Genomic DNA, 58,137 nt, shown 5'->3' with positions numbered 1-58,137 from the left:
CCTCTGCCCCGCCAGTCGCGCCCGCTTACTTGGAGCCCCGCCCTCGGTGCTCAGTGATTGGTAGTTAGGACTGCTGGTTTTCTGCCAAGACTCCAATCCTCGCCTGCTCAGGGCCCTGCCTCCCAGGACCTCGCACCCTGCAGGAACACTCCCGGGGACCAGAGCCTCTCCCAGTAACCCTGCCTCTATTCTTCAGCGATTGGCTTCACGGGCTGTCTGTCCGCTTCATGCCCGCCAATTCCTACCGTCTCCAGCGCTGATTAGTCACAGAGCAGCCAATTGAAACCCAGCGTGTACCCCTCCCGTGGCGCGCACTGGGGGTGCGCGAGGCGGGGCTGTGGCGGCTGGAGGTGGCGGCTGTGGCGGCGGCGACGCGTCCGAGCAGGTGAGCTGGACGCGGGGGGCGCGGGGCGGCGCAGGCGTCAGGGGGCCCGCGCTTGCCAGACCGAACTGAGGCACTGCACGGGTCCTGTCATGGACCCTAGGGCGGAGGCGGGGGAGGCGGAGCGTGACAGCAGCGTCCCGGGGACAGAGGTTAAAGACCCCCCCGACCCCGATCCCACATCTGGTGCCGTCAGGGAGTCTCCAGAGCCAGATCTGAGCCCCTTCACTCACAGCCCACGCACACCTGACCTCGTCCCTTCTCTTGACACCCCCCCCCAAAACACCTGAGACTGGCCTCCTTGACATGCTCCTCTCCTCTTGACTCGTGCCCACCTCTTTGATCTCCATCCCCTGTCTTGCACAGTTGAGTCTGACATCCCGCTTCACAATCTGACACCGGGCCCCCACTCATGGACACCCTGAGACTGTCCCTGTATATGACAACCTCACACCTGATGTTGTGACCCTCCCAACCCCACAGGAGTTTCCACAAACTGCGGCCGCAACCTCCACACCAACAGCTGAGCCTTCCACCCCTCTCTTACGTCTCCCACTCCGTCACCCGGGCCTGTTCCTCTCCTTTCACAGACTCCTCATATTCAGGTCTGTGCTACCTCTCTCCCCGACACAACTTCAGTAACTTGAGTGGGTGCCCTGTGTATCACCCCACCTGCCCTTATGCTTCTAGCAGCCCCATCTCTCCCTCCCTCTTATCCCACCCCACCACTTATGCTTTTTCCCAAGTGCACCTGTGTGTGTGTCCCTCTGTGTTTATCCTCCCTGGATCCCCCGGGTCCTCCAACATTCACCCAGGCCTTGGGTCTCAAGATTACTGTACCCTTCCCAAACAAAAGCCCACCCAATTTTTATCTTTCAGTTTATAACAGTGCTGACAGAAACAAGGTAATTCCAGGCCTTAGAATAATCCCATCAGCCAGACAAAACCAGAATCATCCCCATTTTGGCAGAGACAAACCTAAAGCCACTAGAATGCTGGAGACAGAGCCCATCTCTTCCTGAGCATTGCCCACCTTCTTCATCGATTACTTCCCCCATTTTTGCCCATCTGTTGTGTTGATCTCCAGGGGTGTGGGGCCTCCTACTCTGACCGGGAGGGAAGTACCACCCCACCCCCATGCTCCTCTCAGGAATCATGACTTTGAATCCGGAAAGGCTTAGCTGAAAGGGGCAGCCTATCCATGGCAGTCCGGGCTTGTATCTCCAAGCCCTGGGGCCCGGGTGCCGAGGCATATAGGAGTGGGATAGCTCATCCTTTGGGGAGCTGTTGGCGAGGGCAACAGCTGATCTGTGCAAGCTCTTGAAGCCACTAAACTGAGAGTAAGGAAATACTTTCCAGAGTCAGGCGAGCTAATGGTGCAGCCGTTTAAAGCTAAACTGCAAAACTGGAGTCTGTGTGGTGCTGGGAATAATGATTCTTCTGGAACTTTTCAAGTTCCCTTGAGTCTCATTTGCATATGTGCAGCATAGAAGGAGGTCGGTGGCTTTGTTGTTGAAAAGCAGCAACGTGCCATTTCCTGTAGGGCTTGCATAGTGCTTCCTACTCCTGCCTGTCTCCCTGCAACCAGGATGCCAGAATGTTCCTCAGGGCCACGTCACCTTCAGCTTCTTCTGGGGAAACTGAGGCCATTGGGATTTTCCATCCAATTGCTAAAGGGATCATGTAATCATATATTGGGGGCCTGCAGCAGCTGGGGATGCAGCTCAGTGGCAGAGCCCTTGCTAGCTTGGGTTTGATCCCCAGGACTACAAAAAAATTAATTTAATAAAAAATAAAACATATGGGTTTGGGCGTTTATGTTTGTAAATATGTATGTGCATATAGGTGTGTACTGTACATACATACTTGTACTTGTGTGTATATGTATACATTTATATATATGTATTATATATATATGTATTATATATATATATATATATATATATATATATATATATATATATATATGTAAAAATTAAACTTTGACAATGTAATTGATGTATATAGTTTTTAGAAAACCAGTACAAAGGTACATATAATTAAAAACCAAGCAGGTCTCTATCTGCACCCAGACCCTCTGGATGCACCTGTGCTGTTAATAATTTCTAATATTTCTTTCTAGAAGTAGTCTGTGACTGGGGAGCCAGGCCCTTATTGATGGCTGTTTAAGCTGTCACCCATCTTTTGCTGTTACAAATTGAGCTGCAGTGAATAGATAGATTCCTGTATCAGCAAATCTGGTGTGAATGTGGGCGGGCTTCAGCTGTGCTCAGGCACTTCAAAACCTCTGTCTGCATGGCATTTAGGTCCAACTACTTGTACTTCTTAGGAGTGGCTTGGTTAAAGGGCATGTCTCTCTAAATGATCAGTCTTTCTTCTCTGAGCTGTTCAGCGGGAAGGCCTGTTTCCTCCTCCCAGTCCAACTCAGATATCATCAAGTGTTCTGATCTGTCCTATCCGATTGGTGCAAAAGAGGAGGTGCTTTTGATCTTCCCCTTTCTTAGATGCTCTGGCCCCTGGGGTAGGGTTAAACATTAGACTACTGTTTTTCTTCCACAATAAGAGTAAAGTTCAGGAAATATTTGAGTTCTTCCTCTGCAAGCTTGGAGGAAACCCTGCGTTTGAGGTTCCTTACAAGATTCCTTACAAGGCATTACTGATAGTCCCTGAGGCTGGGAGTGGAGGGGGGGTTGCTGAGAAATTTGGGCATAAGGTACCTTAAGCAGAACAGTTTGCTATTTGGGAGGATGAGGCAGGAGGATCACAAGTTTGAGGCCAGCTTTGGCAACTCAGTGAGACCCATTCAATAAAGAACTGGGGATGGACATTATTATCCAAAGTACATGTATGCAGACACAAATGGTGTGAATATACTTTGTATACATCCAGAGATTGTGCTCTATTTGTGTAATATGAATTGTAATGCATTCTGCTGTCATATATAACAAATTAGAATAAAAAATTAAAAATATTATTTTTAAAAAAAAAGAACTGGGGGGGCTGGGGATGTGGCTCAAGCGGTAGCGCGCTTGCCTGGCATGCGTGCGGCCCGGGTTCGATCCTCAGCACCACATACAAAGATGTTGTGTCTGCCGAAAACTGAAAAATAAATATTAAAAAAAAAAAAAAAGAACTGGGGATGTAGCTCAGTGGTATCTGCTCATCTCACATATGCAAGGAACTGTGTTCAATCCCTAGTACTGAGAGCATGGGGGTGGGGGCGAGAAACTTTTAGCTGTTGTTAATTTTAAAAAAATTATTTTTAGTTGCAGATGGACACAATACCTTTATTTTATTTATTTATTTTTATATGGTGCTGAGGATCGAACCCAGGGCCTCACAGTGCTAGGCAAGAGCTCTGCCACTGAGCCACAACCCCAGCCCTTGTTGCTAATTTTTTAAAATTTAGTTTTATTTTTGTGGTACTGGGATGGAACCCAGGGCCTTGCACATGTTCGACAAGCACTCTACCACTAAGCTGTACTCCCAGTCCTGCTTTCTTCTTTTTTCCCACTTGGGTCTAGAAAAAAAAAAGGGATCATAAAACGAGTCAGGTATTTGGGGAGCTGTTTTGAGATTCTATTCAGAGTCTGAGATTTCTTACCATCTGTGCCAGTTTGAAGGAGTCATCATACTGAGGTCAGGCCCATTCCTGAGTATCAATCAGTTTTTGGCAGTTAGACACTAGGAGAGGATTGAGTGGATCAGAACTGTTTGCTTTTTTTGAGTTTTGCAAGTCAGCTCTTGAAAACATGCATTGCATTTAGGGGTAGGGGTGTAGCTCAGTGGTAGGGTGCTTGCCCAGCCTATGTGAGGCATAGGGTGACAGAGTGCTACAAAAACAAAACAAAAAAACTCTGCATTTTTAATTTTATGTGTGAAATACTTTATAAAACGTATATCATGTACCTGTGAAAAGAAAAAAGGTATAAGAATAATGAAACTAACATCCAGCTCAAGAAGTAGAGCATTGTCCCCCAGTGACCCCTCCTTGGTCACTGGGCTATTTTTAAAATGTTTGTCATCTTTTGCTTTCCTCACTGAGCACCTTTTGCTGGGACTGTCTTGACCATCTTGTGCTGAGTGCTCAGATCCCAGGGGCCAAACAGAGTTCTCTGGAAGTGGGTAGAGAGAGAAAGAGAGAGGGAGAGAAAAGGAGAGAGAGAGAGACAAGGAAGAGGAGAAGGGGGAAGACCATATTCACATAACTTCATTATAGTAATTGTTATAGTTATCCTATTTTATAATTAGTTGTTATTGTTAATCTCTTACTGTGCCTAATTTATAAATTAAACTTTATTATAGACGTATATGTATAGGAAACCACAGTACATATAGGATTTGGTTCTGTCTGTGGTTTCAGACATCCACTGGGAGTCTTGGTAGGTATCTAAGAGTGTCCTACATTCAATGACTACTGTCATTGTAAGAAGAGGAAGCGGAGACCGAATGGTAGTGGCGCATGCCACAGGGACTCAGGAGGCTGAGGCAACAGAATTGAAAGTTTGAGGCTAGCCTCAGCAACTTAGTGAGACCCTGTTTCAAATAAAATAAAGACCTGGGGATGCACCTCAGTGATAGTATGCTTGCCTAACATCCATAAAGCCCTGGCTTCAACCCTTAGGATCTCAATAGATAGATAGATAGATAGATAGATAGATAGATAGATAGATAAATAGATAGATAGATAGATAGATAGATAGGAGGAGACACAGAGATGCACAAGAGGGAGAAGGCCATGGGACAGAGACTGGAGAGATCAGTCAAAAACCTAGGAACTGCCGAGAATTGCTGGTAGCTGCAAGAAACCAGAAGAGGCGTGGAACAGATTTTTCTTCACAGCCACAAGAGACCAGCCCTGCCTCACCTTGATTGTGAACTTCTCCACAACTGACAGACTACATTTCTGCTGAGTTGGTTGGTTTGTTTGGTTGCTTGCTTGCTCTGTACTGGAACCCCAGCCTTTTTTTTTTGTTGGGGGTGAGTGTTGTTTGTTTTTTGTTTTTGGCACCAGGAATTGAACCCAGGGGCACCTTACCACTGGGCCAGACCTTTTTATTTTTTATTTTATTTATTTATTTTGGGGGGTACCAGGATCGAACTCAGGGGCACTCGACCACTGAGCAACATCCCCAACCCTCTTTTGTATTTTATTTCGAGACAGGGTCTCACTGAGTTGCTTAGTGCCTCACTGGGTTGCTGAGGCTGGCTTTGAACTCCTGATCCTCCTGCCTCAGCCTTCCAAGTCACTGTTAGTTTTTATTTTGAGACAGCATCTCACTAAGTTGCTTAGGCCCTTGCTAAGTTGCTGAGGGTCTCAATAAATTGCTGAGGCTGGTCTTGAACTTGTGATCTCCTGCCTCAGCTTTCTGAGTTGCTAGGATTACAGGTGTGAGCCTTGGCACTAGGCTGATGGGTCTACTTTTTAAATGTCCAGGAGTCAGGCAGATCACAACTCCCATGAATCCTGCAAAGTAAAGGGGTCGCTTTAAGGGCAGCCTTTACTTGCTCAAAAATTTGTCTCAAATTAGCAGTGAGGATTCAGGCATCATCCCAAATTGTTATTTTCCATCCTCATAAGTATAAGGTATCTTCCTATGTACTTTAAATCATCTCTGGATGACTAAGAATATCTAGTACAAATTAAATGTTGTGTGTGTAATTGTTATTCTGTATTGTTAAGGGAATAAGGACAAGAAAAATCAAAATCTGCATAGACGCAATGTTTCCAGATGTGGAACCTGCAGATGTGGAGAGCTGATGGTTTTTGTTGGTGCAGCAAGCCTTATCCCTATCCTATCTAAAAGGCATATTCCTGTTCCCCGCTGTCTGGCAGTTCTGCCGTAGTTAGTCTAGGCTGGGGCTCAAGAGTCCTGTACAGACGTCTTGGAGGATTCTGGTGTATGTGGTTCTGGAAACACCTGCCGCTGGAGCAGCTCATGGCTGTAGAAACAAAGGAGATCGTGCACCTCCCCTGCTGAGGACAAGCCTCTTCTCTGCAGCATTGTCCCCTCACAGGGCCTCAGAGAGGAGAAGAGCATAGATTGGGGTACCCAACTTCTGGCATGATCTGTGTGCATGGCCCTTTGCCAACAAGGCCTTAGATGATATAGCTGAAAAATAATGGGGAGCCAGGCACATGGCTTATGTCTGTAATTCCAGCAACTTGGGAGACTGAGGTAAGAGGATCACAAGTTCGAGACCAGCCTCAGCAACTTAGAGAGGCCCTAAGCAATTTAGTAAGACCCTAGAAAAGGAAAAGAGCTGGGGATGTAGCTCATTGGTAAAGTGCCCTGAGTTAAATATCCCTAATACCAAAAAAAAAAAAAAAAGAGCCGGGCACAGTGGCACACGTGCCTATAATCCCAGCGGGGCTCAGGATGCTGAGGCAGGAGGATTGCAAGTTCAAAACCAGCCTCAGCAAAATCGAGGTGCTAAGCAACTCAGTGAGACCCTGTCTCTAAATAAAACACAAAATAGGTCTGAGGATGTGGCTCAGTGGTCGAGTGCCTCAGAGTTCAATCCCCAGTACCACACACACACACAAAAAAGAAGAATGTGGGGAAACCTCAGGCTGGGAAGGGGGTGTTGTGCTTTTGAATGAGGCTTTGAAGAACAGTCAGGTCTTGGTGGCCAGGCTACAAAGTGGACAGGTGCGTGTTTGAGAGCTACCAGCAGCTTCAGTTGCCCAGAGCGCATTGATCACAGCCGAAGGACACCGAACCTCAGATGGCAGGGTCAGAGGTTACAGTGAACAGCAGTGACAATTTTGAAATATTTGGTGAGCAGTAGGTTTTTGTTGTTTTCTTTTTTGTTTTGTTTTTATGGCTCTGGGGCTTGAACCGATGACCTCACACATGCTCCGCACGTGCTCTACCACTGGACTGCACCCCCAGCCCTTTTTATTTTATTTTGAGGTGGGGTCTCATGAAGTTACCCAGACTGGCCTCAAACTTGGCGATCCTCCTGCCTCAGCCTCCTGAGTAGCTGGGATGCCAGGTGTGTGCCACCGTGGCCAGCTAAGAGGAACATTCTTGCACCATGTAAGGACAACTGAGGGCAGGAGGACATGACTACAAAGGCTGGAGGTTGGTGTCATGAATCTTTCTAGGCTCGACATGACTCAGGCCCTTGACTTCCCGGGACCCCAGCCTAATGGGGAGACAAATCAAAGTCTATCACAGTGCAGCAGAGAACCACTGAGTGCTCCATGCTGGGCTGAGCGGCTAACTTTGGGGGAGGTAAGAAGGGAACACTTAAGGCAGGCTTTGAAGGACACAGCGGAAGTGCAGCACCGGGGAGTCCAGCCAGAGCCGACTTCAGCGCATCCAGGGAGTTGACTCCCTCATCTGGCTAATAATTGTTGAAGGCCAACCAGATGCAGAGCGCCCTGAAGAACAGAGGGCTTTTGGGATGAAGACCAGGTACTGAAGTGCACCTTCTGAGCAGAGGGTCTGAGTACCATTGGGTGCCCTGTTTTGTTTCAGATAAACATCCAAGGGCGTCTGGTGACAGGTATGGGTGGCGGTCTGCAAGAACAGAGGACAGTGATTGACCGCAGAATCATCTGGCTCTTTCAGGACTTGGACATCTGTGCGATTAGCCCATAGAGATGGCAGCCAGGGTTTCAGTAACTGAGGTGGGTCTGAAAGGCACATCCAGCATGGAGAAGCAGGCTGTCTGCGAGGCAGCCAATCACCTGGGTTATCGGGGAACAACCATTATGTAAGATGCACCAGGATCACTTAGGTGAAGTTAATGACTATTAACTGAAAAGAAAACAGCTTTTATTGACCCCAGATAGGATGTTAATTGGCTTCTGTTTACACAGATTATAGGTGCTTGTTAACTCCATTCACAAGTAACTGCATCCTCCGGGTTGTGCAAACATTTCCTGTGTCCCAGAGGGTGGGGCCTGCAGCTGTGCAGTTGCCCCCACCGTCATTGGTCTGGGAGCTCCCCAGGGAGTAGGATACACGTGTGTGGGGTGTGTGCGTGTTAGGATGGCCAAGCACGTGCAACCGCTGCAGTTTGGGGCTTGTAGAAAAACACCCGATCCTGAATAAGAAGCAGCTCTGTCCTGCTTCATCTGACACCGTGAACTTGCTTCCGATCAGTGTTACTAGAATTTGGGAAGTTTTCATGCCACAGCTGATCCAGAGATCCCAAATATTCTAGACATTTCCTTCTAGGGTCACCCGAACAGAAAATAGCATGAGAAAAGATCAAAGTTTGTTATTCGGGGTCTTTCTCTGAATGTCACTCTTGTGATCTGCCAAGGGGCCCCTTTGCACCTGGTCCCTAGTTCTCATCTAACTTCCCAGGAAGACCTGACACCTGAATTCTAGTCCAGAAAACTCCGGTGCTGTAGACAGATACCTAGTGAAGTTTTTGCTACTTGTTTGTTTTTTGGTACTGGGGATTGAACCCAGGGGTGCTTACCCACTGAGCCACATCCCCAGCCCTTTTTTGTATTTTATTTAGAGACAGGGTCTCACCGAGTTGCTTAGGGCCTCGCTAGGTTGCTGAGGCTGGCTTGGAACTTGTGATCTTTCTGCATCAGCCTCCTGAGCCAACTGGGGTCACGGACGTATACCATCACGCCTGGCCCCAGTGAGGTCTTGAAGCTGGGCCTCCTGGGACAAAGGACATTGTCATATGTGGTTGGAGGTACAGTACAGGATGTGTACAGGAAAATAAGGGAAGTAGGCACCCTGGCGCAGCATGTGAGTTAGGACTCTGGGAGGTGCAAGTGACAGAAGCTCATTCAGGTTCCGTGATGGAAGAGTCCAGGTGTTTCTGGTACCCGCCAAGATTCTTCCAGCACCACTGGGTTGTGAATGCCCCAGTCTGTTGGTGCTCACCTTCCCCTTCTGGCCTTGCTCTGCATTGAGCTCTGTGTGGACCCTACCTCAGAACCCTCTCCGCTGCCCCTGCCCTGGAGAGAGAGGGCCTCTCTGGCTTGGTGGTCTCCTCAAAACTCCAGATCTGTCTTTGGGTCCAGCACCCTGAAGCCAGAAAAGTGTGAGTTCTGACTAGCCAGTGAGGGTCATCTGAGCCACCCTCAAATCAAGGGTCAGCTCCATCATCTTCCTGGTGACAGTGGAAAGAGTGGAGTAGAGAGAGCCTGGGATGGTGTCCTCCACCAATATGAGCAAGTCAGTCACCTGAAGCCCATTCATCCCAGTCCCCTGGGAATGACCATTGTTAAGGCCTGGCCCACCCCCAGGCTCAGGGTCAGCTGTCCTGAGAGGGACTGGGCAGGGATTTTTGTTGTTGTTGTTGTTTGTTTTGTTTTTGCATTATTGGTACTAGGAGTGCTCTACCACTGAGCTTCATCCCCAGTACTTATTATTCTTTTATTTTGGGAGAGGGGGTGTATCAGGGATTGAACCAGGGGTACTCAACCACTGAGTCACATCCCCAGCCCTATTTTGTATTTTATTTTGAGACAGGGTCTCACCGAGTTGCTTCGCACCTCGCCATTGCTGAGGCTGGCTTTGAACTCACTATCCTCCTATCTCAGCCTCCTGAGCAGCTGGGATTATAAGAATGCACCACCGCATTCAGCAATAGTTGTTATTTTTTATTTGAGGCAGGGTCTCACTAAATTGCCAATGCTGGCCTTGAACTTAGATTCTCCTGCCTCAGCCTCTTGAATAGATGGGATTATAGGCATGTATCACTGTACCTGGCCGGGCAGTGTTTTTTGTCTCTTTGTTTCCAGTGTTTAAATGTCTTTTCTTGAAGTATAACTTACACACTGTAAAGTGAAATAAATCTTTATTTTTCCAATGTTGGAGAGAGAACCCAGGGCCTCGAACATACAAGACAAGCACAGCACCACCGGGTCACAGCCCCATGTTTGAGGTGTTGTTTTTTTCTTTTCCCAGAACGGAGTTTTGAACCCAGGCTTTGCACATGCTAGGCCAGAACAGTAGCACTCAGGCTGTGTGTATCATGCTACTGTGAATGCTCATGTACAAGTTTTGTGTGTCCCTCTTAGCTTTCTACCTAGGAATGGAATTGAACTTGTTGAAGACCCTCCAGACTGAGTTCCAAGCATCTTTCCTATTTGACCTCCCCAGTGGCCAAGGGCTCCAGTGTGTCCACATCCCTACCCCAGCAAATGTTAGGTAACACTCCGCTGCATGGGGTTTGGAGAAGGCGTGGTCTGTGTACAGGTTTATTGGTCCTCAGGTGGCCACTGCAGGTCCAACTCACAGGAAGCTGTGGCTCCTGGGAACTGGGGCACCTGCCTGAGGGCATCCACCTGTTGAAGGACAGAGTCAATCTTGGCTGCTCCCATGGCAGGTGATTGAGGGGTAGGAGTCACTGACAGCGCTTCAAGGCTCAGAGTTTGGGGATGAGAAGGGCCTCACCCGCCGCGTGACTCACAGTGACTACAGTGGGGAAGAGAGCAGGAGGAGGGACAGCAGGTCCAGCCCACAGTATATTCCATTCTTCCTTCTTCCTTCCCTCTCTGTGACCATGCGCAAAACTCAGGGGCCTCCTGGGGAAACAAGGCCACTCAGACTGGTCATTTGGGCACACTTGTAGGTGGCCAGGCTGTGCCTTTCTACCTGCATGGCCCTGCAAGGAACCAGAGGGATGACCAACCTGGCAGCAGGTGCTGAAGGAGTGTGTGGGGTAACAAAGTGAGAGGAAGCAATGCCCCCACAATAGGACGTATGGCAGACAGTTTCCAATGTGAATTGACTGGCTCTGTTTTTCATTAAAATTTAAGCGCATCAGGCTGGGTGTAGTGGTGCACACCTGTAAACCTAGCTACATAGGAGGCTGAGGCAGGAGGATTCCAAGTTGGGGTCAGCATCAGCAACTTAGCAAGTCAAAATAAAATAAAAAGTGCTGGGGGTGCAGCTCAGTGGTAGAGCCCTCGCCTAGCATGCATAAGGTCTTGGGTTCAATCCCCAGCACTGGGGAAAAAAAAAAGAAAGAAAGAAAAAGTCCATGCAAATTGATGTTTTTGGCCTTGTGCTTGCGAGGTAAGCACTTTACCACTGAGCTAGACACCCAGCACCCAGATGCAGTTTTTACTTACTTTATCAAATCTCACCATGTGTCATTGTCCACTGAACCTAATATACTGTTGCTGGGGTATCAGAGCCTCAAAGATGCTGGGGAACATTCCACAGGCCTCATGTCCAAAAAGTGAGGCGCAGGTGGTACGGCCAGGCTCAAGCCAGGTCCAGCTCTTCCCAACCTGAGGTCCTGTCAGCGTTTCAGCTTCTGCCCACCCAGCCTGTGTCTGGCGACATGGCGCCTGGGAGCCCCAGGGCTGTTTTTCCTCGTCTGCAGAGCATCTCTCCCTGGCACGTGGTCTGGTCTCCTCCTGTGCCTCAGTATCCTATTGAGGCCAGGGCATTGCGTCATGCAAGGCCCAGAACATCGTCCTTTCCCAGGTGTGGTTTCCATTGGCTTCGTCTAGCTTCTCGGGAGCCGTAGCCTGGGGCTGCCTCCTTCCAAGTTCTTCCCAGGCTGCAGCTCCTCAGGAGCTGGCTTCCTCTGCCACCCTCCTTCTAGTGGGCAGCCTTTGGTGTCAGCAGGGACTAGTTGACCAGAGTCTCCACCTTCATGGTCCAGACCCTGACTTCTGTCCCTGTCCCTTGATGCTGCTGTTGCCAAATGTTCAGCTCACCTCTTTCAGGCTTATGTGCTGGGACAGAGCCTCCCCTGGTGCCAGACTCGGCACCCAGGGCTCCCAGACCCTCCATCTCAGCCCGGAGGCTGTGCCATGCTTTCTGCTTAGAGATGCTTTTCTGAACGTGTCCGTGTCTACCTAACTTTGCGAGTTGCCATCCAAGTACAGCCAGACTTCCATCTCCCCTGAGCTGGCTCTTCCTCTAAGTTAAATGCAGCCTTGATTAAGGGGCGCACAGTTCTCTGGGAGAGCGACTCAGGAGGAATGGCCTGTTGAGCCTGGCTTTGGTGGCTGTGAGCTGCTGGCAGGGGCAGGGCTCAGAGAAGGACGCAGCCATGGCTTTGGAGCCTGGCACTGGGACCTGAGTTCCCTCTGCCCTTGGACTTGGCCAAACTTCTCTGTGTCTCATCTGCAAAGCAGGGAGACAGGACTTCACCATGAGAGAGAAACGAGCAGCCAGGGCACCCCGATCTTCAGCTGTGGTCATGATCACCATTGTCCTCAGTCCAGCTTGGCCAGCATGAACTGGACACTCCGACCTCCGGCAAGCCCCTCAGCTGCCTTATTTTCCCCACCTGTAAAACGGTAATGAGGGAAGGCCAGCAAGACGTAACGGACTGCAGAAGACAGGCAATATGACTTTTTTTGTGTATGCTGGGGATTGAACCCTAGGGTGTACTGACAATGAGCGACACCCCTTTTTTCTTTCTTAGTTATTTTTTCTTTTCTTTTCTTTCTTTCCTTTTTTTTTTTTGGATATGGGTCTCCCTAGGTTGCCTAGGCTAGTCTCAAGTTTGCAGTCCCTCTGACTCCCTCTCTGTGTCACTACTGTACTGGCAATATGACTCCTAAATGCAGTGTGGGGTCCTGGACCAGGTCCTGGGACAGCAAAGGAGATTAGGGGAATAACTGGCAAAGCCCAGAGATTGGAGCTGTGTTGACAATCATGATGGGATAAAAATAACACCATTGTCCCTGGGTATCTGCAGAGATTGGTTCCAGGACCCTCCTTAGTTAAGGCCCAGGATAGATGAGAGTGCAGGGACACAGGGACTTAAAAAACAATAGATGCTATTGTGCCCTGTGTCACCTCTGTGTCTTTGGGGCTGAGTTGTGGCTTAGTGGTAGAGCGCTCACGTAGCGCATGTGAGGCACTAGGTTCGATCCTCAGCACCACATAAAAATAAATAAACAAAATAAAGGTAGTATGTCCATCTACAACTAAAAAAAACATGTTTAAAAAAGAAGCATGTCTTTACCCTGGTTTCACCCCACATGCAGAGGCTGAGAGAGGCCCTAGAGAGGGCTTTTGCCCCAGGCCTGGCAGCTGTGTGGCTCTGGAAATCCAATCAAGGAGAGGAGCTGGCCACAGGGAGTGAGCACCCTACCAAGGAAGGTAATGGTCTCAGAAACCAAGCAGCGCTCAGCCCCTGTTAAGAAGCTGCCCACATGGCTGGCATCCACCCCTAACCCTCTGCGCTCGGCCTGGCCATAGACACGCAGGCTCAGAGTCACCACCCAGTGGCCCTCGGACTGCACTCTGGAGAAACCGACTGGACCAACAGGAGTCAGGTCAGCAGGCCAGTCCTTGGGTGGCCAGAGATATCTGAAATGTGTATCCCCCAAACTCTTGGCATGGCCTGAAACTGCCAGTTTTCTCCAAGTGGTTTTTTTTTTTCCTTAACTTATTATTTGGAAATAATTCTAGCATCAAAGGAAAGCTCTAAGTTGGCCAGGGTGGTGTGCTTCTGCATTCCCAAGTATTCAGGAGATGGAGGGGGTGGAGTTGGGCCAGGAGTTCAAGACCAACCTGGGCATTATAAATTGAACCCCGGACACTTTACCATTAGGCCATACCCCTGCATTACTGTCATGTAGTTATACATGACAGTAGTGGACCTTTGTATTTTAAAACAAATTCTCACTAGGTTGCCCAGGCTGGTCTCAAACTTGTGATCCTTCTGTCTCAGCCTCTGACTCTCTGGGATTATAGGCATGGGCCACAATGCCTGGCTGAGACCCCATCTCTTAAAAAAAAAAAAAAAAGAAGAAGAAGAAAAAGAAACCTGGCATGGTGGTGCACACTTGTAATCCCAGCAGCTCAGGAGGCTGAGGCAGGTGGATTGCGAGTTCAAAGCCAGCCTCAGCAACTTAGCGAGGCCCTATACAATTCAGTGAGACCCTGTCTGTAAATAAAATACAAAATAGGGCTGGGGATGTGGCTCAGTGGTTGAGTGTCCCTGAGTTCAATCCCCAGTACACCACACCCCTGCAAAATAAATAAATGAAGAAGAGCAGGGCATGGTAATGCACGCCAGTAATCCTAGCAACTTGGGAGGCTGAGGCAGGAGGATGGCTGGTTCCAAGCTACTCTGGGCAATTTAATGAGATCCTGTCTCAAATTTTTAAAAATTGAACTGGGGATGTATCCAGGGGTAAAGTCCCCAGCATGCAATCAAACAAACAAAGACAGTAAGAAAAGCTGCAAAAAGAATTGAGAGTCCCTGTGTGCCCTTGACCCAGCTGCTTGTAGGGGTAACATCTCACATCACCACGATTTTATGATTGGAGCCAGAAAACCAGCACTGATGTGATACTAAGGACAGCCCTCCTGACCTCACCTGGATCTGCCCCGTTTCCCCCGTGTTGGCCCTGGTCCGGCATGCCACCTGTCTCCACAGTCTCCCCCAACCTGGGACCACTGCTCAGTTCTTCCTTGACCACAGCTGTGACTGTGCGGGAGGAGCGGCTCAGTTGCTCAAAAGCACATCCCACCTTGGGCTTGCTGACTGTTTCTTCATGGTTACAGTAAGATACTACTTGGGCAGGAATCCCAGAGAAGTGAAGCTGTGTCCTCATGGTGTTGGAGTCCATGCCATCTGTCTGTCTACCCCTGGTGCTGTTGACCTTGATTATATGGTCAAGGTGGGGTCTGCTAGTTTCTCTGTTTCAGATAAAATTTTTTTCCCGCTACTAGGGATGGGACCCAGGGTGCTTAACCACTGTGCTACATCCCCAGTCCTTTTTATATTTTTATTTTGAGACAGGGCCTCAATACGTTACCCAGGCTGGCCTTAGATTTGCAATCCTCCTTCCTGCCTCAGCCTCCTGAGTCACTGGAATTACTGGCATGTTCTATCCCATCTGGCTAAAATAAAATATATTTTTATTGGGTGTATTTATGGAATTCAACTTTTTTTTTTTTTTTTTTTTTTGGTCCCAGTGGTTGAATCCAGGGCTTGTGTAAACTAAGCACATGTTCTGCCACTGGGCTATACCCCCAGTTCCCAAATTTTTTTTTTTTTTTTTTTTGTACTGGGGATTGAACTCAGAGGTGCTTAACAACTGAGCCACACCCCAACCCTTTTTTGTATTTTATTTAGAGACAGGTCTCACTGAGATGCTTCAAGCCTCGCTAAATTACTAAGGCAGGCTTTGAACTTTCGATCCTCCTGCCTCAGCCTCTGGAGCCGCTGGGATTACAGGCGTGTGCCACTGCGGCCAGCCCAATGTGTTTTTGTTTTCAGTATTGGGGACAAACCCAGGGCCTTCCACATGTTAGGCAAGCACTGAGTGATGTGCCCCCCCCCACCCACTTTTTTATTTGTTTGTTTCTTTTGTTTTAATTTGGAGACAGGGCTAAGTTGCCCAAGCTGGTCCTTGAACTTGGGAACCTTCTGCTTCAGCCTCCCCAGTGACTGGAATTATGGGAGTGTGCCACTGAATCCTGTTTAACATGATGTTTATTTATATAGTGAAGTGATTACTGCCAGTCAAGAAAATTAACATATCCTTCATCCCATAGAGTTACTTTTTGCATGTGTCCCTTAAGAGTATCTAAAATGTATTCTCTCAGCAAATCAGCAATATACATTAGGATATTTAGTTATATTAACTGTAGTCCTAATGCTGTACATTAGAAACTAGACTTATTCATTCTACATACAGCGACTTTGTGCCTTTTGTTCTGTCTTCCGCTTTCCTCCTGACTGTCCACAGTGGTAACCACCAGTTTGTTCTCTTTCTATGTATTTGATTTTTCTTTTTTTAAGATTTCACATATAAGTGTGATCATGTGGCATTTATCTTTCGGTGCCTGCCTTATTGCATTTGGTATGTGTCCTCTAGGTTCATTTGTGTTTGCATACCGTGATTTCTCTATCCCTTCACCCACGATCCACACCAGGTCATTTCTGTGATGACTGGTGGTGCCGTGGTGAGCAGGTAGCACAGCTATGTTGATGCGATAGTGATTTCATCTGCATTGGAAATTGTGTTAGTCAACTTTCTAATTACCTGATATCAAATAATACTGATAACAGATACTAGTCAACTTATAAGAGCTGAGATAAGGCTCAGTACCATGGGGCCGATAAATTGCTCTCAGGCCTCTGGCGGGAGTGCAGGACAGAGCAAAGGAGATGAGCTCATGGCCACGGTGCAAAGAAGAGGAAGGAGCTTCCTCCCAGAACAGCTTTAAAGGGCATGCCCCCCAGTATCCTGCAGGCCTACCACTAGGCCCCATCTTTAAAGGTTCTGCCATCTCCCAATAGCTCCATGATGGAGTCCAAGCCTTTAACATACGGGCCTTTAGAGAACACTGAAGGGTTTTTTTTTTTTTTTTTTTTTGGTACCAGGGATTGAACTCAGGGGCACTTAACCACAGAGAAAGCAGCCCGCCTCACAGCAGCCGCAAACAGCAAGAGGAGGGACCATGGTCCCCGTATGCCCTTCAAGGGGATGGCCCTAATGACCTCACTCCTTTCCATCTGGCCCCATCTTCCCATTAGTGCCAGCGGCTGGGAAGAGGCCTTCAACACATGGCCTTTGAGGAACATTCCAGAGCCCCCCATTAGCCTCAGCTCTCTGTCACCTGAAGTGCCAACAGCCAGCTCAGCATTGTCAAGTAGTTCTGCACTGGTTCGCATGGTGACTTGGTCTGTGTCACCACACTGAGGCCCTGTCTCAGCTGTCTGCCTGAGTTCCCATGGCAGGCCCTTGACCTTGACTGGTGGCTTCTCTGGCTCACAGAGGAGCAGGCCCAGCTGGCGGAGGGTCTGGGCTGCAGGGCCTGCCCGGGCACCGCCTGGGAACTGTATTTATCACACAGCTGGACACTTCTGAGAGCTTGGAGCAGGAGTCTGTGGGAGGGACGGGAGGGAGGTGCACTTGGCTGGGACCCAGGTCATGGACACACGTTCACTTCCAGGGAACAGCAATTGGCTGAACCCACTCGGGAGGGCAGCTCCACAGATGCCGCCATGTGGGCAGACGTGACCACATCACCAGCCCAGGCCTCCTGACCCAGCACCTCGAGTCCAGGTGCCACCCATGCTATGCACTCAGATCTGAAGACCACTGGGGTTCACAGAGTTGGGGGTGGAACTGGGTGATAGCCAGAGGCCACTGATGTCCACTGGAGGTGGGGTGGGCCAGGTCTGTCCTGGAATCCTCTGGACTGGATACTGGGATCCTAACCACAGGCGATTATTTGAAATGGCTTCCATGGGGAGGTCAGTGTCAATTTCCAGGGAGAACTCTTGAAATATTAGGGCCTAGTATTGTAAACTTGGCAACAAAGAATATGCAACCAGGTGCCATAGCAAAAAAGAATAATTTTCTAAATACGTTTCATTGGATGAAGACTCTCAGATCCAAGTGGACCTGAGTTCCAGCTGCTTGGTCTGGTGTCGGCACTGGTGCTGAGTGGCTCTGGGCATGTGGATCCCCTGGCCTCCACACCCTCGACATGATGGCAAAGATCCACAGCCAGTAGTCTCTATCTCCAGCTGTGTGACCTCAGCCAGCTGCCTAACCTCTCTGAGTCTGCCTGCTCTGCTGGTACCAGGTTCAAAAATCAGACTCTGTGGTGATCACGTGTGAGAATTGACAGCAAAAGACCTTGTCAATGATTAAGCGAGATCAGCCCAGGGGATGGCAACACCAGAATTCAGGTGAAGGCATCTTCTCTCCAACAGGAAAGCAGATACCAGGTTAGGAAAAGGCCATTGGGACTGACCATGGCATGTTTCTGGCCTCAGTGACTGGTGGCTGAGTCGCAGGCTCCAGCTGGCCCTCGGTAGGGGAGGTCACCCACCCACCACTTTTCACCTTATCCCACTCACTCCTTCTCCCCTAGGACCGAGTCCCCACCGTCCCAAGCAGGCCTGGGATGGGTAATGGTGTGAAGGAAGGCTCGGTGCGCCTGCGTGAGGATGCCGAAGCCGTCCTGCCCTCGCCGGTCTCTTCAAAGGCAAGTGACCCGGACTCCTTGAGGGGTATTCTCCCCAGTCCCCTCTGGTCTGCAGAGGATGGGTCCCACCCCCTCTGCTCTCGTTGGGCCCCCTCCTCCTCCCTCTGCAGGGGCTCCTGCCCCCATGCCCCGTTACAGACCACCCTGTAGATGTGCCCAGATTCATCTTTGCTCACAGACAGCAAGGGCCACGCAGCATCTGGTACCTTTCTCTGCTCCTGCTGCTCCAGGACACTACAAGGTCATGGGATGGAAGACACTGACTGCTTTCTATTTCCCTGAAAGCCCTAGTTGGTGACACGGACACCTCTGGCAGGAAGCCAGAGCCTCTCCCCAGTGGACTGGGAGACCTAGGAGTCGGGGCAGCCTTGGGACCCTTGTTCACCCTCAGCTTTATGGACATTAAAGAATGGGAGGGGGCAATCGCAGACCTGTAATCCCACCAGCTCAGGAGGCTGAGGCAGGAGAATCACAAGTTCAAGGCCTGCCACAGCAACTCAGCAAAACTCAAAAAAAAAAAAAAAAAAAGAAAAAAGAAAGAAAGAAGAAGGAAAGAAAGGAGAGAAAATGGCTGCAGATTTGGTTCAGCGAAAAAGCACCCCGGGTTCAATCCCATACCATTAAGAAGAATGGGGTGGGGTGTGACTCAGTGGTTAAGCACCCCTGGGTTCAATTCCCGGTACCAAAAAAAAAAAGAATGAGGGAAGACAGGCATGGGAGGGATTTGCTCCAAGTTCTGAAGTTCATCTTTGATGCCTGCACTTTGATTGAAGATGTCACCTCTCAAAGAAACTGGATCAGCCCTGTGCTTGTTTGGCACGGCAGTCGGGGCATCCATTGATCAGGCGTTCTCCTGGCTGAACCTGAAATACAGGCTGACCCACCCCCGTGGTCTTCATTCCCAGGGCCTGACCAGGCACCTGCACCAGCAGCTCTCAAAGTCCACGGGGTCAAAGGCTGAGCTGGCGTCACCTGCAGTCGTGACCTTTCCCTGAATTCCAGATGTCACCTTGGAGTGCCAGGCAGACAGGAAGATTCATTCACCAGCATCACCTGTGAAGTCACCATCATGGGGCTGAGGCACAGGGCAGGTCTGTCCCTCAGCGGTTAGTGGACTGCCCAACAGAATGTGAAGAACAGTAGACACAGCTATCTCTCATGCTGGTGAGGGGTCTGCAGGACGGATCCTGCCGTGTGGCAACATACTGAGACTCCAAATCCAAAAACAAAGGATGTAATCCCAGCAGCTCCGAAGGCTGAGGCAGGAGGATCCCAAGTTCAAAGCCAGCCTCAGCAAAAGCGAGGTGCTAAGCAACTCAGTGAGACCTTGTCTCTAAATAAAATACAAACTAGTGCTGGGGATGTGGCTCAGTGGCTGAGTGCCCCTGAGTTCAATCCCCAGTACCCGCACCCCAAAAAAAAGGAAACTCAAAAAAAGAAATTGAGCATCATCTCATATTTATGGTCAATCTGGACCCCATGTGTGGGTTGCCTACCATCTAATGTAAGCTCCATTGCCTCATTTATCATTTGCAGGGACTCTCCACATGAGGGATGTTAAACATCAAGCTTTTAGCGCCTGTACAGAGCTCTCCCAGGAATAAGTTGGAAACTTTGGTCAAAGGCGGGCGGCTTCCACTGAGCATGAGAAGTGACCTCGCTGCATCCCCAAACATAGCTAGCAGTCACCTTAAGAGTTTCAGTTTATAGGTGCCATGTTCCTTATATAGAGTTGGTGTGGAGCTGGGCGTGGTGTGCACATCCATCATCCCAAGTACTCAGGAGGCTGAGGCAGGAGGATTGTTCAGGGCCAGCCATAGCAACTCAGCAAGACCCTGCCTCAAAATAAAATGAAATGAGCTGGGGATGTCACTTGGTGATAGAGCAATTGCTTGCTTAGCATCTGTGAGCTCTGGGTTCATTTCCCAGTACCACACACACAGAGACCTGCTGTGGGCCTGAAAATAAGGATCCTCGATAGGTGGCCCAGAGAGCAGCTCGCCTCCAACATGGACAGTCGTTATCACCCCAGGAGGCTTTCACTATGTCCTACGTAGCCTGGACCCACTACCCTGGCCCAGCCTCGCCATCCCAGGGCGGCGTAGGGCCTCCACACTCAGGCTGCTACGCATCCGAAGACCAGGACAGGGTGGAAGGAAGGAGCTTCCCTGGGGCAAGGTCCCCTGCCAAGCTGACCCTACACCTGCTTGCCCTCTGCTGACCTTGATTGCTGACCTTGATCGTGTGTTCTGTCACAGAGAGACCACAGGCAAGTGCTCAGCTCCCTGCTGTCCGGCGCCCTGGCTGGTGCTCTCGCCAAGACGGCAGTAGCTCCCCTGGACCGAACCAAAATCATCTTCCAAGGTAATGCTCGTCCACCTGTCCATGTGAGATGGAGCTGCCAGGCGACCGTCTGCCCTTCTTCCTTCACTGCCCCTCAGACTACTTCAAATGGTTTTGAAAAAAAAAAAAAAATGCTTCTTTAAAATCCACTTAGAAATCATGTTTGTTTCTTGGGGCCGCATCACAAAGGACCACTTCCGGTGGCTTCAAATAATAGACACTGATTCTCTCACGGTCCTGGAGGCCAGAAGTCTGAAATCATGGTATTGACAGGCTCCCTCTAGAAGCTCCGAGGAAGAGCCCTCTCGCCTCTTCCAGCCTCTGGGGTCCCTTGGCTTGTGGCCGTGGCCCTCCAGTCTCTGCCTTGTCTTCACAAGACCTCTCTGTGTCACTATATCTGCTTTCTCTTCTATGAGGACATCAGTCATTGGATTCAGGGCCACCCTTATCAGTACAACCTCACCTTACCTCCGTCACATTTATAAAGACCGTGTTTCCCAACAAGGTCATCTTGACAGGGACTGGCCGTTGGAAGTGGAAATAACTTCTGGGATGACACAGTTCAACCCAGAATGGAAACCATCCCCCTCCCTCATTGGAGCTAAACAGTCACAGGGTCCTCTGGAGATAAGGCCTGTCTCTCCCATGAATGGTTAGTAGTTCCTGCCCAGGGCCAGGCAGCAGGCAGGACAGTGAGAGGTGGCTGCAGACTTGAGCCAGGCCTTCCCCACCGCCTGCTCCCCTAGCCTCACTGTGCCTCAGTCTCCTCGTCTGAAAATGAGGGCCTTGGCGCCAGCCTCCTGGGCTGGCTGGCATAAGGACAGAGAAAGTGACAAGAGGGAGGGGGAGGCCCTGTCTGCTTCCCTGCTGCTTCCTGGGCACAGGGACATCCTATTGCCCTTCAGGGAGCTGGGATGACATTGAGACCAGCAGGCTACACACACCTTGCACAGTGGGGAGGTGCAGGGAGTAGGAGGCGAGGGAAGAGAAGCTGCCAGGCCACAGAGGCTCCTGGTGACCCTTGAGGCCTGTATTTCTGGATCTTTCCCAGAAGTCCTCATGGCTTGCCATAGCTCCAGGATCCCCACAACCCCGGTGGCCAAGGGCACCATTGAGTTGGAAGCCAGCCAGGCAACCATGGGGCCAGGAGAGAGGTGGGTCAGGGGCACTCATACTGCAGCTGTGGGGGGGGGGGTGCACGGAGAAGATGGCAAATGCCACCCAGGACCCCTGACCTTGTTCTGAGAGCCAGGGCTGCTGGGCTGAGGCCCACATGACAGCTGAAGCCTTCCCCACAGGGGTCCAGGGTGGCCGTGCTGAGTGATTCCTGGGGTCATCCTCACAGCCCCTTCCTGAGACCCTCACTGTGCAGGGGCATTGGGTGCTGGCTCTACTTCCCTGCCTGGGGACAAGCCTTGAAGGAGAAAGAGGGGGGACCCTGCTAGGGGATTCCCCAGGGGAAGTGCATTCTCAGGGGCTGATATCCCTGTCCATGCTCCAACCAGACCCTGGTATTGAGGGGAAAGGTCCCAGAGACTGGGGGTTCTGCCCTTTCCATCTCATAGTCTCTTTTGTGCTTTTTTTCCCCCCAGTGTCTTCAAAAAGATTTTCTGCCAAGGTGAGTTGCTGGGTCACGGATGGCTCTGGGGCGGGCATCAGAGCCCCTTGAGCTGGCAGGAAGTGGTGGAGGGAGGTGGTCTGGGACAGCTGCTTCTCAATGTGCTTTTCTCCGCTTTGATTCCTTTCCCTATTCTTCCCCAGGCCAGTTTCTGATCTGCCCAGGTCAGGCCTCTCCCTGAAACCTCAGGGGATGAGCCAGGGCCACCTATCCTCTCACCCTGGGACTTAATGAGAGGCCTATTCTTGGGGTGTTGGGGTCAGGGATTGATAGTTCCAACCCTTCCTCTCTTCGTGTGTGATTTAATGGCAAAAGCACATTTACCTTCTAGATAAAGGTCGTATTTTAACAGCCAGACAGACTACCAGACCAACACCAGCAAAAATACACTGTGTGCCGGGTGCCATGGCTCACACCTGTAATCCCAGCTAATCAGGAGGCTGAGGCAGGAGGATGGCAAGTTCCAGCCCAGCCTCCACAATTTAGTGAGACCTTGATTGAAAATCAAAAAAGGGCTGGGGATTTAGCACCATGGTAGGAGTTCTGTCTAACATGCAGAGGCCTTAGGTTCCATCCTCAAACCTGGGGGCAAAAAAGAAGAAGTTAATTAAGTTCCCACGGGGATGGGGAACCCGCGTCCCAGCCTTTGCACTTTAGGGACTTTCCACCTGCCAAGCAGGTGCATAAGGAGGGCACAAGGAGGCAGGGGGATGTTGACCTCTCCCTTGTTTCCTAGGAGGCCTTCCGGCTCCTCTACTTCACCTACCTCAACGAGGGCTTTCTCAGCCTGTGGCGCGGGAACTCGGCCACCATGGTCCGCGTGGTGCCCTACGCTGCCATCCAGTTCAGCGCGCACGAGGAGTACAAGCGCATCCTGGGCCACTACTACGGCTTCCGTGGAGAGTGAGGCCCTGCCCCGCCCCTGCCAGGCCCTTGGGTGGCGCCCTGGGGGAGTCTGCCCATTCCCTCCCACTCAGAACCCAGAGGTGGCGCCATCGTGTCCCCCTAGAGCCTTAGGAAAGATGCATATTCATTTATTCATATAAGGGAAAGAGGAAGCAGCAGAGAGGGTCTCAGAATCACAACGCCTCAAAGACCCCATAAACTCAGCCACCCCAAAACCCGCCTGGGCCTTGTGTTCCTCCCCTTCTCCCCTTCTCCCCTTTCCCCCCACACCCCTGTCCTCTCTCCCCTTCCCCCCACACCCCTGTCCCCTCTCCCCTCCACCCCCAGGCCTCTGTGCATTGACAGTCCCCTCGCTGGGGTGGTACCTCCCTGTCCCCAGGGCCCTGCCCCCTTGGCCTCGCCTCCTTGCTGGCGCTCTGGCTGGAACCACCGCCGCTTCCCTCACCTACCCCCTGGACCTGGTCCGAGCAAGGATGGCCGTGACTCCCAAGGAAATGTGAGTCCTGCAACCCGTAACCCCCTCGCCAGCCTCGGGGTAGGGCTACCTATGTCCAATGGGGCTGCCAGGTCGGAATTCCTCCTTCAGGCCCCTGGACTGTGGGTCTGGGCCTCTGTGTTCAGCTAAACAGGACACTGCATTGACAATCGTCACCCTCACCAGGCGTGGGGGTGCAAACCTGGAACTCCAGCGACTCAAAAGGCTGAGGCAGTCGGATTGCACAACAGAGACCAGCTGGTCAATGTGGCCGGACCCTGTCTCAAAATAAAAAATTGTCAAGGGGGGCGGGGCTGGAATTGTGGCTCAATAGTCGCTCTTGGGATCAATCCCCAGTACTTAAAAAGTAATCATCATCATCGTCATCATCATCATCATCATCATCACCATCCTGAACCCAGCTGGTAGAACAGGGCAGGACTGTAGTTCCAGAAAGGCAGCCTGGGTGTAATTTTCTGTTTGGGTCAAACCAAGAGTCTTCCTTTTGAGTTGGGCACAAATACATGACAAATGTTTAAGAACAAAAGAAGGGCAGGCTGGGCCATGCATGGTCCACGCCTATAATCCCAGCAACTCAGAAGACTGAGGCAGGAGGTGGAAGGTTCAAGGCCTCCGCAACTTAGTGACACCCTTCTCAAAATAAAAAATATAAAGGGCCAGGGATGTGGCTCAGTGGTAAAGCACCTCTGGGTTCGATCTCCAGTACAAAGAGAGAGAGAGAGAGAGAGAGAAAGCATGGTCATCTTGACCTAGACTCAGACAGCTGTGGGAAGGGCCAGAGATTAGTATGTGGAGTCCAGCGGCTCCCGCCACGTCCCTGAGGTCACTTCCTCGCTGCGCTGCCCTCGCAGGTACAGCAACATCTTTCACGTCTTCATCCGAATCTCGCGAGAAGAGGGGCTGAAGACCCTATACCATGGATTCACACCTACAGTGCTGGGGGTCATCCCCTATGCCGGGCTGAGTTTCTTCACCTATGAGACTCTCAAGAGCCTACACAGAGGTAAGGAGAGCTGGAGCCAGTCAGGGGCCATTCAGGAAGCGATCCCTAGGGACAGCACCTTAGTCAGGGCCAGAGGATTGAGAAGCCAAGGCCCTCCGGATGGGTCAGTCTGGGGGTCCAGAGTCAAAATCAGGAGGAGACACACTATATCCATCCACCATTGAGGAATGGGGACTGGAAACCTCTTAACGCCTCATAATAATAATAACCAGCAGCTTTGCAAAGGCCACTGTGTCACCCAGAGTGCTGGTGGCCACTTCTCAGGCCCAAAGTAAAACCAAGATGGAGGAGAAGTGTCCTTTCTTGTTTTGGTAATTACAAGAAAATCTAAAATACAGAAAAGTATAGAGATTAAAATAACAGCACTCACACCGGCCGCCCAGGGTGAGCCATGTTCACATTTTTGCCTTACGTGCTCCCAGGTGATTTTTGTTAGAGAAATAAAACATTTCAGGTAAAGTGGAGATGGGTGTCTCCCACCTCTGCTCTTCTTCCTCCCTAGCCTCCCATTAAGAGTGTGTCCTGCAGCTGGACACATCTGTAATCCCACTGGCTCGGGAGGCTGAGGCAGGAAGATAACAAGTTCAATGCCAGCCTCAGCAACTTAGCACCTCATTAAGCAACTCAGTGAGACCCTGTCTCAAAATAAAATATAAAAAGGGCTGGGGCTCGGGCTGGGGTTGTGGCTCAGCGGTATAACACTCACCTGGCATGTGCAAGGCTCTGGGTTCAATCCTCAGCACCACATAAAAATAAATAAATAAAATAAAGGTATATTAAGGGGGGGTCTTGGGGATGTGTCTCAGGGGTTAAGCACCCCTGGGCTCAATCCCTAGTACCAAAAAAAAAAAAAAAAAAGTATGGCCTGCATCCCTGAAGCTTTGGAAAAGACATTGCTTTAGAAATACAGTGGTCCCTTGGTGTCTGTGGGAGGTTGACAGCAGGATCCCCCATGGACACCAAAATCCTAGGATGCTAAACTCCTTTATATAAGATGGTTTAGTTTTTACATCGAACCTACACATCCTCCTATGGCATTTAAATCATTTCTAGGTGACTTACAATACCTAATACAGCATAAATGTCATGTATAATTATTACACTGTATGGTTTAGGGAATCCTAAATAAGGATTTAGGGAATAAGGAAGAAGTCTGTACATGTTCAATACAGACACAATTTTTTTTTTCAAATGTTTTCAATCTAAGGTTAGTTGAACTTATGGTTTTACTTTCCACAGTTTTAATTACCCATTGCCAATGCTGGTCTGGAAATATAGAACAAGTTTTTGTTATTGTTGTTGGTACTGGGGATTAAACTCAGAGGCGCTTAACCACTGAGCCACATCTCCAACCCTTTTTATTTTATTTTTAAATTTTTGAGACAGGGTCTCACTAAGTTGCTTAGGGCCTCGATAAGTTGCTGAGGCAGGCCTCAAACTTGGGATCCTCCTGCCTCAGCCTCCCCAGTGGCTAGGATTACAGGCTTCTGCCACCACATCTAGCAGGACTACAGATATTTTAAAAACCCTATCATTTGGTTGCTGTTCCTTCTTCCCCTCCATCTTGTTTAGACCAGGAGACACTGCTAGGTATAGTCACAGTCCCTTCCATTCTGTGCCACCTGGGATTCTGCATTGCAGACAGAGCTGGATGGCCTAGAAGGACTCATCTGGTGACATTTTCTTTCTTTGCTAGACACTGAACAGGGGCTCCTTTTGAGCATTAGGACTTCCTTATATGATTATTTGTGCTTTTCTTTTAAGAAACTATCTTTTCTTTTTTCTTTAAAGAGAGAGAATTTTTTAATATTTATTTTTTAGTTTTCCGTGGACACAACATCTTTATTTTTATGTGGTGCTGAGGATGGAACCCAGCGCCCCGCGCATGCCAGGCGAGCGCGCTACCGCTTGAGCCACATCCCCAGCCCCAATCTTTTCAATTTTTTACATCTTTTCTCAGTTTTGATTTCCAAAGGAGTAGGGGCTGGGGTTGTGGCTCAGTGGCAGATCACTTGCCCAGCATGTGCAAGGCCCTGGGTTCCACCCCCAGCACCTCAAAAAAAAAAAAAGAAAGAAAGAAAAGAAAAAGGAGGGGCCAGGAAGTGAGAAAGTGGGGCGTAGAGGTGCTCAGATATGCGCAGATGCGAGCTGCCCCCTGTGCGTCGCAGCGCCCTCACGTCCCACGTCGCCTCCCACCCCTTGCCCCGCAGAGTACAGCGGCCGCCCGCAGCCCTACCCCTTCGAGCGCATGGTGTTCGGGGCCTGTGCGGGCCTCATCGGCCAGTCGGCCTCGTACCCGCTGGACGTGGTGCGGCGGCGCATGCAGACTGCAGGCGTCACCGGCCACCCGCACGCCTCTATCCTGAGCACGCTGCGCACCATCGTGCGGGAGGAGGGCGCCGTGCGCGGCCTCTACAAGGGCCTGAGCATGAACTGGCTCAAGGGCCCCATCGCCGTGGGCATCAGCTTCACCACCTTCGACCTCATGCAGATCCTGCTGCGGCACCTGCAGAGTTAGGGGACTCTGGGGCAGCTGCTCTTCAGATGGTGGACCAGTGACCCCTTGGGTGTTCTGAGCCCACAGAAGAAGGGTGTGGTTGGTTCTACCCCAGGAGCCACGATGTGGCGCTTTGTGGAACAGACAGTGGGCCTGGGAGACCTGGGCTTGGCGCCCACAGGTCCAAGAGCAAAGCGGGCAGGCCCTTCGAAGTGCAATGTTGGGACGGTGGATCGGGGCTCCCACGCTGTCCCCTCCCCTCTTCCCTGGGGCTGGCGCTGCCTCTAAAGGTGTTGCCCAAATGCCCAAAGTGGAGAGTGGCTGGCTCCGCCTCCTGGCGCTGTGTGTCGTCACATGCTGCTTATTCAGTGACACCTGTCCACACTAGCTCAGAGCCTGTCCCGTGTCGCTCTAGCTCTGTGTGCTGTGCCTGGCCTCCATACTGAGCAGGATGGGTCCCTGTCCGGGATGGGACAAGCCTGGTGCTCAGCCGTGGTTACAAATGCAGCCCCTCGCCTGCCCCACCACACCCCACCCGTCCACCTTCATTGTTTCCCAGGTGACAATTCCTCTGTCTCCACAGCCTTGTCCCCAGAGCATCATGTCCTTCTTAGACTCCAAGGTCAATGTGGGGCCCCCAGCAGATCTTTCTTATTATTGCTGCCTACTTACTGTGTAACCATCGCAAGAGGGTCCCCACACTACAGGATTTGGCACAGACTATGACACAAAGCCACCTCAGGTTTGGGTCTAACCCCCAACCTGGCAGTATCTGCTGACAATAGCACCCCATCCACCCCCTCTAGGCCTGAAAGCTCCTGCCACACCAGCCACCCCAATGGAGGCCGGGTCTCAGGCCCGGACCTTCTGCCCCGTTGTGACATTGGTGATCCCTGGCTCCCTACTTGAGCAGGAACTTGGTTAGAAATTGCAGCAGTTAAGGCCCATAATTCCCATAAAGAGCATGGAGGTGTCTGGTGGCCTCGATGCTGCTGGAGTGGGAGCACCCCGGGGAGCCCTGTGCCAGCTGGTCTTATGGAACAGCACCCTGGGGCCCTCCAAGTATCACAGGGACCCAGAAACCCCCCTTTCCTAATAACGTATGGGGTTTTTTGATTTTTTTTGTTGTTGTTGTTTTGTTTTGGTTTTGGTTTCTGATTTGTTCAGTCCTGAGTGTATTCACACCAAATCCCTGTCTGCGGTGATCAGGGTCCGTCGAGGGTGACGGTGAAGTGGGTTCTCACGGCTGGCTCAGCAGCCGCCCCTGCACAGGATCTGAGTGGGCGCATTTGTCCCTCGTGTGTTTGCAATCGTGTCTTCCGTCCCTTCCCTCCCTCCTGTCCTCTTGGTTATTTTTCCTGTTCCTGTGAGTGTGAGGACCCCGTCTCTGACCTTCCCTGCACGTGTCTACCAGCCGTCCCCCATCACATCTCCAATCTCACCCTCAGAGGCCCAGGTAGTCTGTGGTGGCCTTGAGGGGCTGTCCTCTTAAGTGACGTCTCACCCACTTTCCCAACCTTGTCCAGCCCCAGACTTGGCAGGCAGGGCCCAGCACCTCTCCCAGGGAGTTGGGGAGTGGGCAAGGTCCTGGGCCAAGGAGAGTGCAGGGGCTGGGGTCCCATCCCAAGCATGTGACACCAAATGGATAATTGGGCAGTGCCCTCCTTTGGGCCATAGGCTGGACAGGAGATACCAGGGGCAGGAGAGTCCCCAGGCTCTGCTGGCCCCAGCGTGCCCTGCCCTGGTGGCTCCTGTCTCAGTGGGCCTGGGCAGGGCTGCCCCTGACCCTGTACACAGCCAGCCTGGTAATGGAGCCTCTGAGGTCAGCCCCTCCCTGCTGCTCGCTGGTCCTGGTCTGGAGTTATATTTTGATGCCATGAAGACACTTTGTTTATATATAATGTTTATATATTTTAAAGATTTGTGCCAAGAGAGTATATTTAATAAAAACATACGTGACTTCTTCTCCTGCTCCTGTTCCTTCTTCTTCTTTGGCTCTGGTTTCTCCCTCTCTGCAGTGAACCCCAAAGGGGCTGAAGCTATTTTTTTGACAAGTGTTTCTTTTTTGTTGTTGTTTTTGGGGTTTTTATTTTTTTTGCAGGTAGTTTTTTGGTTTGGTTTTACGTGAAACACAGGGCCTTTGGCATCCTAGGCAAGGGCTCCATCGCTGAGCCACAGCCCCCCCTCCCTTGACAAGTTGTTAAAGGAAGTTTTGAATAAGAGTCCTGAATAAGTTTTGTTACTTAATGGTGGTTGTTTGAATTGCCAATATATACTATGACTTTCCAGAAAACACCGACGATACACGAGGGTTTGCACTAAAAAGCAGGTTGGCCTCCACAAGGTCAGCGTCTCCTCCCGGTTCCGTCCATACACACTGTCCCTCCTAGGAGGCACGTGGCCACCCAGCATGTCAGGATGGCCTCACAGTCTCATGGGTATGAATACAATTCTCTGTCCCCCGAGATCTGTGACCCAGGGTCAGCAGAGGCCTCAGGTCTGAGGGCGGCAGTATGCAGGCGCAGACAGACAAGGCCACCAGGAGGTCTCACTGCCAATCGCTGCTCGCTTCACCTGCTGTTCATCAGCCACAGCGACTCCCAGGGCACGTGCATCTGAAGCCAGAGGCCAGATCTCTGCATGCCCAGGAGAAGAGGGGCGGCAGGGGGAGCACACAGGACAGGGGTGAGAGCAGTCCCAGCAGGCTGTGCCCTGCAGGTCTCATTAGCTGTCAGGCACTGTCCCCCTAGAGAAGGGCTGTGTCAGGCAGCTCTCTGTCACTAAAACAAATACATGAGATAAATCAACTAATACACAGAGAAGGTTTATTTTGGCTCATGATTAGCGATTTTGGTCCATGAGCAGTTGGCCAGGTTGACCTGGGCCTGTGGCAGCACCACTCACCTTAGGGCCTGGAGGCAAGAGAAGAGGTGATCCCACAATCCCTTTCAAGGACACGCCCCACTGACCTAAAGACCACCCACTAGCTCCACCTACCAATACTGCCCAACTGGAGACCAGACCTTGAACACTGAGCAGGTTAATTAATTAACAGAACTAAATACAGTAAAAGGACAGTTCACATTCCCGGATGTAGGTTCAAACCTTAACTCAGACTCCACCAGAATCCCAAGGTGTTGCTACCCTGTGCTGCCTACGACCCCAAGCAGTTCAGAAGCCACAGCCCACCTCCCCATGGACCATCCTGCTATGGTCTGGATAGACATGTCCCAGAGGCCTGTGTGTTAAAAGCTTGGTCCTAGCCCATGATACTAATTGGGAGGTGGTGGACCCATTAGGAGGCGGGGCCTACTGGGGCATTATTCAGTCGTTGCAGATGGAGACATGGCATGAAGTGGGAACTGGGACCCCAGCCTCTTCCTCTTCCTCTCTTTGCTTCCTGGTTTCCAGGAAGGGAGACGCTTGTTCCACCATAAGCTCCCTACCATGGTGTGCTGCCTCACCACAGCCCCAAAGGCAACAGAACCAAGGGACTGTGGCTGGAAACCTCTAAACTGTGAGCCAAAATAAACCTTTCTGTTTTTATTTTTTCTTTTGTGGCACTGGAGATGGAACCAAGGGTTTGCTTATGCTAAGCAAGCATTTTACCATTGAGCTACACCCCATCTAAACCTTTTCTCTTTTAAGTTGATTGCCTCAAGTGTTTTGATATAGTAATAGGATTACTAACATACCTCCTACCCAAATTTTTGCACACTTATTATCCTTCCCCTCTTATCTGAGCCAATGTAGGATCAATGTAAATAACCTAAGCTCTCCTTCCCCAAATGTTCATTATAAAAACAGTCTTAGCTGTAGGGAGTACAGATATTTTTCAGTTGCTACCTAGTTTGGCTGCTGGAAATCTGGGGAACTTGTCCCAGGACCTGGTCCTTTGCTCTAACATCTTCCACAGCTCAATAAAACCTTTTACTTTGGAGATCCCTCCGTCTCCAGAGTTTAGGTTTAACAAGGGCAGCTTGGGAGGCTGAGGCAGGAGGATCATGAGTTCAAGGCCAGCCTCAGCAATTTATCGAGGCCCTAAGCAACTCAGTGAGACTCTGTCTCTAAAGAAAATACAAAAAAGAGCTGGGGAGGTGGCTCAGTGGTCAAACACCCCTGGGTTCAACCCCTGGTACAAAAACACAAAACATTACCTGGTTGGTTGGTTGGTTTCACCCAGTTTAATTAGAGCTCTTTCCTTGTAAGAACGGTTGACCTTGTTACTAGTTGTTCTTGTTACTAGCAGTGTAGATTCCAGTTTATTTACTCACTTCCTAAAGCTGGGTGTTTGGCAACGCTAACTTTTTGTCATTAAAGTACCACTGTTGGCTCCTGCTAGGGGAGTGCTTAGCAAGAGCCAGGCCCTGGGCTGTCCACCCAGCCCTGCAAATGGAGGAGGAAACAGGAGGGAGGGAGGAAAGACAACGCACTCTTAGTCCTGATTCCTATAGGTGAGTAGGTGAAATTCTCCCTGGGACAAGTCCCTCACAGACCTGCCTTCCATGGGGTCAGCTCTCTAGAGTGGTGGGATTCACGCAGGCGCCCACAGGAAGTGATCAGGGCTTGTGTGACCCCCTGGCTTACACATCGTGTCATCTGCAGGTTGGGGGATGTGTTAGTTTTAGTTTGCCTCTTTGGTGATCTGCAGCCAGGAGGCACATCTGCCCCTTGCGGTTGCTCCCTCCCTGTCCCGGTCATTCTGTGCACGCAGCCCAGACACCAGCCCTGGGAGGGGAGGAAGATGCACTCAAGTTCCACAGGGATCCTGCCCCTCCTCCTCTTCCCCTCCCCCACACCCAGCTTTCCCTTATCCAAAATGCTCAAGAGCAGAAGTGTTTCAGATCTCAAAATCTTTGGGATTTGGGGACATTTGCATAGATCTGCACTGGGTGAGCCTCCCTATTCACAAAATCTAAAGTGCTCCAAAATTCGAAACTTTTCCAGTGTTACGTCATCAGATTTTGGAGGACAGCAGTGTTCCCTGCTCCTCTCAGGTCCTGTTCTGGGAACAACAGCATGTCAGCACCTCTCAAGGATCCCTAGGGATGATGTCACTTTCCTCAGGGCATGATGCCCCCTTTTGGTGGCAAATCAGCAGGACAAGCTGGGGAGTGGCTTCTCCCTTCAGGTGGCAGTCCTGATGCAGGTAATGGAGCCCGGAGGCTGTGAACAGGCAGGCGGCCCCAGCGCAGGAATGCTCCACAGGGCCTGAGGTGGGTGTGCTTAGCACGTTGGCAGAGCCATGAGGGACCCACTAAGAGCCGATCACTAAGCCTTGGGGGCCACCAGCCGATCACTAGGTCACTCTGGAGAAGGAAATGGTGGACTTTTTTTTATTCCTAATTCACTTTTTACATATACAGAGAGGCTTCAGAATCCACGTGTTATAATACACAAGTGTGCACACCCCAGGTCCCTCCCTCAAAGTCACAGTATGGCCCCATGTCCTTTCCCCTGGGTCACCATGGCCTTACAATGTCCCTGCTTGCCTATGGGTGACCTTTATATGAAAGTATCACCCGTGTAGCTGTGGAAGGCAGTGGCAGCACCAGGGACCTCCTCCCTCCAGTCCCTTCCCCCTCCTCGCTCTCCTGAGCGTTCCTCCTCTTCTGAGACTTCTCTCCATGTCCTTGGGTCCCTCTCCTCTTTCCCTTCCCTGCCACCTTCCTCACAGCTGTGACTCCCTCCAGCTCTCTCCTTGTGGAGCTGGGATGGAACCCAAGGCCTGGCACTAGCTGTACCAGCCCCAGGGCCCTTTCCTGCCCTTCTTCAGCTGGCCTGGGAGGCCTCTGGAAACTGCCTCCTGCGTGACTCCACCCAGATGGGCACCATGTGGCCTCACAGGAAGCCATCACCCTGCACACCCAGCTCCCCAACCATGTGTCCTGTTTGTACAAAGTGGCCCACTCCTTTATTTATTCATAAGAGCAACCCACCACTCGAACCCTGCACATGTGTGCGCACGCGCGCGCGCACACACACACACACACACACACACACCCCACTTGGGGACAATGGGTTCCAACTCTCCTGCCCCAGGACCCTGGGGAGCCAGTTTTCGAGGGTTCTCAGCGGGCTACAGCCCAGGCACTGCAGAGATTGTGGGGAGTCCCAGTTGCACCTGGCAGCTGGGGACACTGAGGCACACACGGAGGGTCAGGCCATGTCCGGTTGGCCCCGGACCCAACTTCAGAGGTCCAGGGAAGTCCGCGGGCGGCTAGGAGCCCGCCAGCTGCTGGTGAAAGTAGAGGCCGAAGAGACTGGCGAGCAGCTGGCAGGCGGCGGTCCACCAGATCAGGTAGGTCAGAAGGCCGCGGAGGAAGAGCGGGGTGAGCAGGCCGCCCACGGCTCCCGCGATCCGGGCCGCCGTCTGCTGGGCCTCGTCCTCCCCAGGGCTCACAGGGACAGTGCTGGCTGGGGTCTGGGCAAGCGACAGTGTGGGGACTGGGCCCAGGCCCCAGGAATAGCCACCTGTGAGAGAAGGGTGCAGAGGGTGGAGGAAGTTATGGGTGGAGAAAGAGGCGGGGTCTGTCTGAGTCCCCGCCCCCACCAATCAGCAGTCCCGCCCCTGCCCAGGCCCCGCCCCTGCCCCACCCAGGGCCTCTCACCCAGGGTCTTGAGCAGCAGGGTGCAGTTGAGGGTGAGGATGAGCGGAGTCAGGTACTGCAAGCTCACCACGGTCACATAGCAGTAGACCCTGACCACCTGGAGGACAGGTAAAACTGGTGACTGCAATAGGAGGGGCCTTTCCTGTTCAGGGTGACGCCACCCCCAAGGGACCCAGAACCTCAGGTTCCCTCCCTGCCGGGGCTTCCCTACCCGCCGCTGGATCTCACGGGCCTCAATACGGCCAGCCTCTCTCCGCAGCTGCTCCACGCGGGCCTTGGCCAGGCACAGGTAGGCCTGCAGGTGGGGCCGGGTGACAGCCAGTCTCAGCAGGCACAGCACCACCAGCACCCAGAGACGCATGGAGTCAAAGGCCGAGTCTGACAGCCTGCGGAGGGCGTGGTGAAGGTGGAGGGGGGCCTAATGAGGCAACTCCCCATACCCCAGATCTTCCCCCTGCCCTTCCCTGGGCCTCAGAGCGGCTCCTCCAGCTGCCCTCTCTCTCTCAGTCCCCCCCAACGCACAGGGAGAAAGGCTTTTCCCCAATGGGCGCCTGGTGCAGGAAGTCCCGAGCAATAGGCTTTGTCCAGAGCCACAGGATGAAGAGGGGAGACAGGAAGCTGGTGTGCAGAAGGAACCTGGGGGGCAGGTACAAAGGGTGGAGGGAAGTGAGGCCGGGGCATTCCTTCATCCCCTGAACCTCTTCCCCAGGTCCCCTAGTCCCTCCCACCCACCAGGTGCCTCACATAACTGCAACACGGGCCGATCCTCAGACATGGTCAGGGCATCGCGGTGGGTCTGGGCCAGCCGCAGGCCGGGGAAGGTGAGGAAGGCACCCAGCACGGAGCCCACCACAGCCAGCCCCACGCGGATGGTCAGCTTGGCTACAGGGAACCTGGGGAGAACAGCAGATCAGAGGGGCTCCACTGCAAGTCAAAACCCAGCCTTTGGGTTCCCAGCTTGCCCCTGCCCCCCCCCTTCCAGGACTCACGCCCAGTCCCAGCCCTGCTTCTCCAGAAGTGGCTCCAGGTTCTGGGTCATGCTGGCCAGGCCTGAGGAAGAAAAGAAGAGGATGGAACACAGGGCATTCCGGAGTCTATGAGCCCACTCTGCTTTCCCCCCTGATTTTCTTTTGCTCCCCAAGTAGGAGTGCACCGTGGAGGCCAGGCCTTGGGGAAGGCATGAGAATATCTTTCTTTTCCTGTAGTGCTGGGAATCAAACCCTGGACCAACGCTAGGCAAGCATTGTGTCACTGAGCTATATCTCTAGCCCTGCAAAGACAGCTTTATGTCCCAGTTCTACAGGGCTTCTTTCAAGAAATAAAAGAATATACCAGATAGATACCCATGATTGAGTTGGGGTCAGGAGGTGGGGCTGTTAAGACCAGGCTTCCTGGATCATAGCAGGAATCTGAAGGAGGATGAAAAGCTCCCACAGAAGAAAACCAAAACCTCCTAGACCAAAAATTTTTCAGTTCAGGCCCCAAGATTTTCTACAGATTGGGCAAATATATAAATGTTCTGCTTCACCACAGGCCCAAAAGCAATAGGCCAACCAACCATGAACTAAAAACTCCAAAACCATGAGCCAAAATAAATCTTTCCTCCTTTTAAGTTGATTCTCTCGGGTAATCTGTCATAGAGATACAAAGCTAACTAACACAGTACTCAACTGAGAAATCAGGAGAAAAAAGAAAAAAGAAGACGTACACCATGACTGCTCTAAACTACAGAGATCCTAGCTATACAAAATGACAAGAATCAGAAAGAACAAAAGAAAACAAACAGGATCCACAATTCAGTACAATACAATTCTTCCCCCTACCCCCACCCCAGTATTAGAGATTGAAACCAGGGGTGCTTTACCACTGAGCCACATTCCCAGGCCTTTCAATGTTTATTTTGAGACAGGGTCTCGCTAAGTTGCCTAGGCTGGCCTCGAACTTGAGATTCTCCTGCCTCAGCCTCCTGAGTGGCTGAGATTAGAGGTATACACCACCATGTCTGGTTTCTCTGTATTTGTGAAGTTTTTCAAAATAAAATGTATGAGGAAAAAATATTTTAAAAGAGAAAGAAGCACTATAGAGGATATAGACACAACATAAATTGGAAATTTAATCAACTCCAAGATATTATTCTTTTCCACGTTTTAACTTCTATGAAATTGATATACAATTTCATGACAACTGATGGCATGCAACAGTTTATTTTTTATTTATTTAATTTTTTTTTTTTTTTAGTTCTCGGCGGACACAACATCTTTGTTTTGCATGTGGTGCTGAGGATTGAACCCGGGCCACACGCATGCCAGGCAAGCGCGATACCGCTTGAGCCACATCCCCAGCCCAGCATGCAACAGTTTAAGTAATTCCTTCTGATCTTTTATAAGTACCTCATTCTTATTATTTGGATCTGGAAGTTTCCTCAAAGGCCTATATGTTAAAGGCGTGGGCCCAGCCTGTGGTGCTATTGGGAGATGGTGGAACCTTTAGATGATGGGCCTACTGGGCGGGGGCTGGGGCTCAGTGGTAGAACACTTGCCTAGCACATGTGAAGCACTGGGTTCGAACCCCAGCACCACATAAAAAAAAACTAAATAAACAAAATAAAAGTATTGTGTCCATCTACAACTAAAAATATTTTTTTTTAAAAAAAGAAGGTGGAGGGCTGGGGATGTGGCTCAAGCGTAGCGTGCTCGCCTGGCATGCGTGCGGCCCGGGTTCGATCCTCAGCACCACATACAAACAAAGATGTTGTGTCCGCTGAAAACTGAAAAATACATATTAAAATTCTCTCTCTCTCTCTCTCTCTCTCTCTCTCTCTCCCTCTCTCTCTCTCTTTAGAAAAAGAAAAAAAAAAAAAAAAAAGAAAGAAAGGGCACCCCTCTATATGAGGACTCAGTCCATAGAGGAAGGTACCCCTTTTAAAAAAAAAAAAAAAAAAAGAAGGTGGGCCTACTGTAAAGAAGTTAGCTCTTTGGAGGCATGACCTCAAAGGGGATATTGGGACCTGACCCGTTCCTCTGACTTTGCTTCTGGGCCATCACAAGGTGAGCAGCTTTCTCCCACCACGTGCTTCTGCCATGATGTCTCGCTCATCACAGGCCCAAAGCAACAACAGCCAAATGACTATTGGACTGAAACCATGAATCAGAATAAAATAAGCTTCTCTCCTTAAGTTGATTATCTCAGGTATTTTGTCCCAGCAACAGCTATCTACACTACTCTTGAAACAGTGCTGTGTCATATTTGATACGATGAAGTATGTGCAACACATGTTACCAAGGATCAGTATCCGGAATAAATAAGGAAACCCTACAAATCAACAAGAGAGTAAAAAGAACACACACAGCCTAATAAAATTGCGTTTTTCAAGGATTCTTGGATAAGACATAAGAGGCATGGCAACAAAAGAAAATATAGACAGATTTCACTTCACGAAAATGGAAAAGTTTTGTGCACCCAAAGACACCATCAAAGAGTAAAAACACTCCTTCAAGTCAAATAAAGGACCAACACCTAGTAAATAAAACTGGGCAAGGGCTGGGGGTGTGGCTCAGTGGTAAACTGCTTGCCTAGCAAGCACCAGGCCCTGGGTTCCATCCCCAGCATTGCCAAAACAACAACAACAACAACAACAACATAATAATAATAATAATAATAATAATAATAATAATAACCTAAGCATAAGAAACTGAACAGACCTTTTCAGGATATCTGGATATCAGATATTTCAGATCTTTTCAAAAACAGGTATGGGTGGCTTATCAGCAGAGAGTACATTCTGAGAAATGCATTATTAGATGGTTTTATCCTGGGGTTTGCATGAGGAGTGTGCTTACTAAACTGAGAAGGCTTCCATGTTACTACCAGGTGATATAATCTTATGGGATCAATGTTATATATGTGGTCTGTTGGTCAAAAGGTTGTAGGCAGCTCGTTACTGTATCTCTTTAACATATAACAAGCTGTTCAACCTCATGTGTATTTTCATTCATCAGATCTCCCAAGATGAATAAGCTCATGGAATCGGGAATCAGCGTGGCGAGGATGTGGGGTACCAGGCATGTTCCTACATCTTATCCAGAAAGGCAATGTGCATTCGCAACATTATCAAAACCCCAAATGCACTTCTCTGTGTGTGTGGGGTGCCGATAAGGAACCCAGGGCCTCACACATGGTAGGCAAGTGCTTTAAAGTCCTGATTAAACAATCACAGAATATCAACAAAATGAAATTCTTTGTAGCTGATAGTCGTGGCTCAGTGGTATCGCGCTAGAATAGTATGCATGAGGCACTGAGTCCAATTCTCAGCACCACATACAAATAAATAAAATAAAGGTCCATTAACAACTAAATATATATATATATATATTTAAAAAAATGACATTGCAGGCCAGGCAGTGACACAAACCTCTAATCCCAGTTACACCAGTGGCTGAGGTAGGAGGATCAAAAGTTTCAGGTCAAAGCAACCTTTGTCCCAAAATAAATAAAAAGAGCTAGGGATGTAGCTCAGTGGTGGAATGCTTGCCTAACCTGTGCAAGGTCCTAGGTTCCATCTCCAGTATTGCAAAAAAAAAAAAAAAAAAAAAAAAACCCAACAAACAAACGAACGAAAAAACCCTACACTGCATGTAGCATCAAAGAACAATCTACAGCCAAGCCCAGTGGCACATGCCTATAATCCCAGCAGCTTGAGAGGCTGAGGCAGGAGGATTTTAAGTTCAAAGCCAGTCTCAGCAACTTAGTGAGACGCTGTCTCAAAAAGATAAAATATAAACAAAGGGCTGGGAGCTGGGCCTGTAATCCCAGTGGCTTGTGTGGCTGAGCCAGGAGGATCAAGAGTTCAAAGCCAGTCTCAGCAAATGGGAGGTGCTAAGCAAGACCCTTTCTCTAAATAAAAGACAAAGTAGGGCTGGGGATATGGCTAAGTGGTTGAGTGCCCCTGAGTTCAATCCCTGGTACCCCCACACACGCAAAAAAAAAAAAAAAAAGTAAGTACTCATGTGAAGGGCTAGAGTCAGGTGCTTCCATCAGAGACAGTGAGAGGGGACAGCCTCTGGTCCCCAAAGTTTACTGGGGTACTCAGGAGCAAGCCTGTGAGGCTCATGAACCTCTGCAGTCGCTGGTGGAGACTTCTCCAGCCCTAGAAGTCCTCGAAGTGCTGGACGGGCAAGCCAGCTACATACACGGCTGGGCAGCTTCCGTTGAGTGACAGAGGCAGTCGCTCCCACTGACTATACCTACCTGGCTCCAGGCCCAGCTCAAGGGTCTCCTCCCGGACCACCTGCACCAACATAGACAGGATCAGGAAGAGGAAGGCGAAGGTGAAGCAGACAGAGCGCTCGCCACCACCCTCGGCACTGAAGTACAACCGGGTGACGGTCAGGAACACCTTGCTGGGGGGTGGAGCTAAGGCGGCTTTGAACAGGGCTGGCACCCCTGCCCCACCACTGCAGCCAGGGTCCCCCAACTCCAGAGCACAAATAACTCTCCACAAATCCTCCTTAAGAGTGGCAGGGAGCTTGGGGTCACAGATCAGCATGTGAGCGGGGACACTTACTACAGAGTTACCTGTAGCTAATTAGAAATGATCAGCACATGGTTGGGGGTGCAGCTCAGTAGTAGAGCACTTGCCGAGCATGCAGGAAGCCCTGGTTCCATCCCCAGCACCACACACACAAAGGCTGTGCAGTTCCCCCTCCAGGTGACCCTGCCTCCTTTACCCATCCTTACTAGCGGGGGCATCCATATCCCTTGGAAAAGCTCAGAGTTATGAGGGATGCCTGTCCTCATAGCAACCCAGGGGGATATTCGGAACCAGTTTGGGTTCCAAGACTAGTTTCTGTCTCCACAGCCCCCTCCACTGAGTGATATTCCCTCTGTACTTTCTCAGATTTGGGTCTCCATGTTTGCTCTCTATGAAGCTTCATACAAACTTTGCAGAATGGAGCTGGCCTGGTGACTTGCTTTAACACAGAGTATGGTAGAAAGTTCTGGAATGAGAATGTACCAACTTCAAGCAAAGTGTCCCCCCTGGTTTCCTGATATCTCTGGTACCACTTTGGGTACAGGTAAAGCCTATGGAGTGAGATGGGCGGGCATTACCACAGCACAAGGTGGCTGCTCTATGTCACTGAATTTGGGGGATGTTTATGGCACAGCAGGTAATCACGGACATACTAATTTTCGGGAACAGAGAAGCTCAGGTCCTGCTCCCACATGCCCCCTTCCTGCCCCACCCTGGGAACTGGGAGGAAGGATACATGGAGAAGGCCACAGTGAGCAGGCACCAGAACACAGCGATGTTGGTCTCCTTGGCTGGGCCCAGCAGGTAATAGTAGGCCTCGGTGAAGAGGTACACGCCGCCGGAGTACACCGCAAAGTCCACGAACCACTGGTACTCCAGGAAGAAGCGCAGGACTGTGGGGAGACTAGGCTCAGCCCAGCCAGGTAGTCCCCCTCCCAACACCCCTTTTGTGGGGGGTGACCCATGAGGCCAGAGGTTTGGGGACCAGGACTGGGCTCTTACCTAAAGCATCCACAGCGGTGAGCGGGCAGGTCTCCAGCTGGAATGGGGCATCTCGGGGCACCAACAATGGCTTATCCTCACTAAGGCCATTGGTCCACCTAGGGACAGGGAGACAAAGAAGGGAGCAAAGGGCAGGAGAGAGTGGCATCCCACACGGCCCCTGAAAGGCTCTACCATGCCACCCTCAGAACTCAGAAGAAGCCTCCAACTTGGGTCCCCTCTGCACATCAGGGTGTGGGACCCTCCCACCCACAGGGTTGGCCAAGAGCAAAAATGTTAATAAATATTCAACGTTGACCATGACCCTGTCCCCAGGCTGTGGTCCATTGATTTACCTGTGTCCATAGTGGTACCTGGAAGTGTGGGAGGAGGTCCTGTGTCCCCACAGCCAGAAGCCGTGGGCAGGAGCCACTGCCCAGGGCTGGGGTACCATGGGGATGGGTTCACTCACCGCTCCTTTCTGCCTCTGGGCTTCTGCTTCCCAGCCAGGGCCCGAAGCTCTTCTTCTGACGGGTGCTTGTATCGGAACAGACTGAGGGCAGAGAGGCAGTCAGGAAAGCTCTAGCAAGGGGAGACTGGGGCAGAGAGTCCCAAAACCAGAGAGCAGAGTTGTAGGCCTGGGTGGGCGTGGTCTAGGGAAAGGCTCTTCCCAGAAGAGGGTGAGGGACAGACTGAGGTGCCATAACAGATCCAGGCCCAGTGAACCTGGTGGTCCTGGACACCCTGAATCCACAGGTTAACTCCAGGGAGATAATTTAGCTTCCACCAGATTCTCAGAAAGGATTAGAGACTCTAATCTCAGGGAAAAAGAAGGCTGTATTATAGGAAGGTAGAAGGAGAGGAGACGTGGGGTGTGGCAATGGCTTCTCAGTGTACCCATCTGTCAAAATGGATACAGCAGCACTGTTCCTTGTACTTCAGATGTACTTCAATAAAGCTGTTATCTTTCACCTCAAAAAACACAGTGGAATATAAAGTCTGGGCTTGGGGACCCAGAGGGGGCACGACCCTATGGGCTCCTTCTACATCTGGGTGCCGGGTGGGGCTCACCTGCCATTGCAGAGCAGCCAGCGTGCGAAGGAGCAGTGTGGTGCCAGTCTGTGCATGAGAGTGGCTGTGAGCAGGGTCACCACCAGCTGCACTCCGAGGACTGCCTGGGGGGAGGGGACATGATGGATAGTGCTTGCCAGAAGGCCACAAGCTCCCTCCCAGGGAATGCAGGCTATTTATAGGAAAGCCAGGCAAGAGGCCTGGCTCAGGTGGCATCTTGGGGAAAGGACTGGGATGCGCCCAGATTCAACCTTGGGAAGCTTCTGCTGAGTACAGACAGCCCCACCCCCACAGTGCCCTGGCTGTACTGGTGGGAAGGTGGATTGGCTCAGGGTTTGCCTTCGGCCCCTGCTATGAATTTCAGGTATTAATCTCTCTGAGTCCATTTGCTCCTGTGGAAATGGAGTACTTCCAATTTTGCTTCATATATTATTCCTCACGACCTTAAGGGGCTCCTCTTCCACCACCTTCTGGGCTCCCAGCTAGGCACCAACGGTGTCTCTATGTCTCTTCACCTTAAACCACCCCTGACGGACCGAGCGCCCTTGCTTCCTCTCCCTCCCTTTGTAATCAACCTCCTTGGAAAGCCTTCTACACTTCTGGTTACTGCTTAAGTTATGTGTTTAAGTGGCAGAAATATGCACGTCCATATATATTTTTATAACATACTGCCAGGTGCGCCCATAATCGCAGCAACTCCAGAGGCTGAGGTGGGAGGACAGCAAATTCCAGGCCAGCCTCAGCAACTTGGTGAGACCCTGTCTCCAAATAAAATAAAAAATAAAAAGGGCTGGGGATGTAGCTCAATGGTAGAGTACCTCTGGGTTCATTGGGGTGGGGGGTGGAGTGGAACCTAAGGCCTCAGACACTGGGCCTCATACATGCTGCTAGGCAGGCTGTACCATTGAGTTACCACCACCTTTGAATTTTTTAAATATTTTATTTTAAAAATTTTTTTATTATTTTTTGAAATTAGGAATTTTCTTACTATGTTCTAAATGACAACCTTTTAAGCATAATCCAAAACATGTTTTCCTGTACCTATCACTCTGAAGCTGAGTTTTCCTCCTTGAATACAGTAAATACTAATTTGCTATCAGTAATTATGTAATTATATAAAATTATGTGCTCTGGAGAGCTGACTACTAGCATTCTGGTATAACCAACATCTAAAATAAAATAAAGATGCCTTAATATTAAAACTAATTGATGGGCTGGGGATGTGGCTCAAGTGGTAGCGCCCTCGCCTGGCATGCATGCAGCCCGGGTTCGATCCTCAGCATCACATACAAACAAAGATGTTGTGCCTGCCGAAAACTAAAAAATAAATATTAAAATTATTTAAAAAAACTAATTGATTATTAAAAATAATCATTTGATCAGATAAAAATAAGCTAAATTTAGTTTTCGTTCTCTACCCACCATGATCTCAGAAAAGGAAGCTGAATTTAATAGGGAAAACTCTAGTGTGGGGAATACCAGGTCTAGCAATCATTCAGAAAGACTGCTGAGAAATCCATCATAATAACCAACTTAGTCTAGCATGTGTGATGTCCTGAGTTTGATCTCCTGCACTGCAAAAAAATTAATTAGTTAAAATAAATAAATAACCAACTTGGGTCTAGGGGTGTAGTTCAGTGTTAGAGCCTGAGCTGAGTAAAACCCTGATTTCAATCCTTGCACCAAGTTTTAAAAATAAATAAAATTTAAAATAAAACAATTGAGTAGTCATATTCTCCATCACATAGTCATATTCTCCATCACAGGTAAACTTGTTTAAAAAATATTTTTTAGTGTCAATGGATCTTTATTTTATTTATTTATATGCAGTACTGAGAATTGAACCCAGTGCTTCACACATGCTAGGCAAGTGCTCTACCACTGAAACACAACCCCAGCCCGAAACCTTTTTTACATTTTCCTAGTCTACAAATCCTTATTGCTCACAACTCCCACCTATTCCAGTGACCATAAGTGCAGGTCCACCGCATGCTCTCAACCCGGTGGGCCAGACCTCTCCAGCCCCTCAGCCCTTCCTAGAACCCCTTCCCCGCTCCTTCCAGCTCCACACACACCCCCCCCCCCCCGGTACCTCCCACAGAATGCTGTCTAAACATTAGGGCTTTGGGGAGACCCCAGCCATCTTTTCTTCTTTGCCTCACTCCCCTGTGACCCCAAACTAGGGTTTTAACCATAGCCCTTGCCCAGCAAGACCCCCATTCAGGGGCACCTCCAGACCAAACCTTTCTGCTGAACTCAAAGATCAGTGTCTCCTCCAGATCCTCTCCTGGAGAGCCTGTCACCTTACCATCACTCCTGCGGACCCTGCTTTCAGCAGTGCCAGTCTTACAATCAACTCCCCAACTCCGCTATGCAGCCTGCAAGGCAGGGTGGACCCATCTGGAAACCAACCCGCCTCATCCACAGCGCCTCCCTGCACCTAACCACTTGATCTCACAGGCCCTCCCTGACCCCAGGGTTCTTCATAGCTGACCCACTACCCTCCTACAGGGGACCCTGGTTCACGTTGCATCCTAATGCACCTGGGGCAGAAAGAAGGGGAGAAGACAGCAAGGAGGCGCGCATCTCTTCACTAAGTTCGGAGGTCTGGCCAGGGATGTTTCTCACAGCCCCACCCTGCAGCAGTCCCTGTCTCTGGGGGTCAATGGGGTCAACACGGTTAATGCTCTGCGGAAGTCTCCAAGGACCTTCTGGAGCCTTCCTAGTCCATGTCCCTCCCCTACTCAAAGCCCTTCCCTCGAATATGAGACTAACAAACTAAAAGCGACCTCCCTCCATTCCAGTCCCTTAACTTCACCTCCTCCAGCGTCCAGCACCCCGGCCAGGAACCACGCCCCACTTCCCACACCCGCCTCCATCAATGCTCCTTCAGGCTCACCAGAGTGCCCCTCTTTAGGGATACCCCAAACAGGGCCAGGGCGCCCTCCAGGCCCCTCCAGTCCCATTTCCCTTCTGTGCTAGGGACGCAGGGGTCTCGCCCTCCTCCTGGCACCAACCTGGACTACAGATGCTGGGCCAAGTTTAAAGCATACACTCAATGGGATGGACCCAGAGCCGCCCGAAGCTAAGGATTCCAACTGTGTTGTCTTGGATTTTGAGACCCTAGCCAGCCTTGAGGCCACTCAGACCCACCTCTTGGGGGCTCCCCAAGCCCTTGACATAGCCACTGGGGTCCCCGAGGGAGCCCGTCTGCGCAGATCATACTCCCTCGCAGACTCCGGTCCCCAGAGTGGATTCCAGTGGGACCCCAGACCACCTTCGCGGGACTCTGAACATGCTCGGGTCCCCAGGCCCCTCTTGGGGACCACTCCCCCTGGGCAGGACCCAAGCCCCTAAAGCGTCCCCCAGAGGCTTGCCAGAACACTCAGAGGGCTCAGGGATTCGGGGGCGCTCAGTACCGCCCCAGCTGACTCCCAGGGCCGGCAGTGAGACCCGCGCCCTCAGAGAAGATAGCGGCCCTTGAAGTCTCAATCTCCACAAAGGATCCTGTCCCCTCGGTGTGTTCCTGGATCTCTTTAGCGGGACTTGGTACCTCAGGGCCCACCACGCCAAGGGACACTCACCATGTTGCCTTGGGGAGCACAGCTGGGGAACCCACAAGCTTGAGGATCTGGGCACGCCGCAGAAACTCGACCAATCAGAGCCCGACTGTGGTCTAACGAGCAGCTCATGCAACCAATCAGCAGTCCCAGAACCGGCAAATCCTGAAGGACCGAGCGGTCGCTCGCGTTGCAGGCTGGAAGTTGTAGTTCAATACACTGATTGAGGTGAGATCACTGTCCTAGTCCGGACTGTTGGAGACCACACCAGTATGAACGACCTCAGTCTCTTCATCTGCACCTGTGTCGCAGGTCTGCAGTAAAAACATTCACTTATCCCTGCACTGTTGGGACAGTGAGGGACAATTCTAAAGGTGAACTCCCTTGATCAAGAATATTCAGTAGTTCCCACTAACCAGACTTTTAAGTATTTAGATTAAACTCAGATTCCTGAATCTAATGTAAAACTGCCGAAGTTAAATTTGCCGCCCAAACTATTGTATGCCCTATAGTACAACTGGCCACTGACCATGCCATCTTATGCCAGACTTTTGTAAATATTCCCTGTATTGTACTGCCTCCAAGAGTCCTTTCACCTAGCAAATGCCTTATTCATTTCCTTCATTCAGGTCTCTAGTTGTGCTCCACAAAACATACATCTCAAAAGGGCTGACAAGTAACTGGGAAATTTTTGGCTTATATAATAGGAAATGCAAGAGCTAAGTAAGATTCATAATGGCTGGATTAAGGACCAAATGTCAGCCTCAGGAATCTAATGGTCTCTTTCATGGCTCAGAAGGAAGGGCTTCTAGTTCTTCTATTCTGGAGACCAGAATGTCCAAGATTCAAGGGCTGCATCTGGTGAGGGCCTCTTGCTGCAGCATCCATGATGGAAGGTAGAAGGACAAGAGAGGGCAAAGGTGAGAACAAGACCAAGAAATTGAACTCAAAGCCTCAAGCCCTTTTATCTATTTCCATTTTGAGACAGGTTCTAGATTGGCCACAAGCTTGCAATCCTCCTACCTCAGCCTCCCAAGTAGCTAGGATTACAGGTGTGTCCATTGTTCCCAGTTCTCAAGCCCTTTTATAATCAGCATTAATACATTCATGAGAGTGAAGTGCTCATCACCTAAACAAGTGCTCGCCCCACCTTGCAATACTGCATTGGGGATTAAGTTTCCAACACATGCCAAGTGCAGTGGTGCATGCCTATAATACCAGCAACTCAAGCTAAAGCAGGAGGATCACAAGTTCAAGGCCAGCCTCAACAACTTAGCAAGGCCCTAAGCAACCTAGAAAGACCTTGTCTCAAAAATAAAATATAGTGGCTGGGGAAGTAGCTCAGTGATAAAGTGTCCCTGGTACAAAACAAAACAACCCAACATGTGCTTTTTTTTTTTTCTTACATGGAGCACATTCAAATTACAGATCTGGGTATGCAAGTAGGATGCAAGGAAGCTGGGATTTGGGGACAATATCAGAGAAGAGGAAGAGGGTGCCAGGCAAGGGGGACAAAGAAAGGAGAAGTGAGTATTTGCAGTAGGTTTGGAGGTGAGAGCATTGATTCATACACTGCCTCCAGCATCATGGGTGGTAGGACAAGTCCCTCCATTTCATTGATGCAGATACTGAGGTTCTGAAAAGTTCAAATCTATACCTCACAGCCTGACCTCTCCCCTGAGCATTGGCTCATGAGACCAGGTGTCCCTTGGCACTCCTGTGTGGTGTCCCCAGGAACCTCACAGGCCCCCCAGACCCCACAAACTTCAACATCTTCCCTTGGGCTCACCCCTTCACTGCCTCCCCATTGCAAAAGTGGCAGCTCCATCTCCACCTGTCCAGCCACAAATTCCGGAGATGGAGTCAACTCTTCCCTCACCCCACACCTGAATGGGGCTGATGGCTCCACCTTCCAAGTGTAACCTCAGTCTCACTTGGCCTCGGCCCCTTCACAGCCTCCATCTCATTCATCTTTCACTTACTCCAGTCACTTCTTCTCTGGTCTCTAGCCTCCATTCCCCACCTACGTCCCACACAGCTGTTTTCTCCAGAGCTGCTTGAGAGCACCTGTTAATACCTAAGCCAGACCACATCCCTCCTCTGCCTAACCCTCCAGGGTTGCCATCTTAGAGCAAAAGCCAACATCTTCTCTTATATGCTGGATATTCTATATATTCCAGCCTTCGTTTTTTTCTTGTCTAGTCTACACTGGAATTTCCACATACTCTGATCTTCGTTGTCTATTCAGCATCTCTTTTCTACATTTCCAGCATTTCTCATTCTCTATTCTACATCAGATGTGCTGTGCTTTCAGTTCGACATTGGAAGATACATGAAATCTAGTCTTCCCTGTTTGTTCAACATCTCTGTCCTGTGTTGGAAGTTTCATGTATACCATCAACCCTTCCCCCCCACATTTGTGGTTTTGCTTCTTTGGTTTCAGTTACCCAAGGTCAACTGGGGTCTGAAAATATTAAATGAAAAATTCCAGAAATAAATAATTCATAAGCTTTAAATTGCACTTGGTTCTGGGTGAAATAATGAAAGCTAGAGTTGTCCCACTCCATCCCAACCTGGACCATTTTCTCCTTGATCATTCTGTCTGCTGTTCTTTTGTTTACATTTGTTTGTTTGGGTCCTGGGGATTGAACTCAGGGCCTCATGAAGGCTAAGCCCATACTTTACCACTGAGAGATACCCTAAGCCCTCTTTGATGAACTAATTTTCTCTACCCTGTAAATGCTAAATAGATGAAAACTTTAGTTGGACTCCAAGCATAATACTACAATAATCCTCACCCCCCCATCTGCAGTTTTTCTTTTTGAAGTTTTGATTATCTGCAGTGCACTGAAGTCTGAGAATATAAATAGAAAATTACAAAATTAAAAGATTCTGAAGTTTTAAACTGTTTCATTATGCTTCTCCCCACCCCAATGTGAGTCTTCTCTTTGTCCAGTGTATCCATGCTGTATATGCTACCCACCCATTAGTCACTTAGTGGCCATCTGTTATCTGATCAACTGTTGGGTTCCACAGTGCTTGTGTTCAAGTAATCTTTTTATAGTAACCTAGCCCCATGTTACAATTTCCATGTTATTCATCTTACATCATCTCATGACATAGGCATTATATCATCTCACATCATCACAAGAAGGATTCATGTAGCATAATGTATTTTGAGTGAGAAAAGACCATGTTTACATAACTTATAATAGCACACTGCTAAAATTGTTCTATTTTATTATTATTGTTCTGCACCTCTTACTGTGCCTAATTTATAAATTAAACTTGATCATAGGTATATATGTACTATCTAGGGTTTGGTATTATCCAAGTTTTTAGGCACTGAGGGTCTTGGAATGCACCCCTCTTGAATAAGTGGAAATGCCTGTACTCTGTCCACTAATTTTTTTCAGCATCTCTATTCTACAATGGATGTGCCTGTTGGTTATTCTATACTGGACATTCCTTGATTTCTATCCTTTGTTGGGCAAATTCACATTCTCTATTCTATACTGGGTAACCCATCCCATAGTCCCCGTTAAGGTCAGTTTTCCATTACTGTAACAACAGACCAGAGACCATCAATTTATGAGGGTTTTCTTTGTCTCGTGGTTTTAGAGATGTCAGTCTATGTCTGCTTGGCCCTGTTGCTTTGGCCAGATGGTGGCCCAGTACATCATGGCACAAGCATGTGGTGAAGGAGGACTACTCACAGAAAGATAAGAGGCCTGGTGAAATTGGAGTTTGAGATGAAACTAGATTCTCCACTTCTGTTGGCAGGTGGGGTCTGAGTAAATTACAGGCCTCTGCAGCCAAGAAAGTCTGTTTTAGTGTTATCAACTAATCAAAGCAGGGAATGTCTGTCATTGCCATTTCCAAGGGTCACAGATGGCAAAGCCGGAGAGTGGCAGGTTGTAGCTCTTACTGGCAGGCTATGCCCTCCAGTATTGTCACAGACCCCAACAGCTCACTGCCTATTTCTTTCTGGTTTCTTGTCTCACAAATTCAAAGAGGAAATCCGCAGACAAGGATGAGTGAGTGGAAAAGTAGGATTTGTTCAAGTGTGAAGAAGAAAAAGAGGGCTGGGGTTGTGGCTCAGTGGTAGCGCGCTCATCTGGCATGTGTGGGGCACTGGGTTGGATTCTCAGCACCACATAAAAATAAATAAATAAAATAAAGTTATTGTGTCCATCTTCAACTAAAAAAATTTGTAGAAATAAAAAGAACTCTAGTGGGTGAGCAGGAAACCAATAGAGGTGGCTGCTTGAATGGGCCAGTCGAGGGGTTTATAAAGCTCTTGGGTCAACACTGTTGGTCCAAATGCACATCAGGTTTTGGAAAAGTATGAACCCTATTAGTCCAAATTTATGCTAATCAAGCTGGGCACAGTGACACATGCCTATAATCCCAGAGGCTTGGGAGACTAAGACAGGAGGATCATGAGTTCAAAGCCAGCCTCAGCAACTTAGTGAGGCCCTAAGCAACTCAGGGAGACCCTGTCTCTAAATAAAATACAAAATAGGGCTGGGGTGTGGCTCAGTGGTCAAGTGCCCCTGATTTCAATCCCCAGTGCCATTCCTCAAAAAAAATAAAGAAAGAAAGAAATAGATTCAAATTTATGCTAATCAGGTTTTGGAAATTGTCCTTGATAAGTTAGCCTTGTGATCTCCATTCGGGTCTGTCCCCACTTCCATTTTCTCACTGCTCAACAGGCCAAGCCAGGCCACCACCAGGTAACTAGTGACTGTGCCCTGCTCTCAGCTCCCCAGGCCCTTCCTGGCATGGCTGGCTCTGTATTGCCAAGGCCTGTTCTTGCCAACCATGTTCCAGCTGCTCTACCGTCAGTCTCCACCTCTTGGTGAGGATTAAGGGCTTGGCATCATGGCTGACTATATTCCCTTCAGGGGCATGGCTCCTAGTGAATTAATTTTCTCCCCCCCAGCACCTCCCCTCCTAAATGTCCCACTGCTACTCAATAGTGCCACAGGCTGAGGACCAAGCCTTCAACACGTGGGCCTCTGGGGGCACTCTGGTTCCTCCTTGGACACTGTATTCCTATGCTACACATCTTGCATCCTCTACCCCTCATTAAGGTCGGCCTTCTCACCCAGACTGACAATCCCATCATCTCTATTTGTGGGGATCTTGCCAGTGCATCTCTCAGATTTCTCAGTGTGACAACTTCCACTACTGCATTTGTGCCTGGGCCACTTTCCCACAAGACTTGGCACCTCTCTCACAATAATGTTGGACCTTATAATGTTGGGTAATGTCACGGGATGTCTTGAGAACGGCTCCTTGGTGGGATGCTTCCCACAATCCCCCTCTGTCCTCTCCTTCACAAGGGGACATCTGCAGAGCCAGCAGGCGCAGAGCAGGAGTCTAGGCTTGGAAGTATTTCTGGAACCTGGTTCTCTGCCCACTGTCCTCTCCTGGCCTAGGGCTCCTCGGGTTGCACACACGTAATTACACACACATACAACATGTGTCACTGTCCTCCCTGTGTCCCCAGGCATGGAATCTGAAAATGTAGCATGGGCCCCCAAAAGGACTTATTTATTCATGCCAAGCAGGTAATGTACCTCTGTTGTAACAGGGTTTGAGGGAGACACCTCTCACATGATGCAGGAAATAAATTTTAACTTATTACTGTGGACAGGAGGGTGCTGAATTCAAAGCACACCCTCTGGCGCCACCTCCTGGCAGATGGGAAAAGTGCATCCTCCCCTGGATGGGGACACAGAACCACCACCACCCAACCTGTGGACCCCATCTTTAGAAATCAGCACATTTTGATGAGCCTCTGTGGGATGCCTGTAATCCCAGTGAGAAAGGAAGATTGCAGGTGCAGGCCAGCCTGGGTAAATTGCCAAGACCCTGTCCCAAAATAAAATAAAAAACAGGGCTGAGGATGTAGTTCAGAGGTAGAGCACAGCTGGGTTAAATCCCTAGTCCCACAGGGAGGGAGGGAAAAGGAACCCATTTTGAGGTAGGGTCTTGCTGTGTTGCCCAGGTTGGTCTCCAGCTCCTGGGCTCAAGCAAACCTCTAGCCTCAAACTCCCAAGCAGCTGGGCCTATGGGTGCAACTACCAATCCCGGCTAAGCCCATAACTTTTTTGGGGGGTGAGGGGTCCCAGGGATTGAACTCAGGGGCACTCAACCACTGAGTCACATCCCCAGACCTATTTTGTATTTTATTTAGAGACAGGGTCTCACTGAGTTGCTTAAAGCCTTACTAAGTTGTTGAGGCTGGCTTTGAACTTGTGATCCTTCTGCCTCAGCCTCCTGAGCCGCTGGAATTACAGGTGTGCGCCACCACGTCCAGCTAAACCCACACCTTAACCTCACATTGGGCACTTAGCCAGTAGACACTGACTCCAGAGACTGGCCCAGTTTCTTGCTCAGCTTATTGTCTACAATGGGAGTAAGATCCAGAGACTAGGAAGAAGCCTCTTCCACTGTACCTCAGTTTCCCCCAGTGCACCTGCTGCATTGGCCTCTCTTCTCATCATTTTCTGGTCCTGTGTCAGGTTGTCTGAGAGGCTCTGTCTATGACATGGTAAGGGCCATTGGTGGGCAGTTCTCCCCATGTGGATGACCAGGGCCCTTGTTGGGGAAGGGGGATCTCCCAGAACGGTAGGTAACCCAGGAGGACTGTTTGCACCCATGCAGTGACAAGATGAACTTGGTGACAGGGCTGCTGGGGAACAGGGTGCTGTGTGCTCTGCCAGACCTCTGGAATCCACTGGTCAGTGGAACAGGGACAGTCAGCCCTCCTCTGGGGGTGGGGAGACAGAAGAGACCAGGTGGGGAGGCTTTAGGACCTGAATCTGAAGTGGGGGACACTACAAGGCCTGAGGCAGCCTCATACTCTCCATCTGCAAGCCCCTCCACCCAGGCCACACTTCCTGTTGCCCATGGAACTCTCTTCCCTTCACCCCTACCCCCAAGTCCTGGGGCATCCCTCTCCAAACACACCCAGAGAGTGCAGATGGACACCGTCTCCACCTTCTGCTGCTCCTAACCGTGGCCGTCCGCACTCATCTTCTCCCGGATCCCTGGGGGAGAGGGGCTTTCACTCAGTTTGACTATGCCATGTCCCTTCCCTGGAAATGAGCCTCAAAGCCCCTTGATGGAGCAGCAGACAGCTGGGACTGGGATGATCCCACAGGACCAGACCTCGCGGGGGTCTAGCAGGTGGACAGCTAGGAGTGGCAACTAATCCCCATAGAAGTGCAATGGTATTAGATTGGAAGGATCCTGAAGGATGTGAAGGAACTATACAGCCATATGTATTGGATCATCTTCCCGTAAATTTATGGGGACGAGATGTCCTAGATCAATTAGGTTTGACATTAACAAATAACATCAACCAAAATGCACCCACTATTATGACTAGACAAGGTTTTAGGAAAGGAAAAAGATTAGAAAAACAAGAACAAGGTATAGCAGCACCAATACAAATAGATCAAGGAACAGACAGACATGGGTTGGATTTTCAGAAAGGGCCACTGAGACACAGCCCTCTACACACATCCCCTTAACGTACCTGCCCTCACCTCACAGAAAAGGCCTTGCCAGGTTATTTTGCCTGTTTCCTCACCCCCAATGAGCCAGGCTCAAAATCTTGGCTGGGGACCCAGGAAGTCCAGTGCTGACTTCTAGGGCGCTTTGACTAAGTTTGAGGCCTATTATGCAAATTCTTTCCCTCTGTCTCTCCCATGCAGGTCTCTGTGTGCAGGTGGTGGAATCAAGGCCCTGGGATTCACGGGTGCTGCTGAAAGGGTCAAGCTGTCGGGCTCATCCTGGGTGAGCTGCCTAATCAGCTTTGGATCTTGGCAGAGTGATAGGAAGGGGTTGGATCTTATCAGCAACCAAGCCAACATTGTTTTCCATCTTGCTATCCAAATCTGTGATGGCCACTCCACGCTTTTTTCCCTTGGGATGGAAGGCTTCCTGGAGGAGGGGACATGGAGCTGGGCCTTGAAGAGTGAGATGAGTTGTAATTAGAGTTGGAGTTGGGGTTGGTGAGAGAGAAGTGGTCCAAGAGGAAGGACCAACATGGTCCTCATGTTGGAACTGAAAGTATCATTTAAACAAAGTTTTGTTTTGTTGTTGTCATTTGTTTGCTTTGGTATGGCAGATTGAACCGGGGGCACTTAACCACTGAGCCACATCCCAGCCCTTTTTTGTATTTTATTTAGAGCCTTGCTAAATTGCTGAGGCTGGCTTTGAACTTGCGATCCTCCTACTCCAGCCTCCCAAGCTGCTGACATTACAACCGTGTGCCACTGCACTGTCTCATTTAAGTTTAAGGAGGCAGCAGGACACTCTCAGTGCACCAGTAGGCAGATACTCATGATTCTCAATGTCTTCTTGCTGTCGATTATTGCCACCCTGTCTGGAGCTTCTCTCTGAGCCCATAACCCAACATCCCAGAAGCAGCCCTTGGCGTATGACTGTGGAGAAGCTGAGGGTAAAGAGCTCAGCCTGGGAATCTGGGCACCTGATGGTGGCGACCCCTGCAGGGCTCCCTTGTGTTCTTGTCCCCAGCTCTGCCCCCACTTTTCCTTGAGGGTACACCATTCTCCCTCTCCTGCAGGAGACACCCCAACCCACTATAAGGCAAGAATGGGGCCCCTGGGGAGGGGGTAGGAAAGGCCCCGGTGGCTGGGGAGGGGTGGGATTCTGAGGGGAAACAGAACAGTCTCCTCTACGGACACCACGTGAGTTTTATTGGTGGATCACAAACAGGAAGGGGCCAGGAGGAGATCCTCGGCATGAATCTGAATCCAGGCGTCCCTCTCCACGCCCCGACGACGGAGGCCGCCAGTGATTGTTGGATTTTATCTGCGGAGGCCGGAAGGGAGACTTGGTCTCCACGTGCCCTCGTCCTGCTGGGCGAGGAAACTGGGCATTGCCACCCTCCGGTCCATTACCGGGGCCAGCTGTCCGCGGAAGACAGCCGTCGCAGGGAAGGCCCGGGCCGCAGGGGCTCTGCCAGGGGCCGAGCGAGGAGCAGAGGGTAGGGGAAGGTCTTGGGAAAGTCGCCCGGGCCCCCGGGGGCCGGCGAGAGGCGCTCGGACTTGATGCTGACTGCGGGGACTGGAGGAGAGGCGCCGCGGGTGGGAGGACCCTCCTCGCCCAGGCTGCGGCCCCCGCTGCAGGAAGGGAGAGAGAAAAGGGAAGCGTGGAATTCATCGAGGAAGGAAGGGGAGCCAGGGAGGTGGCATGGCGTGGGCCAAGGATGGGCAGGAGGACCCTGGGAAAGAAGGGGGTGGCCATCCCTCTTGGGACCTCCGAAACAGCCGCCCACCGGCCGTGAACTGGACGCAGTGCAAGGGATAGCCACCAGGGGTCAGCAGTGTCTAGAGGCTTTGGAGGACCTGGAAGGGCCCCACCAGGAAACCCAAATCTGGAGGAGAGATCGGGGTACTTACTTGGACTGGGCGGGGGCGGCTGGGGGCCCATCCCCTCTTGAGGACTGCCAAGGAGTCAGGGTCGGGGGCTGCAGCAAGCCAGGGGGCGGCGGGGGGTCTCCCAAGCTATATTCTGGTGGGCAGGAGGGGTAGCCTGAGAGAGGAGACCTCTCTGAGCTCGTTGCCCAAGCCAGGCTGACCCCACAGGCCAGTTTTCTGTTTGGGTGGGTTGCCCCTGGGGGAACCCACAGCCGGTAGGTGTGTGGACATTTCCCAGACAAGGAGTGGGGGGATGTACCTGGGGGGCCTGCAGGGAGAAAAGGGAAGCTGCTCAGAGGGGGTCCTGGGGCCGAGGTGGTGCTGGGGCTCTGTAGACTACCATAGAGGCTTCTCTGTGGGGAGAGAAGGTGAAGGGGACACTGAGGCCCACACACAGGCCACCCTGCCTGCCCTCATCAACCCCCTGCCTTCCTTCCCTCACTCACCGAGGTGCTAAGACCCCCTCGGGACCCAGCCAGGCCACCAGGCAGGTCTGGCCTCCGCCCATCTGCTGCCAGGTACAGTGGAGGTGGTGTCTTGCTAGTGAGGTGGCTTGGTGAGAAGAGAGGGTGTGCCAGACCTGGGAAGGAGGACCCCCCCAGAGAGAGGGTGGGTGGGCCATGCCATCAGCTAAGTCTGAGGCTTAGAGGTGACACACTCAGCCAGAGCCAAGATCCAGCCCCCCAACCTCCTGGAACTCCCCCCTCCGGGCCTAAGTCCCATGCTCACCTGGGGGCCCAGCTTTGGGGGCTGCTGGTCGGAAGGGAGACGGGCGGCTCTGGGCAGGTAGGGCTTCCCCAAGCCCAGTGGGATCACAGCCTGGTGGGGGCAGGGCCCCATACACCATGTCCGGGCCGGGCATAGTCGGTGCTGCTGGCTGTGGGCAGAGATGTGGGATGGGTGGAAGGAGGGCGTGGATGTGGGTGCCAAGGCCACTCCACCTTCAGGAAGCCTCCCCTTCTGGCTCCCTCCTCAATCCCCCCACCTGCCCTCCCCTGGCCTAAACCCACAGGGGAAGAGCCTGCATCTGGCTTAGTTTCTCTTCAACCACTAGGTGCAGAGCTGAGGTCCCTCACTCAGCCTTGAGTTGGCACAGAGAGGGTATGTAATGAATCAAAGAAATGAAGAAGGAAGGAACTGTTGGCCTTTTGAACTCTTGCTCATCCTTCAAAGCCCCAGCTACAGTGCTCCTTCTTTGAGGAGGTCTCCCCTTCCCAGGCAGAGACCTGGCTCCAAACTTTAGGTTCCCTGGCCCGAGGTCCCTTTCTCTATCTCAGCCTCAACGGCTTGAGCCTGGGTGGGGAAGGGCCCATGTCCAGTGGGGCAGGGGGCTACTTACATAGAGCCGGGGCCGGGGCAAGGCTGGGTCACCTCCATCACCTGCCAGCCGCCGCAGCTTTTCTCCTGGTCCCTCAGGCCCCTCTTCTGTCTCCAGCTCTGGCCCATCAAGGCCCACACCCCTCCGCTTCAATGTCTATGAGGACAGGAGACAATGGGATGGACCTTTACCTCCTACCCAAGGAAGAAAAAATAGTTCTATGGAGAGAGGACAGGCCTTCCCCACTCAGCTCTGAGGGTAGAAAGAACGCCCATATGGCCCACTCCAGCCCAACCCCATTGATTAAAACCCCAGGGAGTCACCATTTAGTAACTTCCTGCCGCAGTCTGGCTGGGCAAAATAACCGGGAGGTGACAAGCAACTTGAAGGTTGAAGCGGGAACTTAGCGGGCACCCAAGGTAGTGGGAGCCGCTTTATTGCGGAGCAGCAGAGGTATATATACATAACTGATTACACACAGCTTGACTCAATTAGCATCATCTAGATACAGCAGTCAGCCAATAAGGAATCCTCACCATCTTAATGGCTCGGTGGCGTTGCCTTACAAACCACTCCTCCTGGCAAACTGCCAGGCGCCATCTTGACTTGATTTGCGGTCCCCAACAAGTTCCAACTGTGTTTGTTTCAGGAAGGACCCAGAGAGGTCAAGGACCCACCTAGATCACACAGCAGAGCCGAGATCACCCAGGCTTGCTGGTGCTTCCTGATTTAGTCCTGAACTCCCCATGGCTACTTCCATTCTGTTTCCACGTGCAGTGGGGTTTAGTACATGTGAGGAATTGAACTCTGAGGACACTATGGGCTTAACTGAGCTGGTCTCCCCCGGGGCCAAAGAACTACACACTCTTGGTCCTGCTTCTTTTTTGCCAGCTTTGCCCCTTCCTGGAACACTGGGGACTCCCAGGTGCAGGGCAGCCTGCTGCTCCCTCCAGCCCTGGGGCTTTAGCTCCCCTTGCCTACCCTGGCTGGTAGGTGTGGGGTCAGAGCCAACTCCTGGAAAAGCTGCTGTGGTCTCTTTCTCCTGAGCACACAGCAGCTCAGATCAAAACTGCAGATCAAACTATGCAAAGCAAGTTTGCTTCTCAGTGCCCTCTCTCTCTCTCTCTCTCTCTCTCTCTCTCTCTCTCTCTCTCTCTCTCATTGTGTGTGGTGCTGAGGTTTGAACCCAGGACCTCATGCATGCTAGACAAGCACTCTACCACTGAGCTACATTCCCAGCCCTTTTTATTTTATTCATTTATTTTTCGGTACCGGGGATGAACTCAGGGGCACTTGACCACTGAGCCGCATCCCCAGCCCCATTTTGCATTTTATTTAGAGATGGGGTTTCACTGAGTTGCTTAGGGCCTCGCCATCGCTGAGGCTGGCTTTGAACTCGCAATCCTCCTGTCTCAGCCTCCCGAGCCCCTGGGATTACAGGCGTGCACCAGGTTGCTGAGACTGGCCTTAATCTCATGATCCTCCCACCTCAGCCTCCAAGTAGCTGGAATCACGCGCGCCACCATGCCCAGAGCGCTCTTTCTTTCTGCTGTCCAGGCAGCTACCCCTAGGAGGCGTCCTTCATTACCCTGTAGCTGGTTTTATCAGCCACAAGGCCAGATTGCAATCTTGTCTTTTGTGCAAACCCAGAGTCCCTGGGCAGAGTGTGCTGGGTTTGTTGGGGCCAGGGTAGAGGGCCCCGAGGTACCTCGAGGATGTCGGTGTTGGTGCGGCTCTCGTGGGGCTCGCTGTACTCTGTGTACTTCAGCAGCACGCGGTCCATGTCGGTGCTGGCGTACTGGAAGAGGCGGTTGGCGCTGTTGAAGATGATGAGGGCGATCTCGCAGTCACAGAGCACGCTCAGCTCATAGGCCTTCTTCATCAGCCCAAACTTGCGCTTGGTGAAAGTCACCTGGACCCAGGACCCACCGGAGCAGGGGAGAGTGGGAAAGGATCAGGATGTGGAGCAGTGCGGAGGGAGGGCAGGGACCTGATGGGTCCTTGACGATGCTTGGAGAGTCCATGCTTTTCCGTGGGTTTTCCCCACCCGCCGCCCCTGGGATTGAAGCCAGGGCTGTCTATTACTGAGCCACATCTCCAGCCCTTTCTATTTCATTTTGAGACAGAGTCTTGCTAAGTTTTTTTCCAAGCTGACATTGAACTTGCAATCCTTCTGCCTCAGCCTCCCAAGTGGCTGGGCGTGCAGGTGTGTGCCCCAGGCCTGGCACCAGGTGCTCCTTCTGGTTGAGCTGCTCCCTCTGATTTCTCAGTCAGCAAACTCCTACTGGTGCTTTGCAATTCAACCCAAATAGCCCCTCCTCTTTGGTAAGCTTTCCTTGGCCTCCCAAACAGAGCCCACACTTTTTCTCCCAGCTGCCCTCTGAGTTGGTGTGTCTGTGCCCAGCTCCATCCCCTGTATGACCGGGCTCCAGTCATTAGGGAGAA

General features: G+C 50.8%; 3 protein-coding genes and 1 non-coding gene across 11 annotated transcripts in view; 1 reads left to right on the top strand and 3 right to left on the bottom strand.

The window, feature by feature from the left end:
• Positions 1–279: 279 nt before the first annotated feature.
• Slc25a42 (solute carrier family 25 member 42) lies at positions 280–29,125 on the top strand. Of its 5 annotated transcripts, none has more exons than XM_027932379.2 (9): positions 324–385; positions 7,870–8,021; positions 18,184–18,297; positions 20,556–20,661; positions 22,233–22,258; positions 22,995–23,161; positions 23,544–23,660; positions 24,512–24,663; positions 26,874–29,125. In XM_027932379.2, exons 2-9 carry the CDS (start codon positions 7,995–7,997, stop codon positions 27,179–27,181), a joined length of 1,017 nt encoding a protein of 338 aa, XP_027788180.1. In that variant the 5' UTR covers positions 324–385; positions 7,870–7,994; the 3' UTR covers positions 27,182–29,125. The 5 variants fall into 5 exon arrangements, with proteins under 5 accessions (XP_027788181.1, XP_027788180.1, XP_027788182.1 ...); XM_027932381.2 differs by lacking the exon at positions 7,870–8,021 and adding an exon at positions 13,326–13,440 and having other exon boundaries at positions 333–385; XM_027932380.2 differs by lacking the exon at positions 7,870–8,021 and having other exon boundaries at positions 280–385.
• On the bottom strand, positions 5,824–5,973 carry LOC114090410 (U12 minor spliceosomal RNA). The gene has a single exon (XR_003582336.1). It is a non-coding gene; the product is annotated as a U12 minor spliceosomal RNA (small nuclear RNA).
• Positions 29,126–32,482: 3,357 nt separating the features above from the next.
• On the bottom strand, positions 32,483–44,999 carry Tmem161a (transmembrane protein 161A). 2 transcript variants are annotated; one of them, XM_027932565.2, is made up of 12 exons: positions 44,938–44,999; positions 41,354–41,457; positions 40,755–40,835; positions 40,304–40,401; positions 40,038–40,194; positions 39,019–39,170; positions 34,761–34,821; positions 34,521–34,664; positions 34,294–34,407; positions 33,983–34,157; positions 33,772–33,868; positions 32,483–33,634 (listed from the first exon to the last, which is right to left on the bottom strand). In XM_027932565.2, the coding sequence occupies exons 1-12, from the start codon at positions 44,938–44,940 to the stop codon at positions 33,381–33,383; spliced, it is 1,440 nt and encodes a 479-aa protein (XP_027788366.1). In that variant the 5' UTR covers positions 44,941–44,999; the 3' UTR covers positions 32,483–33,380. The 2 variants fall into 2 exon arrangements, with proteins under 2 accessions (XP_027788366.1, XP_027788367.1); XM_027932566.2 differs by having other exon boundaries at positions 41,354–41,453; positions 44,938–44,970.
• An 8,631-nt stretch (positions 45,000–53,630) lies between these two features.
• The window catches only part of Mef2b (myocyte enhancer factor 2B), a 19,379-nt gene continuing 14,872 nt past the window's right edge, over positions 53,631–58,137 (bottom strand). Inside the window, exons 3-10 of one of the 3 annotated variants that reach the window (XM_071609646.1) lie at positions 57,401–57,604; positions 55,714–55,848; positions 55,104–55,251; positions 54,821–54,954; positions 54,634–54,727; positions 54,357–54,489; positions 53,856–54,077; positions 53,631–53,766 (exon numbers count right to left, since the gene is read on the bottom strand). In XM_071609646.1, coding sequence (XP_071465747.1) covers positions 53,763–53,766; positions 53,856–54,077; positions 54,357–54,489; positions 54,634–54,727; positions 54,821–54,954; positions 55,104–55,251; positions 55,714–55,848; positions 57,401–57,604 — 1,074 coding nt within the window. In that variant the 3' untranslated portion in view covers positions 53,631–53,762. Of the gene's footprint in view, positions 54,078–54,356; positions 54,490–54,633; positions 54,728–54,820; positions 54,955–55,103; positions 55,252–55,713; positions 55,849–57,400; positions 57,605–58,137 lie in introns of all 3 variants that reach the window. The other 2 variants (XM_071609640.1, XM_027932490.2) reach the window with 2 other exon arrangements.

Source organism: Marmota flaviventris, chromosome 1 (assembly GCF_047511675.1).
Source record: "Marmota flaviventris isolate mMarFla1 chromosome 1, mMarFla1.hap1, whole genome shotgun sequence".
NCBI lineage: Eukaryota > Metazoa > Chordata > Mammalia > Rodentia > Sciuridae > Marmota > Marmota flaviventris.
Note: the sequence above shows the minus strand (reverse complement) of the source record. Positions and strands in the feature narration are given on the sequence as shown.

Bases quoted from the DNA above. Each gene is read 5' to 3' on its own strand.
- Tmem161a (XM_027932565.2), bottom strand. The intron at 40,195-40,303 runs GTAAGAGCCCAG...GTCTCCCCACAG, and splicing joins CACCGCTGTGGATGCTTTAG to TCCTGCGCTTCTTCCTGGAG. The intron at 33,869-33,982 runs GTAGGGAAGCCC...CCTGTCCTCCAG, and splicing joins CCCGTGAGATCCAGCGGCGG to GTGGTCAGGGTCTACTGCTA.
- Slc25a42 (XM_027932379.2), top strand. From the start codon at position 7,995: ATGGCAGCCAGGGTTTCAGTAACTGAG. The intron at 20,662-22,232 runs GTAATGCTCGTC...TTTTCCCCCCAG, and splicing joins AACCAAAATCATCTTCCAAG to TGTCTTCAAAAAGATTTTCT. The intron at 23,162-23,543 runs GTGAGGCCCTGC...CCCTGTCCCCAG, and splicing joins TACTACGGCTTCCGTGGAGA to GGCCCTGCCCCCTTGGCCTC.